Source organism: Triticum aestivum, chromosome 2D (genome assembly GCF_018294505.1).
Source record: "Triticum aestivum cultivar Chinese Spring chromosome 2D, IWGSC CS RefSeq v2.1, whole genome shotgun sequence".
Lineage (NCBI taxonomy): Eukaryota > Viridiplantae > Streptophyta > Magnoliopsida > Poales > Poaceae > Triticum > Triticum aestivum.
Window position 1 is genome coordinate 649564764 of NC_057799.1, and position 72089 is coordinate 649636852.

Genomic DNA, 72089 nt, shown 5'->3' on the forward strand with positions numbered 1-72089 from the left:
CTGGTGTGGGCTGTATGGGAACAGTGGTAGGGCTGGGTGGAGTAGGATGTAGTGGAGATGAGAGGAAAATAGGGGAAGCAGGAGAAGAAGGAGTGGGCTGTGGTTGCGGAAGCGATTTGGTGAGGTGAGCGAAGGGAAAAGTATTTTCATCGAAGGTAACATGCCGAGATATAAGGACACGACCAGAGGCTGGATCAAGACAGCGATAACCACGATGCTCACTAGGATAACCGAGAAAAATGCAAGGACTGGATCGAGGAGCTAATTTGTGGGGAGTAGTTGCGCTGATGTTGGGACAACAGAGACATCCAAAAACCCGTAAGGAGGCATAGGGTGGAACTGTTTGATGAAGAGAGAAGAATGGAGTGGTGTGAGGTTGTTTAGTAGTTGGTCTGATGTTTAAGAGGTAGGTTGCGGTGCGAAGAAACCCTAAACCCAATAAACAAGGGGCATGGAGGCTTGAAGAAGAAGAGTACGCAAAATATCGTTAATGGTGCGCAGAGCACGCTCAGCTTTGCCGTTTTGTGGTGATGTATATGGGCAGGAGAAACGAAGGACTACACCATGAGAAAGGAAGAATTGGCGGTTGGTTAGGTTGTCAAATTCGCGGCCATTGTCGCACTGAAGGAACTTGAGAGGTGTATTGAAGTGAGTAGATATATAGGCATGAAATTGAATAAAGACAGAGTGAACATCAGACTTGGTACGCAAGGGGAAAGTCCATATATAGTGTGTGTAATCATCAAGAAGTACAAGGTAGTATTTGTAGCCCGACACACTACTAATAGGAGAAGTCCAGACATCACAGTGCATCAGCTCAAAAGGAGCCGAAGTGGATGTCAAGGAAGAAGAAAAAGGCAGTCTAACATGCTTTCCACGTTGACAGGCATCGCAAAGAGCCGGTTCATGGTCAGCTTTACAACTAGGAATGGAAAATTCAGTAAGTAAACAGTAAACTAGATACAATGGCGTGATTTGGATGGCCTAAGCGGCGATGCCACAAGTTGACAGAGGCGATGAAGGTAACCGCGCGGGTGGAGGTTGAAGCATTATGGAATGGATATAAATCACCAAGGCTATTGCATCGAGCGATCACTGCCTGTGTTGCCAGATCCTTCACAGTGAGACCAAAGGGATCAAACTCAATAGAAACCCAGTTGTCAGTAGTAAGCTTGCGAACAGAAAGTAAGTTTTGGACTAGATGAGGAGCAACAAGATGTCTTTAACAGCAAGAGAATGGTTTGCAGAGTTAATGTGAGATTGGCCAATATGAGTAACAGGAATAACAGAGCCATTGCCTACAGTTATGGGTGGGATCGAACTGGTGGGTGTTAACTTTGACAGCAAATTCAGATTAGCAGACATATGAGCGGACGCACCTGAGTCAACGATCCAGCCGCCGCCGCCGTGAAGGGTGAAGTTGTTCATGGCATGTAAGAAAGAGGCCTGATCCCATTGCTAAAAGGGGATGTTAACTGAAACTGTAATGTATTGTATTGATTTGGGCGACAGTAATACATATAGGCTGATTAACAGCGGTTGCAATACATCGTGTGCACAAGTCGTGCAGTAATGGCTACAATATCGCTACCACTAAGTCAAGACATAGGACGTGGACATCATTAGCTTAACATATACTCCCTCCGTCCCAAAATAACTGTCTCAAGCTTAGTACAACTTTGTACTAGAGCTAGCACAAAGTTAAGACATTTATTATGGGATGGAGGGAGTACAACAAATATGTGCACAAAACTGATAGTACTGTAGTGATGGTTTTGTGCTCAAAGGAAGATACCGACTCATGCAAAATACTTGGATCAGTAAACACCAGAGAGACGCACAATATGACTGCTGCACTAGAGCCAACTGTCGAGGCAACTTTGAGCAGATGGATTAGTTTGTCCGACTCTGAGTTTGAGGTGCTTCCAGGCCAGCCAAGCAGCAACCAAGCATGGAACCCAGATAATGCTGATGAAGAGAGAGAAATCCAAATCACCCATATGACACAGGACACATGCATATTCCTGTCATTTGCTTGCCAGGAGGTCAGGTATACTAGCATAGCCACAACTGAGCCGATAATGACTTGCGATTTCAGCGACACGGAACTGCTGACGCTCATTGCCTGGCCAAAACAAACACTGAACCATACAAGCACTGCAATAAGCTCTGGTAAGCAAACAAAGATCATGTCCTCCCCTAGCCATTCCGCAGCCAGTGTGTGAACTGCTACCAAGAGCAACACGGTACAGGTCTTGTGCAGCACTGGCAGCACCTGTATTGATACTGCACGAGAATCAAATCCAGCCAGCGGTGATGCTAGCAACGCTCCAAGAGCACCTAGCGCTGAACCCAAGAAGAGAAGAAAATCAGACAGAATAGGAGTACAACCTTGCTCTCTCTTGTATTGAGTCCATGTCACCCGTGATAGCTGCAAAAGGTAGTTGGTAACTTCAAAGCATGCCAATTTGTCGCCGTTGCTACTCTTTGAACTGAAAAGTTCAATGAGGTTCTTGCACCCTTCATTCTTCTCCTGCTTCCAAGCTCTCGTTCTGTTCACTCCGTCTCCGTCATGAACCTCTTTGCTGCTGCCGTACCAAGAAGCCCCGGTTTCACTCGATTTCCAGGCAAGTGCGCCAATGAAGAGAAAGATCATAAGTGGGATGATAACTGTTATGATATACTGTATGTTGACCATAAGTAAGGCCACATAGACATCCACCACCACGGCGGCAGTCCCCATGTAGTTCTCAAGACCAGCGTAGTTTCTCTTAATCATGGGTTGCAGCAGCATCCAAACCACCATGGGAACAATGAAAACCACAAGACCAATGAGAGTTGTAGCAATGCCCAATTCCGCTCTTCCTTCATACCACCGTCGGTTTGCCAGCAAAGCAAATACGATGCCGAATATCTCGTTCATAATCAGGTGGACCATGTATAATAATCTCAGACGGTTTGTTGCCCTGACCTGGACATAAGAAGAACGAAGCACACGTTACGGAATATATAGAACACCCATCCAGCCTATGTATCATAACACGTTTATGAAAAAAAAAAGAATCTTCAAACAGACTTGTGTTGATCAAGAAGTTTTCCGATAAACAAATTGAGAGAATTCCTTATTTAACACTGTCCTAAAATTGGATGCCTTATTTAACACCGAAAGAATATTTCTTCCCTATATAACATAAACCCTAAATTTTGTTCCCAATATAACACTTGCGTTCAATATTTGAGCTAATGGTGTATGAAATGACAATTTTGCCCTCAAGCATCTAGCCAATCTGCCCCTATATTTCTGTGTCATATTTAATGGGATAACACAGTAGGTGTGGCCACAGGGTTGTGCTTACCTGATAGGCCAGGCTCATCGGTCGGTGGCTCACCAGCGATTTAAACGCGGGTGGTACATGGGCAAGGCGACGAGGAGAAGTGTTCTGTAATCTGTATGCACCTGCTGGAGCCACTGGCGGCACGTTCTGTTTGAGTTCATTCCGCCGAGAGAGCAGACTTGATCGATCCAGCAAGCTACCCTTTCACATGCACGTGCGTCACGTGTGTGCACTATTGCGAAGCAAGATCAATCAAGCAGCTACTCCCTCCGATGATACTACACTAGTGTCAAAAAGAGGAGAACGCTACTCCCTCCGATAATATAAGAACGTTTTTGACACTACACTAGTGTCAAAAACATTCTTATATTTTGGGACAGAGGGAGTAGCTTTTATAGGTACATGTGGTGTGCAGCCCTCCGATGATTTGTTTTAGCGTTCTCAAACCAACAGAACAGGAGGCACCTAGGAAAAGAGAATGAAATTTTGTTTGGTGATATACTAGAACATAAGTGGTTTGCTACCAACATTTGGCATTGCCAATGTTTGGCAAGCCAACATTTGGCAAAACCAGAAGTTACCAACATTTGGCAATTTTTTGTAAAATTGTCAATGAAATTGGCAAGCAACACATCTCTAGCCAATATTTGGCAGTTGACAAAATTTGACATACGAACTTTTGGCATCAAACTAATTATGCTGAGGGGATGTGGTATCCTGTTCGAGTCAGCTCCACCTGCTCCAGGAGCAGAGTTGTGGAACGGAGTCCCTCCGAACAGGCCTTCGTCGACAGGCTAGTTCATTGAGGGTGGTTGGTTGCATGTGTGGTTGACATGCGGCTATGAGTGTTTGGGAGCTTACGTGAAGGCTCTGTGTCACATATTTAAACCTATAAAAGCAACTTCAACGGGCCGACCCAAACGGACGGCGATTTCGTCCGTCTTTTGTCTGTTTGGGTCGGCCAGGCGGACACGGACGTCCGCTTCCGCGTTTGGGTCGGCATATGCGCCCAACGTGTGCCCGATCCATTTTGACGGCGCCGACAAAAAAAAAACTATGCATGCATATTTCAACTGAAAATAACTTAATTAAACATTAAAGCCGGTCAGGAAGGCCGGCGAGAGTCCACGCGTCCACATTAGCATTAAAAAGAAATAAAAAACAACCTAACTACGAGGCGGCGCACTGCCCAGCGCACCCTAGGCGTCGTCATCGTCGTCGTCCTCGGGGTCGGTGAGGCCGATGAGCGTCGGCGGAGGGCCGGCCCAGGGGAACGCCGTGGCCCATGCGGCGGCGACGTAGTCCGGGGGTAGCTGTTCCGGCGGGGGTAGTGCCAGCGCGGGGGGCTGTGCCGCCGCCTGGCGCGCCTCCTCCTCAGCCTCGCGGGCCTCCTCCTCGAGGTCGCGCTCGAGCATCTCCTTGTACTCGTCGTCGCGGCGCTCCTCGGCCAGCCGTTGCTGGCGCCACATCTAAAGGTACGCCGCCTCCTGCGCCGGGTCGCCCCCAGCCAAACCGGTGGCGCGGACACCCACTCGCACCACTCCCGTCCAGGAGAAGCGTGCGATGGGCTCCGGCTCCGGCTTCGGGTCAGCCTTGACAAGGCGTCGGGGAGGGGATAGCGAGGCCACCGGCGGCACCACGCAATCGCCGGCCGCGGAGAGGGCAAGGGCCTGCGCCATGGCCGCCTCGTACCGAGCTTCCTCTTCTTCTGCCGCCTCCGCCCTGCGCCGCTCGTCCTCCTCGCTCTCCCGGTAGACGGCCGCAAGGGCCACCTGGTAGGCGTCCTCTGCCGCCTGGTCTTCCTCCCTGACGACAAGCCGCGGCGGCGGCACGCTGCGGTCGACCTCCCGCACGCCGCGCCGCCTCGCCTCCTCGTGCTCGAAGGCGAACCAGCGCGCCCAGTTGGGCGAGTCGATGGTGTATGCCTCAACGCGGCGCTGCTCCGGCGTCAGGAGCGCCCGCCGGCGACGCACCTCCTCCGCATGCGCCCTAGCCGACCGCGGCGCCGCTGGCACTGGGATCCTTTCTGGATCCAGATGCCAGTCGTGCGGCAGTGTCACGTCGGGGTACGACAGCGACACGCGGTGGCGCCAGTGCCACTCCGCCTGGTGCACGGGCAAGTTCACCCGCTGCCGCGGCCGGCGAGCCGGCGCAAGCGGAGGCGGGGTGAACTCCGCGGGGAAGGGGACGACGGGGGCCTTGCCCTTCGACTTGCTGCTGCTGCTGCTGGAGAAGAGCCCCATTTGGGCGGCTGGGGTGGCTGGGGTGGCTAGGGTTTGCTTGCCGGCGACGGGGGAGCGAGCGTGGCCGAGATGGGGACGGGAAGTGGATGAGGACGGCCTCGCCACACAGTCGGCTTAAAAAAGGACGACCGCCGTCGCTGACGCGTGGGCCCGAGGTCATAAATTAAGCTGACCGGCGAGGGGGCGGGTAGTTGGGCGACCGTCAGGTGGGGCCGCGGCGGACGTCGAGAAGGCGCGCGTGTCGTCTGTTCCGCGTCCGCGCCAACGCATTTGGGGCGCAAATTTGGGCCGCAAATGTGTCGGCGCGGACGCGTTTTGGGTTTGGGTCGGCGCGTTGGGCCTCCACGTTTGTCCGCGTCGACCCAAACGGATGGCGGCGGACGAAATGGGTCTCCCCGTTGGAGTTGCTCTAAGGCCTTGTACAATGCAAGGTGCTTAGGAGAGGTGCTTAAAGAAATAAACCAGACTTTTCTTAAGCACCGGTGCTTATTTCTACGGAAGAAACGCTTAATTAGGCGTCCCTCCTATACAAATAAGCACCAGTGCTTTAACAAAATCCAATTTATTTTTGTAAGCACCTTGTAAGCTCCTAGCATTGTATAAGGCCTAAGGAGGCTGGGCAACTTGCTCCCAGGAAGCTCCCGCGATTTGAGATGTTCGTGGCTGTCATATGTAGCTCCTTTTGGTCAACTAAGCTGCCTGGGCCGTTGGATGTGCGTTGGACGTTTTCACAGCGCAGTCAGTTTGGGACTTCATTGACCGATGGGCTCGATGCAGTTTCTTAGAGCATAATTGATTTGATGCCAAAAATTGATATGTCAAATTTTGTCAACTGCCAAATATTGGTTAAAGATTAGTTGCTTGCCAATTTCATTGACAATTTCACAAAAAGTTGCCAAATATTGGCAACTTCTAGTTTTGCCAAATGTTGGCTTGCCAAACATTGGCAATGCCAAATGTTGGTAGCAAACCACTTATGTTCTTGTTGGCCGGGTCATCCGTGGCTGTGTGTGTGGCTCGGGCTGGTGGCTGGCCCCATGCGTCCGTGTCTTATTTTGTTTTTCCTCATGTGATCATCTGTAAGGTTCTGTCTCGTCGGGGTGGATAGGATCTGAAAGAGGAGACCCAGGCGTCCCGGCGGTGGCTTGACCGGGAGCGGCGGGCAAGACCACGGTCGCGGCTTCGGGGGATGCGCACATGTAGAGCAATGGCGAACGCATCTGATGTCGACACACCGAGGTGAGCTTCAGCAAATCCCCCCTCCCTCTCTCTCTTCCAATCTATGGTCGTTTCAAGCGAAAGTGCCTTTCTGCTACCGAGCTCATTTGAGCTCGGTGAACAGTAAAATCGAAAAAAATTCAAAAAATTTCAATTTTTTTGAGAGAAACATTGACAAAAGTTTTAAGTGGCTGCAAAAATTCATCATGAAATCACATTCCTGTAAGGCGTGGCAAAAAAAACAAATTCAGTGCTTCAAAATGCTTTTGAAAGTAGCTTTTTCAGAGTACTGTTTTTGTTTTTTTTTTTGCCATGCCTTCTAGGAATGTGATTTTATGACTGAATTTTTGCAAGCACTTAGAACTTTTGTCAATGTTTCTCTCAAAAAAATTGGATTTTTTTGAATTTTTTATATTTAGTTTTGATTTTACTGTTCACCCGAGCTCATTTGAGCTCGGTTGCAGAAACTCCACGTCCCGTTTCAAGGCGTCTCCTCCCCTCTTTTTATTTTTCTCAGGCAATGATGCCCCATCTTCTGCAGCCTCCTCTCCTTAAGAACTTCTACCACACTGCATAAAAATAGATTCTCATTGCCTGTGTGATTATTTGGGGATTTTGGCTCTATGTCGTTGTTTCTCAGGTTCAGAAAATGAGGCAGAAAAGGGGCAGTTCATTAATACGGCAGAGATGTGCTCTGGTTTTGTTCTGTTCTCACAACCACGACAATGTATTTTGTGCCAAGTTACTGGTAGAACTGTGTATCAAATTTATTGTGCAAGCAAGGACAGTATGCGAGCGGGACTGGCTTGGCTCTAACCGTGATGATTTTCTTTTCTTGGCAGATGTTCAAATCATACAGGGTGACTACCTGAAGTATGAGCTTCAGAAATCATAAGAAGCATAAGTTATTGGTACTTGCTCACACTCATTTCTCATGATGTTCAGGCATAACCTCACAAAGCTTTGGCACACACTCAGTTATAATCAGGGCTCGCTTATTGTTTACTTTCTAATTCTTTTGAGAAATACCATATCGATATTATTTCTGATGATTTGTCGGTTATAATTTCCAATCTGTGATATCCCACCATATTATGAGTGTTAGGCGTCAACCAGACACTAAACTATGGTTGGCTGTGAATATAAGCTCTGTGTTCTCCTTTGTTTTTATCCGATTGTGATATGAAAAGAACAGTAATTTTTTTTCTTGTGATGGTGAGTTGTTAGTTCTATATGATTTCAGAGCACATTGTCATGGGTTAGTATGAAGAGAGTCATAACCGTGCCTGCTAAAACTAATTCAGCAGGTGGGTGGTTTCCATCATTATATGAGTTATAGGAGCTGGATGTATATATTAACAGCATTTAGGAAAAGGGGTAGCATAGAATTAGTTAGTGTACTTCTTAGTTGGACTATGAGAAGATCAGCAGGTGCAATTAAAATCTATAGCTATCTTGCTGTACTATTCAAACCATATCTCTACTTCTATAAAAGACTCAGCTGGTGATGATGGTGTGTCTGCCATCCGTCATTTCTGACCATTAGATCTGCATTTAACGACTGTGAAGTAAGTTGTGGTCTTTTTGCAACAACAGCCCACTTCTCTGCTCCAATTTGCAGAAAACCCCTTAGTATCTTGAAACCAACCACATCCCTCTCTCACCTCATCAAAACATCCCGAGGAATATATTTTGAGTGAAACATAATATATTTTTAGTGATATATCATATATGTATATCAAAACTAGAGTGTTTTCTTTCAGAACTATGTATATTTTTAGTGCGCTCAAGTTTGTGAACAAGTACTATTCTACTTTGGATCCGTTGCAAGCGCATGGGCACATTACTACATTTTATACACCGTTTTACTAGATTTTGTATATAGCGTTACTAGGGGGTGTAGAATAAGCTATTCTACACTCACGCTTAGAATAGCGTTACCCTATATATAGTGTGTGTGTGTGTGTGCGCTTTTCTACTCCTTGGGTGAAAAATGCACACAAAGTTTTGAGTACTAAATAGAAGCAACAGAAAAGGCGGGATCAAAACTTTTATACATTCTCATTCATTCGAATCAAACCTTTACTTTTACAAACATTTCCAGTATGGTTAAATATGGATCTTACCTCACCTTATCGTATGTTTGTTTTTGTAGAATAGAACATATAGATTCAGTTATTTGGCTCATCTTTAGTGAAATTTGTATGGTTTCATGTGCATATGTATAGGTTTTGTATTCCATCTGACTTCAAATTTAGCATGCTTTATGCTGGATTTATAATTGATTTCAAATTTACTTAGTTGATCTTCTCACTACCAATACATATAAGTATTGAACTGTGTATGGACACATCAGTTGAGCCTCTCATCTGAAGGTTCAAAGCCCAAACAAGGAAAAACAAGGATGTCAGTGTCTGAATGACAGTGATGGGTTAGTTAATTTGCTTTTGTTCCATGTTGGTTAGGCACGATAAATCTAAATATAGTAGCAAATGTTCAATGTTGGTATCTTTTGGGTATTGAAATATGGTTTGCCTTGGCAAATATCTGAGATAGGATCCATGTTACTTTTTTTGAATTGTTTTTATGTTTGCACCCTTTTTTATTTTTATTTTATTTACGATGTTCTCTTTCTTTTGGTTGCTCCCATATGTTTGTTGTCACCATTCTCCATCTACAAATTGTTGTGTCCAAATTGTTGTAAGTTGTTAAGTTTCTGAAGCTATGTGTAAATTCTGAAACTTAATCTAAACCTTGCTTTTATGATTGTTCCGCAAAATTAATAACTAGAACTAGAAGTCATAATTCTTTTAAAGTTTAACGTGTGCGCCAACATCCCTCCCATATTTATCCCATAGTAGCTGTCAGGTTTCTCCTCAGTGGGTAACACTAGATGGCTATGCCCATATGTTTGGCTTGCAACATCTTGCAATTTCTTAAACAATAAATGTGGTCCACTGTAAGCACGATGATGACATACATGATATATATGCCCCAAATTTCATTGTAGTGTTGAAATGTGTTTCTTAGTTTGTTATGTACTGAGAAATATTTTCTTTTTCCGGCCATTGTTTTCTAAATCCTATTAGTATATTACCTAATATGGCCTTTGAAGTTTCTGTTTTATAACGAGCTTTTCACTGGTCAACTTGAGTATGGTATGGTTTATTCTTTTCTGTTGCAGCTATTCCAGTGAAGTTTAGAGCTCCCACAACCTTCTGAAGACTTGTTTTACAGTAGCAGAGATGAAATAATCAACCAGCTGAGATGCATCACATGATCTTTTTCTCTTGACGTTGATGGGTATTGAACCCATAGATCAACTTCTCAATGGAACTCTTATTACTGTTGAGAAGGTGGCACGAAAACTCAAACACAAGGGGATCAGTTAAGGAAAGAAACTAAGAAGCATCAGGAAGGACTTTTAGGATGGTACCGCAGTCAAATGCATCCCAGGATAGGTCCTTTTAAGAATTATGGTGTGTTTCGCTACTTTTAACTTTACTTTAGCCACATAGGTTAGCCTCAATTTATTATTATCCTTCTGTTTGGAGTAGGTGCAGAGAGACTTACCCAGATTGTGAGAGCTGATGATGATTCTATTAAAAGTCCTTATTGCCTGCACCGTTTGTCTTTGTAAACACGCATATGGTTTCCAATGTGACTAAGATCTAAATTCTTGTTGAGCGTAGTTTCTAAAGCACAAAGTTTCTAAAAAATTGAAATACATCCTTAACTGGTCTATACATCTTATACAAATATCTTTTTTTTCAAGCTCAAATTTATCGGCGTGATAACCATATTTTCAACTAAAAATGCTTCCTTAACTGATCTATACATGTCAATTTTTTTTTTGAAACTAGATCTGTCAGCGTGATAAACATATTTTCAATATAGCATGATTTAACACATGAGCTTTCTGCTACCAATATCGAATGTGTCCTTGCAAAATAAAACTATTTTCATCGACAACATGACTTTAGCGGGTCTCTGCGCCATTTGGCGCAACGGGTCAACTAGTATTTTAGAAAGCACACCACATATGACAATTTTGATCAACGTATGCTATACTTAATTAAGTAGCGGTGCTACTTCTTATTACATATTTCGAAGGTTGGTCGAGTTACGATCACCTTCGATGTCTTCAAAAGTATGCCGAACGAATGGTATGTACCTGGCGATGACATGCATCCACGCAAGCGGTACCTAAAAATCCAAAGGTTATGACAATCGACGCCCCTTGGAATCATGTTTAGAGCATCTCCAACAGAAGCGCGATATTAGCGCCGTGTTGAAAGAATCGGGTTTTTTTTTCGCGCGTGCAGCCGTTCCTGGCGCTCCAGCGGTGGCCCAAAAAACGCGCGCGGCATAACAGCGCGCGGAGCGAAACGGCATCACGCGCCGCTTATTTCGTGCGCCCGCTCCCGTGCGCTGCACACTCGAGCGCCCGCGCCGCGACTTTCACTAACCTCCATATCCAAGCGCTGGCGCTGCCGTCCGCACCTCCCCATTTCCTCCGGCGACCCGACGGTGCTTCCCCGGCCTATCCCCGCCGCCGCTGCTTCCTCTACCTCCCTCTAGTCGTCGCCGCCCGTCGAGCGCGCCATTCCTTCGACGAACAGCGCCCGGCCGCTCACTGCCACTCGGCGCCCACAAGGTGTTCGACAAAACGCTTGCAAGGTATGTATTGCTTCAACTTCACATTTTATACATGAATTTGGTGCATGTTGTTTGTAGTTTTTATAGACTAGTTTAAATTCAATATTGTAGATGAGTTCTTCATATGATTCTTGCGACGAAGAATTTGATATTGAAGAGGAGGACCTTGGAATAATCCTAGCTATGCACATCAATAAAAAGTTGAAGCATGGTGGTTCGGTTATGGGTCCGCAGAAAATTTGAAGGGATAAGATCGATGCCAACAGATTGATGATGCACTATTTTACGGATAATCCCGTATACCCGGAGTCGTACTTCCAACGTCGTTCTAGGATGAGCACCGAGTTGTTCAGGCGCATTGCAGAGAAACTGGCTAGTCATGATTGGTTTTTTAAGCAAAGGAGGAATGCCGCCGGAGAACTCGGGCATAGCACCTTTCAAAATGTGACAGCCGCTTTGCGTATGTTGGCATACGGTATTCCGGCTGATCAAGTTGATGACCACTTGACCATGGTTCACAGTCAAGCCATCATGTGTGTCAAGCGCTTCGCAGTCGGAATTGTGCAAGTGTTTGGTCCGGAGTATTTGAGAGCTCTCAATGTTGAAGACGCCGCAAGGCTTTTGGCGATGAACAAAGCTTGCGGGTTCCCAGGTATTCTTGGCTCAATAGATTACATGCATTGGAGTTGAAAGAACTGTCCTAAGGCATGGCATGGACAATTCCACTGCCAGAAAAAAGGTTTTGCTATAATCCTTGAAGCGGTGGCCGATCAAGAGACTTGTATTTGGCTTGCTTTTTTTGGAATGCCTGGATCTTTGAATGACATTAATGTTGTTAATCGGTCACCGCTCATGAATAAGATTGCAAATGGTGATCTGTCACTGGTGTAGTTTGTAGCAAATGGCCATACATACAACTATGGCTACTATCTTGCGGATGTCATCTACCCAAACTGACAAACATTTGTGAAGCCATTGATGTGGAGAGAGCTTTTGAGATTTTGCAAGCCAATTTGCTATTGTGAGAGGACCGGCTAGACTTTGGAATCAAAAGATCCTTTGGTACATTATGCACGCTTGTGTGATCACGCATAACATAATCATCGAGAATGAGCGTGGCCAAGATTTAGACTACTCTCAGTATGAGCTGTTGAGACATCCCGTGCGTGTGCGGCGGAGGGCTGCGAGGGTGGCCTGATTTGTTGCTTCCTACCATGCCATTCGACGTGCCGAAACGCATGATGATCTTCAGAAGGATCTAATTGAGGAGTGGTGGGCATGGAATGACCGACAAAAAGCATGATGATTTGTATCTTCGATGTTGTACGTTTTTGTATTGTTAAACTATTTGTTGTATTGGAAGATAAACTATTTGTTTGAGTTGTAATAAATTTAAACTATTTATTGTTGATTTATTTTATGTGTTTGATCTTCTTGGTTTTGCTTGGAAAATGTGGTTTGTGCTTGGGAGTGCGTGCCGTTTTTTGCAGTGTTTGCTGGAGCGATGCACGTGAAATTTTTTGCAGCGGCCGCTGGAGCCAATGCTCTGTAGCGCGTAAAAACTGACTATTTCGGTGTTATAAATATCTTTTTAGCGTGCCGCGCGTTGCACGCCTGTTGGAGATGCTCTTAGCATCTGCCTTCCAGTCGTCAAACTTTTGGTGTGTGCGGCTAGGCTACGGCCACGGGTATTCACCATTGTGACCAGTCTTCATGGTAGCCTCGCCTAAGATGAGGGCCCAAAAATCACCATCTTAGTCTGGGGTCGGCCCCCACTCCTGCGTCGGTGCGTCGTCTGATAACATTTTCGTTGAGAACAGCTCGCCCCCACCGACAGCATGGCCCATTTGGATGGGCGGGGACTCGATAGGAAGTGCTGGGGCTGGCAGCGGTAGGTCGTTTCGACGACGAACATGCAGAGCGCTGGGGTCAACGTTGGTACCGTGTGGGGCACCAGTGTTTAGAGCATCTCCAGCCGTTGGCCTCCCAGGGGACGCGTAAAATCGCCGTTTGTAGGCGAGCCGGCGTAAAAGATCGGCCTGGGACGAGTGGGTTTCCAGTCACCGACCCAGGGCCGTCCCCAGACGCCGTCTAAGTTAATAAAAACATTCGGCAAAGTTCGGCTAAATTCTGCAAACTTGACATATATTAGACATGTTCGATATTTTACATAGCAAATTTATCTAAAAAAAGGCCGAAACTACAACTACGGGGCGAAGAAGTCGCTGAATGCGGCGTAGTCGCCGCCGTCGCCGCCATCCTCGCCGCCGCCGCCGTCGTCGGCCTTCTCCTCCTTAACACGGCCGCCCTTGCTGGACCCTTGCCCGGCGTCGCCATGGCAGACCGGTGGCGGTGGCGGCGCATCGTCGTCGTCGCTGTCGTCGAGGACGACGACACCTCCTTCGTCGCGGCCCCGGCGGCGCTGTTCGTAGTGCTGCAGGACGGCGCACGGGCGGTCCATCTCCATCTTCAGCCAGTCGTCGTGCGCCCATTTCAGGGCCGCCGCCTCGTCGAGCTCCACGTCACGGTGCTCCGTCTTCACGGCGGGGAGGCCCGGCTCCGTTTTCACGGCCGCGAGCCCTGGCTCCGTCTTTGGTTTGACGAAGCGCGGAGGAGCCGACGAGGAGGCGCGCCGACCGCCCTCGTTTATGACGATGTCGGCGCTGCGAGTGCGCCGGCCGAGCGGCGTCTCCGCGGCGGGCTCGGCCTTGACGCCGAGCAACGCCGGCGAGCCGGAGGAGTGGGAAGAAGAACGGGAGGAGGAGTGCGAGGAGGAACCGAACCTCCTGGGCATCCATTGCCTGGCGCGCCGGCGGTGGACCGGGGCGGCCGCCGCGGCAGGGTATGCTAGCGGAGGTTCATTGCCGCCCTCGAGCTACGACAACACGCCGTCGAGGGTGCGGCCTGGGGCGCCCCACCACACGCAGCGCCCCTCGCTGTTCTTGACGCCGCCCACCACTGGCGCCCCGTTGGTGGACGCCAGCCTCTGCTCCTGGCGGCGCTCGAAGTACGCCGCCCACGCCGCGTGGTTGTCGGCGGCGTACTGGGGGAGGGCGAGCTGCTCCTCTATGAGGGACGCTCGCACGCGGTCGATCTCGGCGGCGAAGAAGGCGGGGCGTGCCTCGGCTTCGGGCACTGGGGGAATGGGCAGTCCCTCGTTCCTGAGTCTCCACCCCGTCGGCCCGACGCGCATATCTGGTGGCGCCGGGATGTTCGCCTCGAATAGGAGCCACGCCTCCCACTCGTAAAGCGAGCGGCGGCCGAAGCTGTTGGCCACCGCCACGTCGCCGGGGAAACGCGCGGCCATCGGGCTTGGGAGTGAGGGAGAGGGAGGGAAGAAGCGTCGGCGGCTGCGCACGGGAGAGGGAGAGCTCGGTGGCGGTCGATGGGCGGCTAGGGCTGGTGTGGCCAGAGGCGAGGGAGGCCACCGGCTTATATAACCGCGCCCGTGTGTACGCGTGGCGGGAGGGGAGGCGTTGCCGCGCCGCCCGTGATGAGGAATCAAGGCAAGGCTGACCGGTGGCGGCAGCGCGACAGCCTTGGCATTGATTCCTGTGGGAACCGAGGCGATGAGGGCGACGAAGCGGACGTCTCGCTGACTCGGGGGCGCCCCCAGCGCGCCGGGTTCGGCCTGGGTCCGCCGGCGCTGATTTCGGCCTAAGCGGGCGAAAAACGGGCTCCTGAGGGCACGACTGGGCCGTTTTTTCGACGCCGGCGCGAAAAAATTGCCTGGGGGCCGTTGGGGGCACGGCTGGAGATGCTCTTAGCTCAGGGCCGCCGCTACCCGTGATGACGATTCTTCGTGCGGCGCGGACTTGCACGACGGAGGAGAGGGCACTCAAGGCTCAGCGGCATCGGACATGACGTGGCATGTCTTATGCCAGTAGGCCAACGCACGCGACGTTGCCCTGATAAACACCGATGCCCTATGGGTGTCGTCGCCGTGGTTCACCGCTACGAATGCCTCAAACAAGGAGGCAAAGCGGAATGGGTATTTGTTAGGGTGCCGGACCATGGTTAGGCTAGTCATAGTGGGAGTAACTTAGCAAGTAACATAGCGCACTCCGATAAATTTTTGCTTATGTGGCATGTAGTTAATGAGAAGTGGTAACAGAATATGTTACTGTAACATAGCGCTTTCCAAGACAAGATGAGTCTACAAACTAATTAATAAAGTCCTCCATGACACTACTACTACGTTACTTTGCACTATGAAGATAGTAACTTAGACTAATGTCATATGCATGACACTAGTATAAGTTACTCCCCACTATGACTAGCCTTAGTGTGATGCTCAGGCGGAGAGAGGGATAATCGATCCAGGGAGCGCAATGGAGGGAGGAGAGCTACGGCGGGTGCGAGCGTGTGTAATATGCTGGGGTTTTTGGTGTTCCTGACACCATTAATAGGACGTCACTGGTAGAAAAAAGGCCTTTAGTCCCGGTTCACAAAGGCCTTTAGTCCCGGCTGTGCAACCGGGACTAAATATGCGCGACTAAAGACCCCCCTTTAGTCGTGCCTCTTACGAACCGCGACTAAAGGCTTTAGTCCCGGTTCTCGTGGCTAACCGGGACTAAAGGCCAAGTCTGCACTTGTTGTTTTCCTGACAATAGTAGGATGTCAATTCTATTAACCCTCAGGAATTTAGCTTGAGCATGAAGTGACACATTTCACTGTTTGAGTTTGAAACTATTGTTTTAAAAAACAATAATTATTTAGTAACACTAATATTTCTGGAATAATTAGTTTGACCATTGTTTGACCACTGTTTGACCAGATTTGACCAAAATTTAAAAAAAACTGAAATAATTATTTAGTAACACTAATATTCTAGAATAATTAGTTTGACCATTGTTTGACCACAGTTTGACCACAGTTTGACCACAATTTGAATTTTTTTGAATTTTTTGCCTCTCCAGATCTTAAAAGCCCCGTATCTTTTTTCTGTTAGGTTTTTGAGGATTTTGAAAATGTTTAACTAGGTTCCCCCAGTTAAATTCGGATGTAACTTTTTGAGTAGATGATTTTCATATAAAAAACTTTTTCATCCGAGTTCGTATGCAAAAGTTAGGCCCATTTTAAGAATTTCCAGAGAGATTTTGCAAATAAAGTCGAAATTCATATTTGTTAATTTTCCCAACAACTAGACCACATATCACATGAGAAACTTATTTTATTTTTTTGACATTTCCATCATTTTCTTTTGTTTTTTCTAAAACTGAAAAGGCGATCCGGGGCGGGGGGGGGGGGGGGTAGAGTTTGAAAATGAGGCCTCAAATCCCTTTAGTCGCGGTTGGCCAGACCAACCGGGACTAAAGGTCACCTTTAGTCCCGGTTGGTCTGGCCAACCGCGACTAAAGGTTCGGGCCATTAGTCGCGGTTGGCCAGACCAACCGGGACTAAAGGTCTAACCTTTAATCCCGGTTGGTCTGGCCAACCGCGACTAAAGGCCTTCGGGCCAGCCTGAGGACCTTTAGTCCCGGTTGGCCAGGCCAACCGGGACTAAAGCCCCTCCCGTCCGCCAGCTGTCGGTCGAGCGCGCTGGGCCCAGATAGTTGGTCGCGGGTCTCCTCCCGAACCGCGACTGAAGACCCCTTTGGTCGCGGTTCGATTATTTTGGGGACTAATGGGGGCGTATGGAAGCCTCTTTTTCTACTAGTGTGTGTCGTGGTTCACATGTTGCTTAGGTGTCATTGGAGAATGCGATGCGTCAAGGGATGATGGTTCGGCATGCGTGCATGGGTTCTCCTGATCCCGGATTAATATTGGACCATACCAGATGATAGGCTTGTCACAATGACAAACAACTCTCTTCTGAACCAAAATGATCCAGGCCTGAATCACCGCTATCAGTGCTGCTGCATGAACTACTAGCTTCGTCCGTTCATCCATAACCTAGATGACATTGATGGCGTGACCAACAATGGCGCAAATCGGTCCTACACTATCCTAACAAACGACCTAACAGAGAAGGTGTGTGTTCGTTTGTGTGTGGTGGTGGGGGTGGGGGGTGTTGGAAATATGTCCTAGAGGCAATAATAAAGTAGTTATTATTATATTTTCCTATTCATGATAATCGTTTATTATCCATACTAGAATTATATTGATCGGAAACTCAAATATATGTGTGGATACATAGACAACAACGTGTCCCTAGTGAGCCTCTACCGGACTAGCTCATTGATCAAAGATGGCTATGGTTTCTTAACCATAGACATGAGTTGTCATTTGATAACGGGATCACATCATTAGGAGAATGATGTTATGGACAAGACCCAAACTATGAACGTTGCATATGATCGTATCAAGTTTATTGCTATCGTTTTCTGCATGTCAAGTATATGTTCCTACGACCATGAGATCATGCAACTCACTGACACCGGAGGAGTACCTTGTGTGTATCAAACGTCACAATATAACTGGATGACTATAAAGATGCTCTACAGGTATCTCCGAGGGTGTCTGTTGAGTTGGCATGAATCAAGGCTGGTTTTTTTCACTCCTTATGACGGAGAGGTATCTCAGGGCCCACTCGGTAATACAACATCACAACAAGCTTGCAAGCAATGTGAGTAAAGAGTTGGCCACGAGATCTTGTATTACAGAACGAGTAAAGAGACTTGCCGGTAACGAGATTGAACTAGGTATGGAGATACCGACGGTCGAATCTCGCCTCATTGTCGGTCTTGCCAAACACCTCATTCGCGCCTTGTCGAACTCGTTGCAGGCGGCCTCTAGTTCCACCTGACGTTGGCGATAATGCCAGTGGGCGAGGCAGATGTCGCGGGCGGAGTGGTAGGACTCAAGCAGTGCCGCCTGCTCTACCACGTCCGCTTCTGGCGCGATCGCCCTACTGGCGGTGAGCTCCTCCCCCGCTTGTAGGCGCTCCTGGAGGAGGTGATGGTTATAGGTGGCATCGGCCTGCGCCCGCCGGAACTGCTCCTCCCGCACCATGTCCATGTAATGGGCACGAGTCTCACCGATGATCATGGTGTAATGCACCGGCGAGGGTGGAGCGGAGGAGGAGGAGGGTGGCACAGGCTAGGAGGGTGGCTCCGGCTTGTCGACTGCCACGTCTTTCATTGGGACATCGTCGTTCTCCAGAGCCAACCAACCGGAAGCAGTGTTGTCCATCTCCTTCTTTTGGTCCGTCGTCAGCCCATCCCACGGAGATTTGAAGTGTGAGGAATCCATGATGGAAGTGGTGGGAGAGGAGGCGGATGACTGCGGCTATTGCCAGGGCAATAGTTTATATAGCAATGATGGGTGGCCGGGGGACGGATGGGTGGCGCAGGAGTAGCCGCCTCGTCAACCGCATGACATTAATGCGGGCGGCAGACGGACGGACGGGCGTCCGTCGTGTCGTTTGAACGCGGAGCAGTAGCCTGCACCAGGAAGCGGCGTGCGCGGCACTCTCTCGGCCAGCGTGCCGCATCAATGTTGACGACATTGGCAGCTCGCATCCGCTCTGGCGGGGCATGAATGCTTCACTGACGCTCTGGAGCGACGCTGGTCGGTTCCAGGGGAGGGGAGCGCGTGGGCGAGGGAGAGAGTTTTGGTGGGTCAGGCGCAGGCTTGGAAGTGGTCCAGATGCCCGCAAAGTCCCCCATATTTGTCTCCAATTTACGTGAGAAAGTATGTCTAGACTGTACTACGGACTGATACAGATCCGCATTAGATGATTTTCACAATTCGGATATCACGTTCCACACGTATGCGGCCGGTTCGCGGGTCGCTGTTGGGCATGCCTAAGGGCTAAGGACTACGGAGGATGCACGACAGTCGGCAGCGCTACCACATGGAACTCTTGTACTTCTCTTACTTTCATATATCTTAATAATATACTAACACGTAGATCTCTCGTGGTGTTTTTCTTAGAGAACGTGCTCAATAAACTTGTGCTTGTATATATAATTAATACATAATTGATGAGCATTGGAGGATTGTGGAGTCACAGGGAATAGAGGATGGTTCTGGGTATTCTCTAAGGCTGGTTGTAATGAGAAGTATTATATACTAATATCATGCATATAATACTAGTATATGATACTACCTTCGTAGTGCATAGTATTATAGGGTAGTATCATATGTAGTCTCATTTATTGTCATGCATGACACATAGTATTATAGAATTTATTATGATACAGTATCATAATATGATACTTTATCCTCTCTTTCTTCATTTAGTTTTACATCACCTTATTAAAATTACGTAGTTGATATGCATAATACTAGCTATGATACTTTCATTACGACCAACCTAACCTTGATGACAGCATGGCCTACTATACAAGACAGTCTTTTTTGACAAATATGTCTTGATGATCCATGCTTTGACAAGCTCGAGCGGAAACTTTCGCCGTGGTGGGGATCCATGCTTTTGAGGGGCGAGAGACTTGCCCTGGCCCGGCATGTTCTGGGCGCCATGCCACTTCATATTCTCATGGCGATGGCTATTACCCCTCCCATCTTGAAGCAGCTTAATCGCTTGGTACGCTCCTTTCTCTGGCATGGGCGGAAAGAGGCCAATGGTGGCCACTGCCTTGTAAATTGGGCTACTGTTTGCTGTCCGATCTGTCTTGGCGGCCTGGGCATCCCGGACTTTCAGCGGGCCGGCATCGCCTTGCGGTCCAGATGGTTGTGGCTCCAATCCACCGACCCCTTGCGTCCATGGCATCACCTGCATATGCCTAGCAACCCCGAGGTTCAGGCTATTTTCAGGGCCTCCACGTCGTGGACCCTTGGTGATGGCCGTTCTTGCAAGTTTTGGGTGGATCACTGGCTCGACGGCAACTCTATTCAGGAGACTGCACCGTTGATATTCCAGAAGGTACCGAGGCGCTGCCGTAAACTCACCTCCGTTCGTGATGCCTTGCTAGACCGATCTTGGGCGCAGCAAATTTCGGGCTCTCTTGGGCCAGCGGCTCTATTGCAGTACGTTCAGCTATGGCGTCGCCTACGGCATATTGCGCTCTCTGAGACGCCCGACCTCATCAGATGGAGATGGACCTCGACAGGGATTTACTCGGCGAGTTCCTGCTATCAAGCTCTGTTCCATGGATCCATCGAAGCACCCCACTGGCTGCTCACGTGGAGGCCATGGGCGCCTCTCCGGGTGAAGATCTTCTTCTGGCTCGCTCTTAGGGATCGCTGCTGGACTGCGCAGCGTCTTGCCCGGCATGGCCTGCCGCACGATTCAACATGCCCCTTATGCGACCAGGAGCCTGAGATGATGTCTCACCTGCTCTCGGGGTGCCCCTTTTCCCGACAGGTTTGGCACGAGATCTTGAGATGGTGTCGGCTTCCAGTCTCCATTCCCTCTGCGGACATCCCATTCCTCGACTGGCTCGCTGCATCCACGGCAAACTCCCCTCTCTGCCTGCGCCGAGGCTTCACTTCGCTAGTCCTGCTCACTGCCTGGTGGATTTGGAAGCAGCGCAACTCCTGTGTCTTCGACAACGACAGGGCATCCATCGCGCATCTCACGATGACAATCAAGGATGAGGCTCGCGCATGGGCACGATCAGGCGCCAAAGGAATTTGCACCATCTTGCCACAGACGTAGTGTCTAGGACCTGGGGTGCATACCCCCCTTTTTTATGATTGTACGCCCCACCTACTGACTCATGCCGCGATGCGTGTTCATGCTTGTCAGAGGTGTTATGCTGTACTTGCTGTTTGCTACTTCTTCTACCTATCAATGCAATGATACGCAAGCCTTTTGCGTATTCGCGAAAAAAAAGATATATAGACCATGCTTACACAACAGCTAGACTACAATAGCGTCACTATCGGTGTCTAAAAATTACTATCCATGATGAAAAAGCAAAACACGTTGTCCCAAACCACTTGCGGGTCACGCCAACCACGATGACTTCAGTGCTATAAATGGAATATATACCCATCATCTTTGGCATGACTAACTCCATCCCTCGTCATCTTGTCAACATACTCTCCACCACAGTGTAGTGCATATTAGAATTTTTAAAATATAAAACATGTCCATATTCGACCAAGTTTATAAAAGAATCTAGCAACACCTACAATACCTAATAAATAAAATATAATATGGGCCGTGCTATATAACAAACGTTATATTTTTTAGCAATACATTGGATAGATCCTTTCTTCCCTCTAATTACATACATGCATGTATTAGAATGACAATATTTCTTTCACGAGCAGTTCTCCCTCTAATTACATGCATACAGATATTAGAGGACGAAAAGCTGATGTCATTCTAGATTCTTCCTATTTTTAAATTTTCAAAATGTTTTATAGCTCAAACTGCCGGTCTGATTGGAAAACTGTTTTCACATAAAAAAACAATCGCGACGAGACTTTGGAAACTAGACCCTATGTTGACATGTTCCGACAACTTTTTTGGGTCAGTTATTAGGCCTAAGCTAAGTAAGTTGTCACACCGTTGATACATAAGTTACCATCCTGGTTACATAGATATTGTCAGGGCATAAAAATGGTCGTTCCAACCTTCTCCCATATGCAAATGCACTAGATGACAAAAGAGCTGATTCCATAGTGAAGATACCAGGGTGGGGGGGGGGGTAGTTTTTTCAACTATTTTTTCCCGAGGTAAAAAAATTACCGCGATGTTTGTACGTGATTTATCAGTTTTGTTGTGCATATATTACCCTGATATTTATAGAGAAGTTACTAGGGGTATGTTTTTCAACAACTTTTTCCCTAGGTGAAAAGCTACCATGATGTTTGTACATGAGTTATGAGCTCGGTTGTGTCTATATTACCATGGTAAATACTTAGAAGTTATCATCGTTTTTCGGCAACTTTTTTCCCTGGGTAAAAAATCATCGCGGTGTTTGTACATGAGTGATCATAAATTTCAATCTGATCATCAATCATGGCAGTACAGAGAATACTAGACGTAATAAAAATTACAACTAGGTCTGTGGACCACCTAGCGACGACTACAATCACTGGAGCTCTGCGATGCATAGTTTATCACGTTATTTACACAAAAGTTACCAGTGTACGTTTTTCAATAACTTTGTTCTCCTTGGTGAAAAAGTTATTGTGGTGTTCGTATGTATGTTATCAGGTTTGCAGTGCATAAATTATCATCCTATTTACATAGAAGTTACCGGGTGGTATATTTTCAACAAATTTTCACCGGGACAAAGTTACCACGGTGTTTGTACTTTACTTATCAGGTCTGCAATGTGATATTAGCATGCTATTTATATGGAAGTTAGCAGAGGTATGTTTTGAACATTTTTTTGGGGTCAAAGTTACCGTGGTGTTTGTACCCAAGTTATCTTGTGTGATGTGTGTATCATCATGTTATTTACACAAAAGTTACTGAAGTTATGTTTCAATAACTTTTTTCCTAAGCTAAAAGTTAACACAATATTTTGTATCTAAGTTATGAGATATGTGGTGAGTATATTATCATGTTATCTATATAGAACTTACCAGATATGTTTCAACAACTTTTCCACCGGGTCAGAGGTTACAATGCTGTTTGTATGAAAGTTATCATATATGTGGTACCCAAAGTACCATCCTATTTACATATAAGTTATCGGGGTAAGTTCCAACAGAAAAAAAAAATCCCTGGATCAAAGTTATCATGTTGTTTGCACATAAGTTATCGGGGTAAGTCTCAACAAAGTTATCACCCAACTTTTTTACCATGCTATTTACAAACAAGTTATCGGGGTGTGTTTTCAACAATTTTTTTGCTCAGGATCAAAAGTTACTGTGGTGATTACGTATTAGTTATTCGGTATGTGGTGTGTAAGTTATCATGCTCTTTATGAACGAGGTATCAATGTCAAACATTATCCGTGGTGTTTGTACAACACATTTATTTGTTCATGGCAGTCGTTCCAGGTTCAGGGTCGACGGTGTACTTGAACTTGGTGGTGGAAGTAGCACTTCACGTGTAGTCTGACTTGGTCGTCTTACAATTCCGGTGGCGGCGACGGTCTTCGAATTGTTGGTCTTGCGGGTCATTATGGTTCGTATGACGTGAAAAAAAGAAGAAAAGAAAAGTGGTTCGTATGACGTGATGAAATCAGAGGCCTTCGTGGGACTTGGCAGCGCAGTTGTGGTCTTGGCTGTGTGGTGTGATCATGAAGGTTCTTGGCGTTCTTGGTTGCATCTGTGTGCCGGATGGACAACAACAAGACAGTGGTGGTTGTCGTTTGGCAGGAGGCAGGCCACGTGCGCCATGGTCGGAGGGGTGCAGGACATGGCGGAGGCGGGTCCCGGGTGAAACTCGACAGGAGCCGACAGCGGCTGGTTAGTGGAAGATTCAGTAAAGGACGTTGCAGCGACTGTTGTGGAACAAAAAAGGTGAGATTTTTACAAAATAAATACTACTCAAGTAGAACAGCAGTTTGTTCCAAAACATTCACAGAATAAGAACTACTCCAGGTGAAAGATCCTACGTCGTTGTTGTTGTTGCAGAATAAATACTACTCTAGTGGAACATCAGTTTATCTGTAAAGGATTAGCAATTTGTTAGCACTGGAATTGAGGTCTTGTTTCTCCCATCACAGGACTAGTACTGTGAACTTGTTTTCGGGCAAGAGGAAGGTCAGCGTGATCGACCCTAATACGTCTACCTTGTTGTTCGATGAGCTGTGAGTAGGGGGTGGGCGAGCACCATGGCCCGACCAGGGAGCTCGGGAAATGGGGCAGGGCAGGCGCGGATAGGAGGAGCCGGGCTAGAGAAGAGACAGTCGATGAGCAGAGGCAGACAAGCGGCTAGCCTCGGGCGGAACAACGGACAACATTGAGAACAAGTACAATAGGATGATGTAGGCGGGCTATAAGAGATGCCACATCAGATTTATGTCTAGGTGAAGGGGAGAGGAGAAGTGGGCTATAAGTTTACAGCCGGCTGTAGCAAAAGTTCTAGCATCTTTTGTGGAGAAATAAGTGGGCCATGTATTAATTGCATAGTATACTAGTATGTCTCACTATTGTATGAGTGGGCTATTTGGTTGGCTACAAGTGACGTGGCAATTTTATATAGCCGATTGTTGGCTATACCATTAACCATGCTCTGAAGAGGAGGTCGAGACGAGGCAGCAGCCTGGCGCCATGGCTTCTGGGCTCATGGATGAACCGCCTGCAGACGAGTTAAGACGTGGCCGACAGGGAGCAGAGAAAGGGCGTTGAGGATATGAAGAGGGGAGGCGTGACGTCAGAGGAGTGGCCCGCTGCGGCGGGGCTAGCCGGTGCACTGATGGGTGCGGGATCGAGCGTCCTTCTCCTATGGCAGCGTGATGAGGAGGATTGGGAGGAGGTTGCGTGGGATAGGGAAACGAGAGACAGATGAAACGTTTTTTTCACTAAGCGGTGGCAAAGACTTGTAATATTGGTGAACTGCTCGTTTTGGTGCGCGATGGCTATATGATTTATGCGGGCTGCATCTGAGTCGTTCGGATCTATTGCAGTTTTGCTGTGGTTAGTAATTTATCATTTTTAATATAAAAATATATTTCATGATCGATGTAATCATATTAATTTTGTATGGTGGATGCTGATTTTTTTTTTGTAAACTTGGGCAAACCTAGACATGTTTGACTTTGAAAAACTAATATGCACTACCTTTTGGGTATCAAAACCGTGTAGGTATTGTTTCCATCTTTTTTTCGGGAACCTTTCCAATGACTGTACTAACAATTTTTTTGGAGCAGTTTTTTTTTCTGGTTTTCCCTAGCATGGGTTTTGCCGGTTTTCCCATTTTGTTTTCCATTTTCCTTTTCTTTTTCAGTTTTAGTTTTATTTTTACTTTCATTATCATTTTTTGGTTTTATGAGATTCATGAAATTTTTTCAATTTGTTTTCCTTTTTCCAAATTTATTTTAACTTTTTCAAATTTTCGTGAATTTTTTTAAATAACAAAAATATTCATTACTTTTTGAACTTTTTATCAAATTCAGGTTTTTTAGGTAATATCAATGGGAGTCATAGACTTTGCTTTGGATGTTTGGTTTGGTGCTAAAACTTTAAAAATACGGATTTGTAGTCACCCAACATGCGTTGTCATGCAAATACGGTCACAAAGTGTGTACCCAGGCGTATCCGCCGCTTCCGTGGCGTGTCATGCATGCATGGCCCCATTGTCAGCAACTGTTGGTGGCAAAGCGCTAGGTGTGGCGCACGTGATGTCTTTTTTGCAGAAACACCCTCACTTTTTTTAATAATTATGTCTGTTAAATTATTCACGCGTAATAAGCATTGGTAATTGTTTTTATGGGTCCCACTTGTCAGTCAGCGTACTCCTTCTACCTGTGTGGGAACCACCCGACAGTGGACGCAAGAAATATTTGAAGATTTTAAATTAATCGCGTCATGAGGATTCAAACCAGCAATCTCTTCACTCATGTCACACGTGCTAACCACCAGAATGGACATCCTTTGATGTCTAGTACTTCAATGCGAATGCGATTATATTGACCAACCCAACAAATACAAAAAATTGGCCAGGACAAACATAAATTCAATCATATACAGAGATGACGATGATGTTAGAAATAAGCTTGCTCTAATATTGATTTATCTAAACAAACTTATAAGATGCACAATTTTTATTCCACTCAAAAAAATTGGTTGGTTTGAACTCCTATTTCAAAGTGGACTTGGGTCACTTAAAATTGAAGTTCAATTTTGTACTGTTGCGGTAGGTCAGTTCTGTTCACACCTCTAGGTCAAGAGTTCAAATCATGAGGCACAAACATTTTGATTATTTTGTATCGAATATGTTTTTTGGCAAAAATATATCCTACACAAGATTTGAAACTGGGCCAGTTGCTAGCTAATTAATGGACTAACTACAAATGATATATTCATTACGTGTTATATTTTATTTTATCTAGATTTTTAAATTTAAAATATTTGAATTCAAACAATTTTTTGTTGATTTTTCTGAAAGAATTTTTGACCATTTTGAGAATGAGTGGAAATGTTTGCCATTTCAAAATTCGCACTTGTTCATGTGTCTAAGGAGGAACACATAATTTTATATGTTGTCAACGAGGACTACTCAAGGGTGAGCAGATTTTTTTTAAACCAATTTTGATTTCAAATTGTTTTGGCACTAAAATATATATAACTGAAACAAGAAAAGGACAAAGCTTGGGCACGTTTCAGTGGTTAGTAGTGCGCATCCACTAGGTGACCCCAGCTTGCAAGTTCGAGTCTCTTCTTAGTGCATTTTTTGCGTGTAGATATTTGCTACACTATTGAAATCGATGTTCAGCTAAACCGTGGAGGTGGATGCACTAGTAGAAAAAGAGGCTTCCATACGCCCCCATTAGTCCCCAAAATAATCGAACCGCGACCAAAGGGGTCTTTAGTCGCGGTTCGGGAGGAGACCCGCGACCAACTATCTGGGCCCAGCGCGAGCTGGCGGACGGGAGGGGCTTTAGTCCCGGTTGGCCTGGCCAACCGGGACTAAAGGTCCTCAGGCTGGCCCGAAGGCCTTTAGTCGCGGTTGGCCAGGCCAACCGGGATTAAAGGTTAGACCTTTAGTCTCGGTTGGTCTGGCCAACCGCGACTAATGGCCCGAACCTTTAGTCGCGGTTGGCCAGACCAACCGGGACTAAAGGTTAGACCTTTAGTCCCGGTTGGTCTGGCCAACCGCGACTAAAGGGATTTGAGACCTCATTTTCAAGCTCTACCCCCCCTGTGTGGATCGCCTTTTCAGTTTTAGAAAAAACAAAAGAAAATGATGGAAATGTCAAAAAAATAAAATAAAATAAGTTTCCCATGTGATATGTGGTCTAGTTGTTGGGAAAATTAACAAATATGAATTTCGACTTTATTTGCAAAATCTCTCTGGAATTTCTTAAAATGGGCATAACTTTTGCATACGAACTCGGATGAAAAAGTTTTTTATATGAAAAATCATCTACTCGAAAAGTTACATCCGAATTTAAATACTACTCAGTTGGTTCGTATTGTTGGTCTTGCGGGTCATTATGGTTCGTATGACGTGAAAAAAAGAAGAAAAGAAAAGTGGTTCGTATGACGTGATGAAATCAGAGGCCTTCGTGGGACTTGGCAGCGCAGTTGTGGTCTTGGCTGTGTGGTGTGATCATGAAGGTTCTTGGCGTTCTTGGTTGCATCTGTGTGCCGGATGGACAACAACAAGACAGTGGTGGTTGTCGTTTGGCAGGAGGCAGGCCACGTGCGCCATGGTCGGAGGGGTGCAGGACATGGCGGAGGCGGGTCCCGGGTGAAACTCGACAGGAGCCGACAGCGGCTGGTTAGTGGAAGATTCAGTAAAGGACGTTGCAGCGACTGTTGTGGAACAAAAAAGGTGAGATTTTTACAAAATAAATACTACTCAAGTAGAACAGCAGTTTGTTCCAAAACATTCACAGAATAAGAACTACTCCAGGTGAAAGATCCTACGTCGTTGTTGTTGTTGCAGAATAAATACTACTCTAGTGGAACATCAGTTTATCTGTAAAGGATTAGCAATTTGTTAGCACTGGAATTGAGGTCTTGTTTCTCCCATCACAGGACTAGTACTGTGAACTTGTTTTCGGGCAAGAGGAAGGTCAGCGTGATCGACCCTAATACGTCTACCTTGTTGTTCGATGAGCTGTGAGTAGGGGGTGGGCGAGCACCATGGCCCGACCAGGGAGCTCGGGAAATGGGGCAGGGCAGGCGCGGATAGGAGGAGCCGGGCTAGAGAAGAGACAGTCGATGAGCAGAGGCAGACAAGCGGCTAGCCTCGGGCGGAACAACGGACAACATTGAGAACAAGTACAATAGGATGATGTAGGCGGGCTATAAGAGATGCCACATCAGATTTATGTCTAGGTGAAGGGGAGAGGAGAAGTGGGCTATAAGTTTACAGCCGGCTGTAGCAAAAGTTCTAGCATCTTTTGTGGAGAAATAAGTGGGCCATGTATTAATTGCATAGTATACTAGTATGTCTCACTATTGTATGAGTGGGCTATTTGGTTGGCTACAAGTGACGTGGCAATTTTATATAGCCGATTGTTGGCTATACCATTAACCATGCTCTGAAGAGGAGGTCGAGACGAGGCAGCAGCCTGGCGCCATGGCTTCTGGGCTCATGGATGAACCGCCTGCAGACGAGTTAAGACGTGGCCGACAGGGAGCAGAGAAAGGGCGTTGAGGATATGAAGAGGGGAGGCGTGACGTCAGAGGAGTGGCCCGCTGCGGCGGGGCTAGCCGGTGCACTGATGGGTGCGGGATCGAGCGTCCTTCTCCTATGGCAGCGTGATGAGGAGGATTGGGAGGAGGTTGCGTGGGATAGGGAAACGAGAGACAGATGAAACGTTTTTTTCACTAAGCGGTGGCAAAGACTTGTAATATTGGTGAACTGCTCGTTTTGGTGCGCGATGGCTATATGATTTATGCGGGCTGCATCTGAGTCGTTCGGATCTATTGCAGTTTTGCTGTGGTTAGTAATTTATCATTTTTAATATAAAAATATATTTCATGATCGATGTAATCATATTAATTTTGTATGGTGGATGCTGAATTTTTTTTTGTAAACTTGGGCAAACCTAGACATGTTTGACTTTGAAAAACTAATATGCACTACCTTTTGGGTATCAAAACCGTGTAGGTATTGTTTCCATCTTTTTTTCGGGAACCTTTCCAATGACTGTACTAACAATTTTTTTGGAGCAGTTTTTTTTTCTGGTTTTCCCTAGCATGGGTTTTGCCGGTTTTCCCATTTTGTTTTCCATTTTCCTTTTCTTTTTCAGTTTAGTTTTATTTTTACTTTCATTATCATTTTTTGGTTTTATGAGATTCATGAAATTTTTTCAATTTTGTTTTCCTTTTTCCAAATTTATTTTAACTTTTTCAAATTTTCGTGAATTTTTTTAAATAACAAAAATATTCATTACTTTTTGAACTTTTTATCAAATTCAGGTTTTTTAGGTAATATCAATGGGAGTCATAGACTTTGCTTTGGATGTTTGGTTTGGTGCTAAAACTTTAAAAATACGGATTTGTAGTCACCCAACATGCGTTGTCATGCAAATACGGTCACAAAGTGTGTACCCAGGCGTATCCGCCGCTTCCGTGGCGTGTCATGCATGCATGGCCCCATTGTCAGCAACTGTTGGTGGCAAAGCGCTAGGTGTGGCGCACGTGATGTCTTTTTTGCAGAAACACCCTCACTTTTTTTAATAATTATGTCTGTTAAATTATTCACGCGTAATAAGCATTGGTAATTGTTTTTATGGGTCCCACTTGTCAGTCAGCGTACTCCTTCTACCTGTGTGGGAACCACCCGACAGTGGACGCAAGAAATATTTGAAGATTTTAAATTAATCGCGTCATGAGGATTCAAACCAGCAATCTCTTCACTCATGTCACACGTGCTAACCACCAGAATGGACATCCTTTGATGTCTAGTACTTCAATGCGAATGCGATTATATTGACCAACCCAACAAATACAAAAAATTGGCCAGGACAAACATAAATTCAATCATATACAGAGATGACGATGATGTTAGAAATAAGCTTGCTCTAATATTGATTTATCTAAACAAACTTATAAGATGCACAATTTTTTATTCCACTCAAAAAAATTGATTGGTTTGAACTCCTATTTCAAAGTGGACTTGGGTCACTTAAAATTGAAGTTCAATTTTGTACTGTTGCGGTAGGTCAGTTCTGTTCACACCTCTAGGTCAAGAGTTCAAATCATGAGGCACAAACATTTTGATTATTTTGTATCGAATATGTTTTTTGGCAAAAATATATCCTACACAAGATTTGAAACTGGGCCAGTTGCTAGCTAATTAATGGACTAACTACAAATGATATATTCATTACGTGTTATATTTTATTTTATCTAGATTTTTAAATTTAAAATATTTGAATTCAAACAATTTTTTGTTGATTTTTCTGAAAGAATTTTTGACCATTTTGAGAATGAGTGGAAATGTTTGCCATTTCAAAATTCGCACTTGTTCATGTGTCTAAGGAGGAACACATAATTTTATATGTTGTCAACGAGGACTACTCAAGGGTGAGCAGATTTTTTTTAAACCAATTTTGATTTCAAATTGTTTTGGCACTAAAATATATATAACTGAAACAAGAAAAGGACAAAGCTTGGGCACGTTTCAGTGGTTAGTAGTGCGCATCCACTAGGTGACCCCAGCTTGCAAGTTCGAGTCTCTTCTTAGTGCATTTTTTGCGTGTAGATATTTGCTACACTATTGAAATCGATGTTCAGCTAAACCGTGGAGGTGGATGCACTAGTAGAAAAAGAGGCTTCCATACGCCCCCATTAGTCCCCAAACTAATCGAACCGCGACCAAAGGGGTCTTTAGTCGCGGTTCGGGAGGAGACCCGCGACCAACTATCTGGGCCCAGCGCGAGCTGGCGGACGGGAGGGGCTTTAGTCCCGGTTGGCCTGGCCAACCGGGACTAAAGGTCCTCAGGCTGGCCCGAAGGCCTTTAGTCGCGGTTGGCCAGGCCAACCGGGATTAAAGGTTAGACCTTTAGTCTCGGTTGGTCTGGCCAACCGCGACTAATGGCCCGAACCTTTAGTCGCGGTTGGCCAGACCAACCGGGACTAAAGGTGAGACCTCATTTTCAAGCTCTACCCCCCCTGTGTGGATCGCCTTTTCAGTTTTAGAAAAAACAAAAGAAAATGATGGAAATGTCAAAAAAATAAAATAAAATAAGTTTCCCATGTGATATGTGGTCTAGTTGTTGGGAAAATTAACAAATATGAATTTCGACTTTATTTGCAAAATCTCTCTGGAATTTCTTAAAATGGGCATAACTTTTGCATACGAACTCGGATGAAAAAGTTTTTTATATGAAAAATCATCTACTCGAAAAGTTACATCCGAATTTAAATACTACTCAGTTGGTTCGTATTGTTGGTCTTGCGGGTCATTATGGTTCGTATGACGTGAAAAAAAGAAGAAAAGAAAAGTGGTTCGTATGACGTGATGAAATCAGAGGCCTTCGTGGGACTTGGCAGCGCAGTTGTGGTCTTGGCTGTGTGGTGTGATCATGAAGGTTCTTGGCGTTCTTGGTTGCATCTGTGTGCCGGATGGACAACAACAAGACAGTGGTGGTTGTCGTTTGGCAGGAGGCAGGCCACGTGCGCCATGGTCGGAGGGGTGCAGGACATGGCGGAGGCGGGTCCCGGGTGAAACTCGACAGGAGCCGACAGCGGCTGGTTAGTGGAAGATTCAGTAAAGGACGTTGCAGCGACTGTTGTGGAACAAAAAAGGTGAGATTTTTACAAAATAAATACTACTCAAGTAGAACAGCAGTTTGTTCCAAAACATTCACAGAATAAGAACTACTCCAGGTGAAAGATCCTACGTCGTTGTTGTTGTTGCAGAATAAATACTACTCTAGTGGAACATCAGTTTATCTGTAAAGGATTAGCAATTTGTTAGCACTGGAATTGAGGTCTTGTTTCTCCCATCACAGGACTAGTACTGTGAACTTGTTTTCGGGCAAGAGGAAGGTCAGCGTGATCGACCCTAATACGTCTACCTTGTTGTTCGATGAGCTGTGAGTAGGGGGTGGGCGAGCACCATGGCCCGACCAGGGAGCTCGGGAAATGGGGCAGGGCAGGCGCGGATAGGAGGAGCCGGGCTAGAGAAGAGACAGTCGATGAGCAGAGGCAGACAAGCGGCTAGCCTCGGGCGGAACAACGGACAACATTGAGAACAAGTACAATAGGATGATGTAGGCGGGCTATAAGAGATGCCACATCAGATTTATGTCTAGGTGAAGGGGAGAGGAGAAGTGGGCTATAAGTTTACAGCCGGCTGTAGCAAAAGTTCTAGCATCTTTTGTGGAGAAATAAGTGGGCCATGTATTAATTGCATAGTATACTAGTATGTCTCACTATTGTATGAGTGGGCTATTTGGTTGGCTACAAGTGACGTGGCAATTTTATATAGCCGATTGTTGGCTATACCATTAACCATGCTCTGAAGAGGAGGTCGAGACGAGGCAGCAGCCTGGCGCCATGGCTTCTGGGCTCATGGATGAACCGCCTGCAGACGAGTTAAGACGTGGCCGACAGGGAGCAGAGAAAGGGCGTTGAGGATATGAAGAGGGGAGGCGTGACGTCAGAGGAGTGGCCCGCTGCGGCGGGGCTAGCCGGTGCACTGATGGGTGCGGGATCGAGCGTCCTTCTCCTATGGCAGCGTGATGAGGAGGATTGGGAGGAGGTTGCGTGGGATAGGGAAACGAGAGACAGATGAAACGTTTTTTTCACTAAGCGGTGGCAAAGACTTGTAATATTGGTGAACTGCTCGTTTTGGTGCGCGATGGCTATATGATTTATGCGGGCTGCATCTGAGTCGTTCGGATCTATTGCAGTTTTGCTGTGGTTAGTAATTTATCATTTTTAATATAAAAATATATTTCATGATCGATGTAATCATATTAATTTTGTATGGTGGATGCTGATTTTTTTTTTGTAAACTTGGGCAAACCTAGACATGTTTGACTTTGAAAAACTAATATGCACTACCTTTTGGGTATCAAAACCGTGTAGGTATTGTTTCCATCTTTTTTTCGGGAACCTTTCCAATGACTGTACTAACAATTTTTTTGGAGCAGTTTTTTTTTCTGGTTTTCCCTAGCATGGGTTTTGCCGGTTTTCCCATTTTGTTTTCCATTTTCCTTTTCTTTTTCAGTTTTAGTTTTATTTTTACTTTCATTATCATTTTTTGGTTTTATGAGATTCATGAAATTTTTTCAATTTTGTTTTCCTTTTTCCAAATTTATTTTAACTTTTTCAAATTTTCGTGAATTTTTTTAAATAACAAAAATATTCATTACTTTTTGAACTTTTTATCAAATTCAGGTTTTTTAGGTAATATCAATGGGAGTCATAGACTTTGCTTTGGATGTTTGGTTTGGTGCTAAAACTTTAAAAATACGGATTTGTAGTCACCCAACATGCGTTGTCATGCAAATACGGTCACAAAGTGTGTACCCAGGCGTATCCGCCGCTTCCGTGGCGTGTCATGCATGCATGGCCCCATTGTCAGCAACTGTTGGTGGCAAAGCGCTAGGTGTGGCGCACGTGATGTCTTTTTTGCAGAAACACCCTCACTTTTTTTAATAATTATGTCTGTTAAATTATTCACGCGTAATAAGCATTGGTAATTGTTTTTATGGGTCCCACTTGTCAGTCAGCGTACTCCTTCTACCTGTGTGGGAACCACCCGACAGTGGACGCAAGAAATATTTGAAGATTTTAAATTAATCGCGTCATGAGGATTCAAACCAGCAATCTCTTCACTCATGTCACACGTGCTAACCACCAGAATGGACATCCTTTGATGTCTAGTACTTCAATGCGAATGCGATTATATTGACCAACCCAACAAATACAAAAAATTGGCCAGGACAAACATAAATTCAATCATATACAGAGATGACGATGATGTTAGAAATAAGCTTGCTCTAATATTGATTTATCTAAACAAACTTATAAGATGCACAATTTTTTATTCCACTCAAAAAAATTGGTTGGTTTGAACTCCTATTTCAAAGTGGACTTGGGTCACTTAAAATTGAAGTTCAATTTTGTACTGTTGCGGTAGGTCAGTTCTGTTCACACCTCTAGGTCAAGAGTTCAAATCATGAGGCACAAACATTTTGATTATTTTGTATCGAATATGTTTTTTGGCAAAAATATATCCTACACAAGATTTGAAACTGGGCCAGTTGCTAGCTAATTAATGGACTAACTACAAATGATATATTCATTACGTGTTATATTTTATTTTATCTAGATTTTTAAATTTAAAATATTTGAATTCAAACAATTTTTTGTTGATTTTTCTGAAAGAATTTTTGACCATTTTGAGAATGAGTGGAAATGTTTGCCATTTCAAAATTCGCACTTGTTCATGTGTCTAAGGAGGAACACATAATTTTATATGTTGTCAACGAGGACTACTCGAGGGTGAGCAGATTTTTTTTAAACCAATTTTGATTTCAAATTGTTTTGGCACTAAAATATATATAACTGAAACAAGAAAAGAACAAAGCTTGGGCACGTTTCAGTGGTTAGTAGTGCGCATCCACTAGGTGACCCTAGCTTGCAAGTTCGAGTCTCTTCTTAGTGCATTTTTTGCGTGTAGATATTTGCTACACTATTGAAATCGATGTTCAGCTAAACCGTGGAGGTGGATGCATGGTACACAGGACAGTCTGAAGTCTCCTATTTCTCACCCACAATTGGGTTGGGTTTGGCTCGAACAGTCCAGTAGTTTAGGTTGGATTTGAAGGAGCCTGTTGGATAGCATTTTTGTGTTCAGACAATCCGTATTTTTGGGAGAAAAGGGCTATGGCGTTGAACATGACATTAGCTCTGCGGCGTCCGAATCATCACGAGGCTATGCGTAGCTAGCATTTTAACGATGGGTGATCACGTAGGGGTGACATGTGGTCAGGGATTTAGTTACTGGGTGGTAAATTCGGTTACCGCTCCGTAACCGCATATCTGCTACCCCAGATGAAACCCTCACACCGAGTAAAAACTACCAAAATTTTGAATCTAAACGGCCCATAAAATAGTTAAATAGAGTAGAAACTGCATTGTATCACAGGGCCAGCGATGGCATAGTGGTAAACCAGCGCTTGATGCTTATTCTCAAGTTTTTATCCTAAATGATAAGTGTTACACGTGTTGCATGAAGTAACACCGCCCTAACGTTTTTAATACTAAAGTTGCCATCGAAAAAAATAGCCAGAAAAACTGAAACTTGCCATCCAAGCAGAAAGTTGACGTGCTTCACAACTAAAGTTGCGATCCTCAGGTAATTAAACTTGCCGTCAAGAAACGTCAGGGCGAAATTGTTTTGCGCCACACGTGTGACACATATCAGGGTACTTATTTATTTGGTTAAAAAAAGGCGTTGGGCATTGAACTTACGATTTGAAGGGCCAAGGACGGATAAGTAAGGCATTACCAATGCGCCACCAAAGAATTTCCGATTAAATTGAGCTGAATACAAATCTATACAAGTGTTACAAAAATTTCAGTTCAAATTTGAAGTTTACATTTCATGCACAATTTATCCGAGGTATTTCCTAGTTATGGCGCTAATTGAGAATCTCGGTCACCCACGAGAAAAAATGCCCACTCGAAACCCAAATCCTTGCATGTGAAACACCGTCTCGAGGTAGCACAATTCATAATCAAAAGGCTAGGAGGGGTTGAGGAAGCAACCTTTCCGCACATGTATATCCTAGGCCCGATTGCAAAATAAGGGCTCATCTTCGGTATTGGAATTTATCACAGATTTCTAAACAACGAAGTGGGTTCAGGCAGTCCCAGTGCTAAATATGTATATCTAATGGATCTGACCTAAGGAAAAAAAACTGACGTAGCACCCTATTTAACGAGGAAAGAGAGAGTTGTCATATCGTAGAATTTTGTTACCAATTCAAGATAACTCATATTTTTTTCACTTACAAAACACAATAAATGAGAGCTTTTTAGAGATAAGACTAAGATAAAATCTATTGAGGAGTTGTATGCAAATACACATTTGATAGTCTAAAATACAATCAAATGTGTCCCCGCCAAAAGAAGGACAAATTGTGTCCCAGGAAAAAAAACCGCACTGTGAGCGCCCTCACCTCGACAACTTACGTTTTTTTTAGGAATATCGACAATTTTGTAGGTGAACCCAACTTTTTGTGTCGTCCGCTAAGCCGCCAGTGTACCGATCTGGTCATCCGAGGCCCAAATCAGCAAGGACGACAACCATCCATGAGATCTAAAATGGGCGTCTCGTCCTACTCTCGTCCTACTCTCATCAATTTAACCGTAACGGCGATCCATCTATGTATGTATATGATTCGTGGTTTGAGAAACCTGTGGTTCCCTTCCGGCCATATTTAGGCTCGGCGCACCGATTTTGCAAAATCTCCAAAATAAATTTGTTCGAAAGCACATGGCGCGTGGCTGCACAATACATACATGACAGAAAAATTGGTATTTGCAATTTTTCTGAGAGTTCGAAGAGTGCAAGACCGAGCGCATCTGAACGATTCCATCATCCGGAAATCGGGAGCCACGAGATAAAATAAATTTTTCGATAAAATAAATGGATTGCAAACATAAACATATAGACATTAATGTGCTGTGAGCATCGCTAAAAAAAAAGAGGTGCCAAGTTCCAGTATTTACCTTGGAGTCTCCCTGTTCTTGAGATGTACTTGGACGGGCTCTTGCTCAGACATGCTACGTGGGATTTGTCCTTTGTGAGATGGAACTGGGAAAATCTCCTGAGTCTCCATCTGTTCCCAAGCTTCAGCTAAACGAATGGGGAGATCAATCAGGATAATCAAGAGAGGGAATGACCAGCGATAAAGAGACACAAGTCGTGTGCTTTCAACCTGAGAGAGCGAGGAAGAAGTGCGGATGTTTCCCCCGGCTTGGCTTCTCTTTCCCCAAGTTAAATTATGCTTTGCTCTTTATGACCTACTTAGTACCAGGCGATGAATATTTTATTTCTAACTTTGCTCCACCAACAGAATTATAAACTCGGCCTACTTGGCGCTGGTGCCCAGTAGATTTAATAAATTTAAGTAGTATTTTAATGCTGTACTAGTCTTTGCTGGCGACCGGCCTTACCGATGGGGCGATTCTCTGCGCGGCGCAGACTCCTTTTTTTTAGATGAACAGGGAGACGCCCCCCCAGTTCCATTAAACCAGAATGAAACCACCTCGAAGATCTTACATCAGCTCACAAAAGGAGCAGTTCAGCAAAGTAAAAATACAACACGGCTAAACCCAAGTTTCCTGATAATAATGTCGACAGCCAAAAGAAAAAGGCCAGAACTCTGCGCCGGCGCACCGGCGCGAGTTTCGGCCGGTCCAACCCGAGCCGCTCGATCTGGACGCGCGGGCCCGTTTGATCTGTCCCGCATCCCCTTTCGTCATCCTCCGCACAGGGAAAAAGGGGGAGAAAAAAGCGAGCGCCGCCGCTGCTCGCGGGATCCCGCACGCTAGCCCCCGCTACCCTCCTTTGGACCCTCGCTGCTTCTGCTTGCCGCCGGTGCTCGCAGCCTAGCCGCCGCAGGCGAAGCAAAAGACCACCCGCCTTCACCGCCACCGGCGAAGCAAAAAATGCCGGTTCCAGCGAAATCGAAAGACGGTTGAAGCAATTTTTAGGCTGGTTCCAGCAAAATCAAAACAAAAACAAAGGGGTGGTAGCAAAAAACTCCTGATGCTTCGAGCAAGACTCTAGTAGTAGAAAAATGGCAACTCCTGTAGCAAAAATCCGAGATGGTTGCAGCAAAAAAGAAAGTCATCGCCACCGTTGACCAACACCGCTGTTGGTGGATGTAGCAAAAACTATCTTCGGTTCCAGCAAAATCAAAATATGATTGTAGCAAAAATTGTCTTCGTTTCCAGCAAAATCAAAGCATGGTTGAAGCAAAATTGACTAGAAAAAACAGGCGATGTCATGGAGATGGATGTAGCAAAAATTCACAAAACACCAGTAGCAACAAAACCCAAAACAGTTGTAGCACAATGGTTCACTGGTTCCAGCAAAAAATCACCATGGTAGCAGATTTGAGGTGAGTGGGTGGTAGCAAAAACATGGGTTGGTTCCAGCAAAAAAAACATGGTTGTAGCAAAAATCTTGTTGCGGCGGTCATGGAGAGGGGCGCAACCAGCTGCGGGCAGCCACGGCGGCGAGCGCTGGTTGCAGCACGCTCCCAGTAAAATGGGGCGCCCGTTGCAGCTCCGCCGTAAGTGCATTGTATCTAGTCACCGTGGTAACACCCGGTGATGGCTGGTAGTAGCTCCATCGATGAGAGGGGTGTTGGGGAGTAGGAAGGGGAGGGAGAAAAAAGTAGTTTAGGGGAGTCCGACGGTGGCGAGGCTCGCTGGAGCTAAAGATGCGGTGGCGCGGGTGAGAGACGAGGGCAGGCAGACGAGCTCTGAAGGGGAAAAGGGAAGGGAGATGAAGAAAAAGCTATGGAGATGGAGATTGTGTGGACGAACAGTGTTGTTGCCTGCGGATAAGGACGAGCGGTGGATGTGGGACCGGGACGCATGGGCGAGCGTGAAGGAAACAGAGCGAGCGCGGACCGGCCGGAAGTTCCGCCGGCACACCGATCATAAACGTTTCCCAAAGAAAAACGACCCTCCCTACAGCATACTTCCATCGAAATGGAGACATAGCAAGCTATCCACACATGAGTTTCAAGGACGCCTTCCTTGTCTTCAGTGGGGGAGCTGTTGTCGCCTGTGGAGACCAGCATGCCAAGCGGGTGGAGATGGGACTTGACAGCGTCGATACCTCAGCGTCCCTTCTCTTGGTAGGTGAGATGGGGTAGGCGCCATCGTCAGTGATCTTGAGCTTGTTCCAGTGGTCCGGGCGCGAGGTCAGCCACACGAGATCGTTTGAGGACGCCGAATGCAGCTTGTCAGGTGTCCAGCAAAGGCCTCCAGCCTTATCCCACTATGCTCTGGGAAAGAACAGACCAGGTTTTGATCATCCTCAAAACCAGTCTCGGCACCCACGCTGCGTGGTTGTCGGCGGCGTACTGGGGGAGGGCGAGCTGCTCCTCTATGAGGGGGGCTCGCATGCGGTCGATCTCGGCGGCGAAGAAGGCGGGGCGTGCCTCGGCTTCTGGCACCGGGGGAATGGGCACTCCCTCGTTGCTGAGTCTCCACCCCGTCGGCCCGACGCGCATGTCCGGTGGCGCCGGGATGTTCGCCTCGAACAGGAGCCACGCCTCCCACTCGTAAAGCGAGCGGCGGCCGAAGCCGTTGGCCACCGCCACGTCGCCGGGGAAACACACGGCCATCGGGCTTGGGAGTGAGGGAGAGGGAGGGAAGAAGCGTGGGCGGCTGCGCACGGGAGAGGGAGAGCTCGGCGGCGGTCGATGGGCGGCTAGGGCTGGTGTGGCCAGTGGCGAGGGAGGCCACCGGCTTATATAGCCGCACCCGTGTGTACGCGTGGCGGGAGGAGAGGCGTTGCCGCGCCGCCCGTGATGAGGAATCAATGGCAAGGCTGACCGGCGGCGGCAGCGCGACAGCCTTGGCATTGATTCCTGTGGGAACCGAGGCGATGAGGGCGACGAAGCGGACGTCTCGCTGACTCGGGGGCGCCCCCCAGCGCGCCGGGTTCGGCCTGGGTCCACCGGCGCTGATTTCGGCCTAAGCCGGCGAAAAACGGGCTGCTGAGGGCGCGACTGGGCCGTTTTTTCGGCGCCGGCGCGAAAAAATCGCCCGGGGGGCCGTTGGGGGCACGGCTGGAGATGCTCTGAGCTCAGGGCCGCCGCTACCCGTGATGACGATTCTTCGTGCGGCGCGGACTTGCACGACGGAGGAGAGGGCGCTCAAGGCTCAGCGGCATCGGACATGACGTGGCATGTCGTATGCCAGTAGGCCAACGCACGCGACGTTGCCCTGACAAACACCGATGCCCTGTGGGTGTCGTCGTCGTGGTTCACCGCTACGAATGCCTCGAACAAGGAGACGAAGCGGAATGGGTATTTGTTGCGGTGCCGGACCATGGTTAGGCTAGTCATAGTGGGAGTAACTTAGCAAGTAACATAGCGCACTCCGATAAATTTTTGCTTATGTGGCATGTAGTTAATGAGAAGTGGTAACATAATATGTTACTGTAATATAGCGCTTTCCAAGACAAGCTAAGTCTACAAACTAATTAATGAAGTCCTCTATGACACTACTACTACGTTACTTTGCACTATGAAGATAGTAACTTAGACTAGTGTCATGCATTATAAGTTACTCCCCATTGTGACCAACCTTAGTGTGATGCTCAGGCGGAGAGAGGGATAATCGACCCAGGGAGCACAACGGAGGGAGGAGAGCTACGGCGGGTGCGAGCGTGTGTAATAGGCTGGGGTTTTTGGTGTTCCTGACACCATTAATAGGACGTGTCGTGGTTCACATGTTGCTTAGGTGCCATTGGGGAATGCGATGCGTCAAGGGATGATGGTTCGGCATGCGTGCATGGGTTCTCCTGATCCCGGATTAATATTGGACCATATCAGATGATAGGCTTGTCACAATGACAAACAACTCTCTTCTGAACCAAAATGATCCAGGCCTGAATCATCGCTATCAGTGTTGCTGCATGAACTACTAGCTTCGTCCGTTCAACCATAACCTAGGTGACATTGATGGCGTGACCAACAATGGCACAAATCGGTCCTACACTATCCTAACAAACGACCTAACAGAGAAAGTGTGTGTTTGTTTGTGTGTGGTGGTGGGGGTGGGGGGTGTTGGAAATATGTCCTAGAGGCAATAATAAAGTAGTTATTATTATATTTTTCTGTTCATGATAATCGTTTATTATCCATGCTAGAATTGTATTGATCGGAAACTCAAATACATGTGTGGATACATAGACAACAACGTGTCCCTAGTGAGCCTCTACCGAACTAGCTCATTGATCAAAGATGGCTATGGTTTCGTAACCATAGACATGAGTTGTCATTTGATAACGGGATCACATCATTAGGAGAATGATGTTATGGACAAGACCCAAACTATGAATGTTGCATATGATCGTATCAAGTTTATTGCTATCGTTTTCTGCATGTCAAGTATATGTTCCTACGACCATGAGATCATGCAACTCACTGACACCGGAGGAGTACCTTGTGTGTACCAAACGTCGCGATATAACTGGGTCAGGCTTTTTCTCAGTTTCTTCGGTAGCAGCTGAGAAAATCTCCTGAGTCTCCATCTGTTCCCAAGCTTCAGCTAAACGAATGGGGAGATCAATCAGGATAATCAAGAGAGGGAATGACCAGCGATAAAGAGACACAAGTCGTGTGCTTTCAACCTGAGAGAGCGAGGAAGAAGTGCGGATGTTTCCCCCGGCTTGGCTTCTCTTTCCCCAAGTTAAATTATGCTTTGCTCTTTATGACCTACTTAGTACCAGGCGATGAATATTTTATTTCTAACTTTGCTCCACCAACAGAATTATAAACTCGGCCTACTTGGCGCTGGTGCCCAGTAGATTTAATAAATTTAAGTAGTATTTTAATGCTGTACTAGTCTTTGCTGGCGACCGGCCTTACCGATGGGGCGATGCTCTGCGCGGCGCAGACTCCTTTTTTTTAGATGAACAGGGAGACGCCCCCCCAGTTCCATTAAACCAGAATGAAACCACCTCGAAGATCTTACATCAGCTCACAAAAGGAGCAGTTCAGCAAAGTAAAAATACAACACGGCTAAACCCAAGTTTCCTGATAATAATGTCGACAGCCAAAAGAAAAAGGCCAGAACTCTGCGCCGGCGCACCGGCGCGAGTTTCGGCCGGTCCAACCCGAGCCGCTCGATCTGGACGCGCGGGCCCGTTTGATCTGTCCCGCATCCCCTTTCGTCATCCTCCGCACAGGGAAAAAGGGGGAGAAAAAAGCGAGCGCCGCCGCTGCTCGCGGGATCCCGCACGCTAGCCCCCGCTACCCTCCTTTGGACCCTCGCTGCTTCTGCTTGCCGCCGGTGCTCGCAGCCTAGCCGCCGCAGGCGAAGCAAAAGACCACCCGCCTTCACCGCCACCGGCGAAGCAAAAAATGCCGGTTCCAGCGAAATCGAAAGACGGTTGAAGCAATTTTTAGGCTGGTTCCAGCAAAATCAAAACAAAAACAAAGGGGTGGTAGCAAAAAACTCCTGATGCTTCGAGCAAGACTCTAGTAGTAGAAAAATGGCAACTCCTGTAGCAAAAATCCGAGATGGTTGCAGCAAAAAAGAAAGCCATCGCCACCGTTGACCAACACCGCTGTTGGTGGATGTAGCAAAAACTATCTTCGGTTCCAGCAAAATCAAAATATGATTGTAGCAAAAATTGCCTTCGTTTCCAGCAAAATCAAAGCATGGTTGTAGCAAAATTGACTAGAAAAAACAGGCGATGTCATGGAGATGGATGTAGCAAAAATTCACAAAACACCAGTAGCAACAAAACCCAAAACAGTTGTAGCAAAATGGTTCACTGATTCCAGCAAAAAATCACCATGGTAGCAGATTTGAGGTGAGTGGGTGGTAGCAAAAACATGGGTTGGTTCCAGCAAAAAAAAACATGGTTGTAGCAAAAATCTTGTTGCGGCGGTCATGGAGAGGAGCGCAACCAGCTGCGGGCAGCCACGGCGGCGAGCGCTGGTTGCAGCACGCTCCCAGTAAAATGGGGCGCCCGTTGCAGCTCCGCCGTAAGTGCATTGTATCTAGTCACCGTGGTAACACCCGGTGATGGCTGGTAGTAGCTCCATCGATGAGAGGGGTGTTGGGGAGTAGGAAGGGGAGGGAGAAAAAAGTAGTTTAGGGGAGTCCGACGGTGGCGAGGCTCGCTGGAGCTAAAGATGCGGTGGCGCGGGTGAGAGACGAGGGCAGGCAGACGAGCTCTGAAGGGGAAAAGGGAAGGGAGATGAAGAAAAAGCTATGGAGATGGAGATTGTGTGGACGAACAGTGTTGTTGCCTGCGGATAAGGACGAGCGGTGGATGTGGGACCGGGACGCGTGGGCGAGTGTGAAGGAAACAGAGCGAGCGCGGACCGGCCGGAAGTTCCGCCGGCACACCGATCATAAACGTTTCCCAAAGAAAAACGACCCTCCCTACAGCATACTTCCATCGAAATGGAGACATAGCAAGCTATCCACACATGAGTTTCAAGGACGCCTTCCTTGTCTTCAGTGGGGGAGCTGTTGTCGCCTGTGGAGACCAGCATGCCAAGCGGGTGGAGATGGGACTTGACAGCGTCGATACCTCAGCGTCCCTTCTCTTGGTAGGTGAGATGGGGTAGGCGCCATCGTCAGTGATCTTGAGCTTGTTCCAGTGGTCCGGGCGCGAGGTCAGCCACACGAGATCTTTTGAGGACGCCGAATGCAGCTTGTCAGGTGTCCAGCAAAGGCCTCCAGCCTTATCCCACTATGCTCTGGGAAAGAACAGACCAGGTTTTGATCATCCTCAAAACCAGTCTCGGCACCTGTTTGATGGAAATCCAGGTATGGTCATAAAAAATAAAGGAATTTCTAGTTTTCCAGAGCCCCCACGGGACTGCAGCATCGACAACGTTCGTAGCAGAGGTTTTCTTGTTTGAGACCCATTATCTAGCTACAGATTCAAAAGAGGATCCAACATCTACTCTCAAGTGATCATTGACACATGCCCAGACTTGCTTAGCTACCACACAATCAAAGAAGAGATTTTTTTTTGAAAAAGGAGGTTAAGACCCCTGGCCTCTGCATCAATCAATGCATACGACCATTTTTATTTATTATTCAACAAAGGTCTAACAAGAACAGACATCAAGTCACCCGAAGCCACCACTCACACCTACAAAACTCGATAATGTGGAGTGCTCTCACTCTCCATACCTAAATCCGGTGTCGTCGCCGATCCATCCACATAACGTATCGAACCAACAGCCGGTGCAGCAGACCTAAAACATACACCACATGCATAAGTTCTAGACACTGCCATCTTCATCAGACCGCTGACCCATCTTCAGAGAGAGATCCGCATCATCCTTGTCAGTCCGTCCATCCATCGACGCCATCACGGCGCCCAACGGTGCCACCGCCCCGCGCTCGTCCATCCAGACGCGAAGATTCTGGAAGATTTGTCGTGCATAGCACCTGCTGATCAGGCATGACACAGCGTAGCACCTGTCGGCCAGGCATGACTTGACATCTCCACCAAAAGCTCTGTGCAAGACGAAGCCGCTCCATCTCCTGCCTCTGACTTCCAGTGCTGCTCGCAGCCATGGACCTCATACCGGTCAATCGCCCTGCAACCAAACAATAGACATCCAACAATGGTCGGTGACTCCAAGACGACGCATCTAAGGAGGTTACGGTGTCAAGAACACCATCGCCATCCGATCTAGAAGCTAGATCTTAGGCTTTTGCCCGAAGATAGCACCGGTCAGGCGAGGTGGTGGAGCTTCACGATGGTGCCGCCAAAGAGGAACACGGCGCCCGAAGGCGTAGTCATCATCGGTGTCGACCAAGCCGACACAAGGTTTTCACCTATAGCATCCCGCCTCACTGCCATCCATGCTGCTGCTATGTCTAATGCTACAGAGCAAAAGATACAATCAAAGAAGAGATGTGAGATGGATTCTGAATCAGTGCAAAAGATACAATCAAGCGGCATAATAATATGCCTCTTCCTAAGATTATCCCTGGTCATGAATTTATTGTTAGCAAGCAACCAAAGACTGTACCTTCAGATAGAAGCACGTTAACGCTTGGGATCGCTGGTTCGCTCCCCTCTGCAACTCACAACCCAACCCAGTTGCGAGGAATAAAGTCTCCACACGCCTCCGGCCGCCTTGAAGCTCGTCGACTGTGGCGCTGTTGCACTAGTAGAAAACTGGGCTTTGGTCACAGGGCAATATTCACATTAGTCCCGGTTCAGTCACGAACCGGGACTAATGTGAGCATTGGTCCCGATTCGTGCGGCCAGGGGCCTGCCGGGCGTCGTGGGGGCATTGGTCCCGGTTCGTCCGGACCCTTTGGTCCCGGTTGGTGGGACAAACCGGGACCAATGGGCCACGCTCCTGGCCCACAGCCCTTTAGTCCCGGTTCATACCACAAACCGGGACTAAAGGGCTGGTCCTAGTTGCGGCCAGTGTTTAGTCCCACATCGCCAAGCAAAGGGCGCTCACACCAGTTTATAAGCCCGTCCCTCTCTGCCTTGTTGAGCTCCTCTTAAAGTGAAAATAGATGCCCTTATACAGGGAATTTGACCTAAATTCATAGTAAATTTCATAGAAATTTATTATGAATTTAGGTTGAATTTTCTCTATAAGCGCATCTATGTTCATTTTTTTATATTTATAAAATAAATAAACCTTAATAAAATAAATAAAAATAAATAACCTTAATGAAATAAAATAAAATAAACTATAGTAACTAAAATAAATAAACCTTAATAAATTAAGTAAAAATAGCAGCATTAACTTAAATAAAAATAGCAGCAGTAAAACAAATAAAAATAAAATAATTAAAGTAAAATACATAAGTAATTAGAAATAAAATAAATAAGTTTTTTGTTGTAAGTAGAAACAAAACAAAACAAATAAAGCAAAAGAGAAAAAACCGGGCCACCACGGCCTGAATACGACTAGAAACCCATCCATGGGCCAGGATTCAGGCCCGCAGAAGGCCCAGTAGGCCCCACAGGAAAAGAGAACGGTTAGGCCCGAAAGCCTGCAGTTGAGAGGAGTTCGAGAGGGTGGGCGCAGCAGCGCTTATAAACCACTCTCGAGCTCTCTCAACTAGCGAGGTGGGACTAAACTTTTGACGCGGGGCAGCACAAGGCCTTTGGTCCCGGTTGGTGCCACCAACCGGGATTAAAGGGGGCATTGGTCCCGGTTCGTGGCACCAACCGGGACCAAAGGCCTTTAGTCCCGGTTGGTGCCACGAACCGGGACCAAAGAGTTCCCTATATATACCCCATCGCCACAGCAGAGCACTCCAGAGTGCTCTGTTTTTTCTGGCCGGCGAGGGGAGGGCATTTGGGTGCTCTATCTCACCTCCTATGCACATGAGGTGTTCGATGAAATGTCTGAGCCACACTAGTTAATCTTTCTCCTCTCGAAACTCGACCTCCGAGCTCCATTTTCCCCGAGATTTGTCTAGGTTTAGCGGCCCGTCACGTCCCGTCCCCGTCTTCACCTTCGTCGATCGCCCGCGCAGATCTCGTCGCCAGCACCACCGTGGTGAGCCTCTTGTTCTTATCTTCTTTCTGAAAGGAAAAAATTCTTACTTTAGATAGTTACTTGTCTAATTTTGTTACTTTTATTATTCCTTCTTATTACATAGTGCGATAGTTTTGGTATCCGCCCCCGTCGGCCCTCGGCCTGTCTATGATTCGGATGTGGTATATATATTATCTTTTTATAACTATTTGGTTCATTTATTGTTTATGAAAAATATACCGACCAACGTGACATAGATTTTCTTTATCTAGGAGGTGGTTGAACCGGAAATTCTAACCGACCCTATTGTCGAGAGGTTAAATTTAGTTGAAGAAGAAAACAATTACTTGAAGGAAAAAATAAAAAAATTGAGGAGGAGAAGATGATATTGGAGTTGCATGTTGCGGATGTCGTCGATGATCACAAGATCAAGATGGATGCAATGCGCTTGAAGATTAGAAAGATTAGAAAATATGCCATTCATACCGAGGCTTGGTATCATTATGCCGTTGGATCAATTGTTACCTTGGTTGCGATTATGATCGCATTTGTTTTCGCATTGAAATGTTTTACATAGTTTCAATGTATGGTTTAATTAATTAGATGCTCTGGAGAGCTATATATATGTTGTTAGATGAGAACTATGTATGTACTTTGGTTTTAATGTGATGATGAACTTCTATTAATTTGGTCACTTAATTATCTATTCATGATGTTCTGTAATGGTTTTTGACACACTTAATTATATATAATGCACGCAGATGAACCGGCAATGGATGTATGGTGACAGACACACCTCCGAGTACATTAAGGGCGTGCATGATTTTCTCGAAGTGGCTGAGGCAAACAAGCAGAATGGTTTTATGTGTTGTCCATGCCCTATATGTGGGAATACGAAGTCTTACTCTGACCGGAAAATCCTTCACACCCACCTGCTTTACAAGGGTTTCATGCCACACTATAATGTTTGGACGAGGCACGGAGAAATAGGGGTTATGATGGAAGACGGCGAAGAAGAAGAGGACGATGCCAACTATGTGCCCCCTGAATACGGTGATGCTGCAACGGGGGAAGCTGCTGAAGATCAAGAGGAACCAGACGATGTGCCCAATGATGCTGCAAGGGGGGAAGCTGCTGAAGATCAAGAGGAACCAGTGCCCGATGATGATGATCTCCGCCGGGTCATAGTCGATGCAAGGACGCAATGCGAAAGTCAAAAGGAGAAGCTGAAGTTCGATCGCATGTTAGAGGATCACAAAAAGGGCTGTACCCCAATTGCGAAGATGGCAACACAAAGCTCGGTACCGTACTGGAATTGCTGCAGTGGAAGGTAGAGAATGCTGTGCCTGACAAAGGATTTGAGAAGCTATTGAAAATATTGAAGAAGAAGCTTCCAAAGGATAACGGAATTGCCCGACAGTACATACGCAGCAAAGAAGGTCGTATGCCCTCTAGGATTGGAGGTGCAGAAGATACATGCATGCCCTAATGACTACATCCTCTACCGCGGTGCGTACAAGGATCTGAACGCATGCCCGGTATGCGGTGCATTGCGGTATAAGATCAGACGAGATGACCCTGGTGATGTTGACGGCGAGCCCCCCAGGAAGAGGGTTCCTGCGAAGGTGATGTGGTATGCTCCTATAATACCACGGTTGAAACGTCTGTTCAGAAACGAAGAGCATGCCAAGTTGATGCGATGGCACAGTGAGGACCGTAAGAAAGACGGGAAGTTGAGAGCACCCGCTGACGGGTCGCAGTGGAGAAAAATCGAGAGAAAGTACTGGGCTGAGTTTGCAGCTGACCCAAGGAACGTATGGTTTGGTTTAAGCGCGGATGGCATTAATCCTTTCGGGGAGCAGAGCAGCAATCACAGCACCTGGCCCGTGACTCTATGTATGTATAACCTTCCTCCTTGGATGTGCATGAAGCGGAAGTTCATTATGATGCCAGTTCTCATCCAAGGCCCTAAGCAACCCGGCAACGACATTGATGTGTACCTAAGGCCATTAGTTGAAGAACTTTTACAGCTGTGGAATGGAAACGGTGTACGTACGTGGGATGAGCACAAACAGGAGGAATTTAACCTGCACGCGTTGCTGTTTGTAACCATCAACGATTGGCCCGCTCTCAGTAACCTTTCAGGACAGACAAACAAGGGATACCACGCATGCACGCACTGTTTAGATGACACTGAAAGTATATACCTGGACAAATGCAGGAAGAATGTGTACCTGGGCCATCGTCGATTTCTTCCGACCAACCATCAATGTCGAAAGAAAGGCAAGCATTTCAAAGGCGAGGCAGATCACCGGAAGAAGCCCGCCATGCGTACCGGTGATCACGTACTTGCTATGGTCAATGATTTACACGTAATCTTTGGAAAGGGTCCCGGCGGACTAGCTGTTCCGAATGACGCTGAGGGACACGCACCCATGTGGAAGAAGAAATCTATATTTTGGGACCTACCCTACTGGAAAGAGCTAGAGGTCCGCTCTTCAATCGACGTGATGCACGTGACGAAGAACCTTTGCGTGAACCTGCTAGGCTTCTTGGGCGTGTATGGGAAGACAAAAGATACACCTGAGGCACGGGAGGACCTGCAACGTTTGCACGAAAAAGACGGCATGCCTCCGAAGCAGTATGAAGGTCCTGCCAGCTACGCTCTTACGAAAGAAGAGAAAGAAATCTTCTTTGAATGCCTGCTCAGTATGAAGGTCCCGACTGGCTTCTCGTCGAATATAAAGGGAATAATAAATATGCCAGAGAAAAAGTTCCAGAACCTAAAGTCTCATGACTGCCACGTGATTATGACGCAACTGCTTCCGGTTGCATTGAGGGGGCTTCTACCGGAAAACGTCCGATTAGCCATTGTGAAGCTATGTGCATTCCTCAATGCAATCTCTCAGAAGGTGATCGATCCAGAAATCATACCAAGGCTAAGGAGTGATGTGGCGCAATGTCTTGTCAGTTTCGAGCTGGTGTTCCCACCATCCTTCTTCAATATCATGACGCACGTCCTAGTTCATCTAGTCGACGAGATTGTCATTCTGGGGCCCGTATTTCTACACAATATGTTCCCCTTTGAGAGGTTCATGGGAGTCCTAAAGAAATATGTCCGTAACCGCGCTAGGCCAGAAGGAAGCATCTCCATGGGCCATCAAACAGAGGATGTCATTGGGTTTTGTGTTGACTTCATTCCTGGCCTTAAGAAGATAGGTCTCCCTAAATCGCGGTATGAGGGGAGACTGACTGGAAAAGGCACGCTTGGAGGGGACTCAATAATATGCAGGGACGGATATTCTTGGTCTCAAGCACACTACACAGTTCTACAGAACTCTACCTTGGTGACCCCGTATGTCGATGAACACAAGAACAGTCTGCGCTCCAAACACCCGGAGCAGTGTGACGACTGGATTACATGTGAACACATCAGGACTTTCAGCAGTTGGTTGGAAACACGTCTCAGAGGTGACACCACTGTTTGTGATGAGTTGTACTCGTTGTCCAGGGGACCATCTTCGACTGTATTGATTTACAAAGGATACGAGATAAATGGGAATACATTTTACACGATCGCCCAAGATCAAAAGAGCACCAAGCAAAACAGCGGTGTCCGCTTTGATGCAGCAACCGAGAGGGGAAAGGACACATATTATGGTTACATAATGGACATATGGGAACTTGACTACGGACATGATTTTAAGGTCCCTTTGTTTAAGTGCAAATGGGTCAATCTGTCAGGAGGCGGGGTACAGGTAGACCCACAGTACCGAATGACAACAGTGGATCTGAACAATCATGGGTACACTGACGAACCGTTCGTCCTAGCCAATTATGTGGCACAGGTTATCTATGTGAAGGACATGTCTACCAGACCGAGAAAAAGAAAAGATAAGGAAGCGAATACATCATACGATGAGCCAAAGTGCCACATCGTTCTTTCAGGAAAAAGGGACATTGTGGGAGTGGAGGGCAAGACTGACATGTCTGAAGATTATGAAAAGTTTCATGAAATTCCTCCCTTCAAAGTCAAGGCTGACCCAAGCATCCTGATAAACGATGAAGATTATCCATGGTTACGGCGCAATAAGCAAATGACACAAGCGAAGAAAAAGTGAAGACTTTCTCCGGCAACTATTATGATGATACCATGCCAACTTTGTAACAGACGAGTATGATACCATTGTCCGTTTTGTACACGAAGTGCATCCAGTTTTTGCCGTAACCCTCTCAACTTTCTTGCACATGATATGTGGATGAAATGATGATACCATGCCAACTTTCAACCTTTTCAGAGTTCATTTGAAATGCTTTTCAATTTTAGGGTCTTATAGCTCAAAATAATTAGTAAATGCATGAAAAATAACAGGCCAAAAATTAAAAATTATAAACAGGTGCGGCTCTCTCTCAGCTAGCGAGGTGGGACTAAACTCCCACCACCACGCCGCTGTGCAAAGCCATTGGTCCCCGTTGGTGGCACGAACCGGGACCAATTCCACCCTTTGGTCCCGGTTGGTGCCACGAACCGGTACTGATGAGGCTGTGGCCCCACGAGCACCTTTAGTACCGGTTCGTGGCACGAACCGGTACTAGAGTTTCTTACTAAGCAGTTTTTAGTCCCACCTCGCTAGCTGAGAGGCACTAGGAGCGGTTTATAAGCCCTGAGTGCAGAGACGATGAAGAAGAGGTGCAATGCTCACCTTCACGTTGCTTAGCTTCAAGCCTTGAGGAATAAGGTAGACTGCATGAAGCTATGTGCAGTGCAGTCTACACTATTCCGAAAGGCTTGAAGCAAATCAACGAGCATTGCGCCTCTTTTTATTTTTAGTAACTTATTACAACTCCGAACTTCTTGTGTTATGACAAAATAAAATAAACTTTAATAAAATTTATGAAAGTAAAATTAACAAAGTATTTTCTGTTCAAAACATTATAAGAAACCTCTAGTATTATTGAAACTAAAATCATATAAAATTGATGCAACTAAAATTATCGAAGTATTTTCTGTTCAAAATCATTAAAAGCAAAAATAATTTTCATAAAGAACTTTTTTTGATAGAAACTTTAATGGCAAAAAGAATTATCATAAAGTAAAATAAATAAGTAATTAGAAACAAAATAAAATAAAGTAAATAAGTTTTTTGTTGTAAGTACAAACAAACAAAATAAATAAAGCAAAAAGAAACAAAAAACTAAATACAGCAAAAAGAATTTTCATAAAGAACTTTTTTGATAGAAACTTTAATAGCAAAAAGAATTATCATAAAGTAAAATAAATAAGTAATTAGAAACAAAATAAAATAAAATAAATAAGTTTTTTGTTGTAAGTAGAAACAAAATAAAATAAATAAAGCAAAATAGAAAACAAAAAAACTAAATACAGCAAAAAAAATGTTGGGGCGCTGCCCGCTGGGCCCTCCAACCCTCGGGTTTGCAAATACAGGCCCAGAAGGGCTAGAGGGCTCAACGGGCAGCGCGCCAAAGTTAGGCCCAGAATCCTTCTAGAGGAGTCCGAGACAGCAGCTGCGCCGGGGCTTTTAAACTGGTAGGGCGCCCCTCGGCTAGCGAGGTGGGACTAAACTTATGGCCGCGACGCGGGCAGCAAGAGGCCTTTGGTCCCGGTTGGTGCCACCAACCGGGACTAAAGGGGTGCATTGGTCCCGGTTCGTGGCACCAACCGGGACCAATTCCCCCCCCCCCTTTAGTCCTGGTTGGTGGCACCAACCGGGACCAAAGGCCGCCGCCTTTGGTCCCGGTTGGTGGCACCAACCGGGACTAATGCCTACCTTTAGTCCTGGTTGGTGCCACGAACCGGGAGTAAAGGCTTTGCTATATAAGCAAATACTTAGCAAAATTTGCAGATTTCATCTGTAGTTTGCCCCGACGACGCCGACGCTGCCCGCCGCCCCGACGCCGCCCGCCGCCCCCGCCGTCGCCGTCGCCCGTGCCCGTCGTCACCGTCGCCGTTGCCCGCGCCCTCCCCGTCAGCCGCACCCCTGCCCCGACGCACGCCGCCCCGGCCCGTCCCCGTCGTCGCCGTCGCCCTGCCCCGCCCTTCGCCGCCGTCGCCCCCTACCCCGAGCGCGCGCCCACTGCCCCGTCGCCATCCTCGCCGCCGACCCCGCGGTCCTCACCTTGGTCCGGCCGGCGCCCTCCCTAGCATTGTTTCTTGTTTTTTTCATATATATATATGCTTGTTTATATATATATATGATGATATATATGCTTGTTATCATAATTGTTTTTGTTCATATATATATATGTAATGATTTTTTTGTAGAATATGATGTTTTTTCATAGATGATCACATATATGATGTATGCATGGATGTGGATGAAATATGATGTTTTTTTGTTCATAGAACATGATGAAATATGAACAATGCATTAGGCAAAACCTTTACTTTTTTTCGAAATATGAACATGATGAAATATGAACAATGAAATATGAACAATGATGAAATAGGAAGAAAGGAGAAGAAGAGGAGAGGAAGAGGAGAGGAAGAAGAGGAGAAATAAATAAGAAGAGGAAAAAAGAAGAAAAAGAAGAGGAGAAGAAGAAAGGAATAGAAGAGAAGAAGAAAAAATAGAACAAATTCTATTTTTTCTTCTTCTCTCCTCTATTCCTTTCTTCTTCTCCTCTTTTTTTTTCTTCTTTTTTTCTTCGATCTTCTCCTCTATTCCTTTCTTCTTCTCCTCTTTTTGTTTCTTCTACGTTTTCTTATGTTTTATCGGGTCTGTCGTCGTCGATATACGTACCCCTCTCCCGATAACTTCAACACGAGGGGGGTCGATATACCCCCTCCCCGATAATATTATTTTCCCATGTACGTTCATTGTCGTTGTCGATATAACCCCCTCCCGATAACTTCAACACGTGGGGGGGGGTCGATATACCCCCTCCCTGATAATATTATTTTCCCATGTACGTTCATTGTCGTTGTCGATATAACCCCCTCCCGATAACTTCAACACGTGGGGGGGGGGTCGATATACCCCCTCCCCGATAATATTATTTTCCCATGTACGTTCATTGTCGTTGTCGATATAACCCCCTCCCGATAACTTCAACACGTGGGGGGGGGTCGATATACCCCCTCCCCGATAACATTATTTTCCCATGTATGTATGTCGTCGTTGTCGATATATATAACTCCCTCCCAGATAACTTCGACATGATGGACGGTCGATATTTATACCCCCTCTCGACCGTGATAACTTATACCACGGGAGCACCCCCGGCCCTCTCGCTCGACCAAAACTCTCGAGGACACCCAAACCCTAGAAAAAAACGATGTCGGTCTCCTACCCCCTCCCGCCGCGCCCCTACCCTTGAAGCGTTGCCGAGGCCACCCCAAACCCGGAATAAGCTAGGTCTACGTTTGCACTAATATATCCACCTGCTGTCATGTTTGTGTAATAATTGCCATGTTGTAATATTTGCAGAAACAATGGAGCACGGACGAGACGAGCAAGCAGAAGAGGTGTTGGGGGACATAATCTTAGCCGGAGGTGATATCTTGTCGTATCTTAACGACAATGATGGTCTGGAAGAACAGGGTGAAGAAGCAGGCTACGGTGATCGAAGAGTGGAGGAGGAAAGACATGATTATGATGGCTCCGGTGACCCAATGCTGGTGCAAGAAGGAGCCCGTGGTGACGGCTCCGGTGACCGAACAGAGTCCGGCCAGGTAAATATATTAGTTAAGCCTGTGCTGACTAGCTAATTGATGCATTCATTGTTTTGGTATGTACACATATTAATTAACACTCGTCTTTCTTCTTTTTTCTAGCCCTCCGGATCGAGCACAACTTCGGTAAAGAGACGAGGCCCGAAGAGAAAGTTGCGCTCGGATGAAAGGTTTGAGATCACAGCAATCGCGCGCGACGGCCAACCGATTGAACCCCCCCGGACAAAGGATGCATTTGCTGCTCAGTGCGGGGTTCTAGTTAGGGACAAGATCCCGATCAGCATCCACCAATGGTATAAGCCTAAGAAGGAAGACCCTGAGGTGTCTTATGTCAATGATATGCAGAAAGATGATCTTTGGACTGAGCTGAAGGCAAATTTCACCCTACCGCCAGAGAAGGATCCGGAGAGGCCAGTTAAAGAGAAATTAATCAAGTCTCATGCTCTTAAGAAGATGGCCGACCTATTCAGGAGGTGGAAGAATGAGCTGAAAACGTTTGTCGACAAAGAAGAGACACCAGACTTCATCGGCCGGTATGAGAAGATCAGAGATCACTGGCCCGCATTTGTGGCCCACAAGACATCGGAAAAGAGTAAGAAGATGTCAGCTACAAACAAGAAGAATGCTGCGAAGAAGAAGCTTCACCATCGCACGGGGTCAGGTGGCTACCTCAAAGCCCGGCCTAAGTGGGCCAAGGCTGAGAATGATCTGCTTGAAAAAGGGATCGAACCAGAGACAATGAACTGGATAGACCGTTGCCGGACTTGGTTCTTCGGGGCTGGCGGAACCTTGGACCCTGTATCAGGGAGGTGCGTTTGGACGAACGAGGTTTTGAGAATACCAGTCAAGAAGATTCAGCAATATATCGATGCAGCGCAGGAAGGGACGTTCGTTCCCGACAGAGAGAAGGACGAGCTCACAATGGCCCTCGGGAATCCTGAGCACCCTGGACGGACACGTGGCACGCCAGGCTCCGTTCCGTGGAAGGCTGGTTTTCCGGACGCGGGCGGTTACAAAAGCTAGGAGAGGAGGAAAAAAGTGGAGCAGATCCAAATTCAGAAGCTGCACGAAAGGGTTCAAGCGCTAGAGGAACGAGACGGCAATCGACATGCCGAAACTACCCCCTCAGCTACACCGCCATCTCAGCGGAGAAGCAGCGTGGCTTCCACCGAGCTGCTTCAGCCGGAGCATGTCTTGACGGCTACTGCTAGCTACCCCGTGGATGCTATCACGGAGTCTCAACATTGCCACCTTATGGCGCAATGGCAGAACTTCAAAGTCAAGGCGGCTGTTGGCTCTGTTTTACCTCCTGAACCCGGCGCAACCTACCACTGCCGGCCGATTCCAGAAGGATATGCTAAGGTGATGGTGGACGAAATAACGGAGGGATTTGAGGACCTCCAGCTTGACCACCCTACTGGCGAAGGGGAGACTCGGCTGGGTTCAGCTCTGAAGACTCCATGCCTATGGCAGAAGGAGCTCATCAACCTTCCGAACTGGACGGCTTCGGCGAGTAAGGGCACTCCGTCTCCTCCTCCGGCGAGTGATCAGGGCACTGATCAGCCTCCTTCTCCGGTGCGTGGCGGCACTCCGCCTCCTCCTCCGGCGAGTGATCAGGGCACTCAGCCTCCTTCTCCGGCGCGTGGCGGCACTCCGCCTAATTCTCCGCCTGCGCCAGCGCGCCAGAGCAGCCAGCCTCCTCCTTCTCCACCTCGTCAGCAAGGGCGGAAGAGACCCGCCGCCGCTCCGGCTGCTCCGGCGCGTCGTAGTCCTTCTCCTCCTCCTCGTAAGAAAGGAAAGAAGATAGCCGCAGCCGCTCCGTCTGCTCTGCCGGCGTCTAGCAGTACAGCTGCCAGAGGCGGGAGGCAATACAGATTCGGTCCTTCTCTGAAGACTCCAGAGAAGTTACCATACGAGAGGACCGAGGAGGAAACCAGGGAGATCGTGCGAGCCGAAGTGACAAACTTCTTTGAAGGGGTGAAAGCAAAGAAACATCCACCTCCGGAGGAGAAGGTAGATCTGGTGAAAGCAAAGCGCACTCTGGCTGCCCTGACAAAACCACCCAAGTCTCCGCCGAGAGGCAACTATGAGCGCATTCTTGTAAAGACATATGCCGAAGCGGAGCGGTCGGGAAGTACTGTCAGTGATAAGAGGTTAAAAGAACGACGAGCTGGGAAAAAAATTGCCCAGCTCGGCGAACAAGCGAACCAATCGTACCCCCCGCTCAAGGAGTCAAAAGACATCGTCGCTAATGATCCAAGGATGGTGGCCGGTTATAGCAATCTTGGAGATTACCTGCCCGACGATGTACATTATGAAATCATGGAGGTCGACGAACACAAATACCATTACGGGAAGCCTCTCGTCAAAGATGAAAGATCTCTAACAACGATGATGCGAAGACTACATGATTGGTACATGAAAACCTGCAGAGAGTCTGATGGGATGAATACTTTGACGCTGAGAGTTAAACCGGAGCATGACCTCGTTGGAATTGATCTGCTGAATGTTCCATTTGAGGATTTCTTCCAGTTTTACAATCAAAAGGCCCTCGATAAAACAACGATCACCTGCTACTCTCTGTAAGTAGTACTACTTCTGTCATTAAGTCTCTCTATATAGGTCAGCTCTTTCATTGCATGTATTTATAATTATCCTCACTATATTATGCAGATTGAAGATCGCCGAATTGAAGAAAAGACAAATCAGTGATATTGGGTTCATTAACACAAATCTAATAGATGCATATACGGTTGAAAAACATCCCAAAGAAGCTGAGGCCAACTTGCTACGATCGTTGGTATTAAATCAAAACAAAGATATAATACTCTTTCCTTACAACTTCAAGTGAGTGTTAGTGTCTTGTGCATATTCGGTTTCCCTTATTAGTCCAGGTTATGGTAATGTAATTGATGACTTATGCATGCATGCGCAGCTTCCACTATATTCTCCTAGAGATTAAGCTTGAGCAGGGATTAGTAACCGTCTTAGACTCGAGACGAAAAGATCCCCAGGACTATGCGAACATGACTCAAATGCTCGAGAAGTAAGTGAAATCGATCATTATCCACCATATCAGCAACTTTGTTCATTTCCTGATATCAAGTAATTGATTTCTTTGTCTGGCAGGGTTTGGAGAAAATTCAGCACAAAAGCTCCGGGACTGCCAAAGAAGCTGCAATTTAAACACCCGAAAGTAAGTACTATAGTAGCATGTTCCGCGCATCTCCTAGTGATTCAAGCACGAGTTTCATCAATACCATTTAGCATGCTTACTTATCAGTTTGATTGACCTCTATTTCTTGTAAAGTGGTTGTGGTAGGAAGCCGGGAATAATTACTATGGATACTACGTTTGCGAGTCCATCCGCTACACGACCAGTGAGCGGGGCTACACTGAAGAACAATATGAAGTGCGTAAGCAATAATATTCACAATTTTATTTTATTACCATCATTTGTGTTGAGTTTCATTTATTCATATATATATGTATTGACCCCCTTCTTCAAATTAGATGTTTCGGAAGCGGGATGAACTCCTAGCACCAGATCGTATGTGAGGAATTCAAGAGGAATTGGCGGCATTCTTCCTTGACCACGTGATCGATGAAAACGGAGAATACTATGTGGACCCTGTGTTCCTACAATTTAATTAGGAGATTGTATTGTAAGAGATAATTATTGTATATATGTAGCCGGTAGTGTCGGATAGATATACGAGAACTTGTTGTTCGACCAATCTCTCGAAGAAGGAGAGGTGGTCGATATCACTTCTCTCTGTATGCATATGTTCATGACGATCTTCTGTTTCCTTCATTTGATTACTAGCTAGCGTGTCTAGTCCTCTCCATACGTATATAGTAGGTAGCGTCGACCAAGCACGAAGATAAGAGAGGACACTTCTCTCTATTAATTAGCTAGCTAACACAATATATGAAACACCTAAATTAACCCCCCCAAAACCCCTAAACCACCCCCTTTCAAAAAAAACAAAAACCTCAGCTCCTGCGAGCTGCTGACGCGTGGATGCCTATTGGTCCCGGTTGGTGACACCAACCGGGACAAAAGGCCCTGCCTATTGGTCCCGGTTGGTGGCACCAACCGGGACCAAAGGCCCCCCTGCCTGGGCTGGCAGCAACGGCCACGTGGAGGACCTTCTGTCCCGGTTCGTGTAAGAACCGGGACTAAAGGGTTAGGGCTTTAGTAACGACCCTTTAGTCCCGGTTCGAAAACCGGGACAAAAGGCCCTTACAAACCGGGGTAAATGCCCCTTTTCCTACTAGTGTTGGTAGACCCTGTCCATGCAACCTTGAAACTCCACCGGCTTGCCACACTGACGACGCACGGCTCGAAGAAGTGGCCTACCTAGGGGATGAGTCGGGTGTGCCATAGCGCACCCAGAAATTTGGGAAACATTTTTTTATCATGTAGTAATAATTAGCTGATTTTCAAAGGCCCTTCAAACCAATCTTATTTTGTTTTTAAATTGTGCATACCATCGATTTTATTTCTGGGTCTGCCACTGGCTTGAATCCCCCTTCATCCAGCTCCCATCAGCACAGGAAATTCACGGTCGCGTGGCTCACCCCCTGGTACATGTTGGCCTTCATGCTCGCCGGCCGCCCAGGCTCATCCTCGGTCACCTGCGCTTGCCGGCTACCTATGCATCCTTCTGCCGCTCCATGGTTTAACCGTTCGCCATCTTCAGCTCTTCATGCCGGTTGAAGCTTTTTTGTTTTCATTGTTATTTGTAGCTTTTGTCACCGTCGGTTGCACGTTTTCGTTGTCGTCCATAGCTTCCGTCAATCACCCATCCTTAGCAGCATTGGTAGGAAGATTTAGTACGACCAAATTGTATATACTATTAGTGGACTAGCAAGGACACCCGGTTGGATATTTTATTTCCATGTAATGTGGGGAACGCAAAGCCAGGAGTACTAAGTTCTTTGCTAAACAAAAAAAATGTTTTGTTAGGGTTTGATCCCTAGTATCCACTATGTTTTAAGATTGATGTTGATGACTTTGCTATGCTTAATGCTTGTCGCTAGGGTCCGAGTGCCATGATTTCAGATCTGAACCTATTATGTTTTCATAAATATATTTGTGTTCTTGATCCGATCTTGCAAGTTGTAGTCACCTATTACGAGTTATGATCCGCATACCCCAGGGTGACAATAATTGGGATTCTTTCTAGTGATTACCGTAGTTTGAGGAGTTCATATATTCACTAAGTGCTAATGCTTTGATCCAGTTCTCTATTAAATGGAGGCCTTAATATTTCTTAGTTTCCATTAGGACCCTGCTGCCACGGGAGGGTAGGACAAAAGATGTCATACAAGTTCTTTTCTATTAAAAGGAGGCCTACATTATATTGATGAATTGGGGCTAGTTCTGTGTCACCCTAGGTTATAACTGTTGCATGATGAATGCCATCCGACATAATTATCCATCATTGATCCATTGCCCATGAGCTTTTCACATATGTTCTTTCCATCTCCAGCCTCATCATCAGATTGTTCAAGGGTGAACTTCATGGTTTCTTGGGTCGCAGTTGACTGCCTTACTTTTGACATGGGAGCTCTTCTAGCAGGAGCTTTCTTCTGAATAGTTGGCTTTGTGGCAGCGGCTCCAACATAATCTTTCTTGATCACTTTCTTCTTTGAAGTTACCTCTTCCTCAACAACAAAATCGTCATCCTCACTGTCAGAACTCCTCTTCTTTCTCTGCCTGGTAGCAGCTTTTGGCAAGTCGCTAGGTGTGCTTCTACTACCATCATCACAACTGCTGCTGGGACTAGTGCCCGCACTGAGGTTGACCTATTCCTTTTGATCTGTTCTGACTATCAGAAGCCTCAGACATCTTTGCAAACTGACCCTGTGAACAGATGGATATGGGTAGAGTGGATGAGCATAACAAAAGATAGCTAGTTTTTGCAAAAATTGAGACAAAATCTTAACTTTAGTTTTCTGCAGAAGCATTTCGGAGCTACCGATATGATAATCTCGGTGAAACCAAAGCACTTAACAGAGTCTAAACATGCAATTTCGGCAAGACCGAGTTGCAGTTCGGTGATTCTGAGATGCTAGGGTTTCACTGAGAAATTGCTTTCGGTCTCATCGATCAGTACGCTTCGGTCAGACCGAGTTGTACTTAGTGCAATGGCCAGGGCCAATCGGTGGAACCGAAAACTTCATTTCGGTCAGTCCAAGATTAGCTCGGCGGAAACCTAACCCTAAGATTTTGCATCAAATCTAGTCTAAAGGAACTTTTGTGTGTATAGGAAGTTTTCAATCGTGGCAAGAATACAGACAATAACTTTGTGCATTGAATCAGATAAAGGAATTTGTACAAAGGGTTTGAACCATGCCGTAACTCGGTGATGGCTCGCTACGGCGGCAATGGCGGAGAGGATTCCCGTTGACGATCCGGAGACCAAGGGTGGTAGCAATGGGGGGCGCGAGCTCGAGTGTTTGAAGAAATTTCCAAACGACGGGCCGCGGTATATATACCCATTAGCTGTTGGTGGCGCCGAGTGGAACATCCCGGTGGCACCGAGATGCAAAACTGCTTGCAGTTGCTGCAACTCGGTGAGACCGACTCGTTCTAATCGGTCGCACCAAGGTGAAAACCTAGATCAATCTAGTGGTTTCGGTGGGACTGAATATGAATGTGTTGGTCTGACCGAAATTCACAAGAAGGTTTTGGATATTAGCCCTTGACGGATCGGTGGCTCCAAGTGCTCCTCACCCGGAGGGTCCGAAAACGACTTGTTCAAATTTTACGATGTAGCATGAATATAATTTGAGAAGAGAAAAAGCATAGATAGCTAGAGGGAGTACTTAGGCATTCTTGTCCATCCATTTGGCAAAGAAAAACCAAACAATCAAAACCACAAATGGATGTCCTCGAATGGAGAATATATGCAACCAACATGCTCACACAATAAGATAGCAAATGAAATATGTGACAAAGCATGCACAAACAATTGTAGCATCTATCAAGCAATTGGCGATGAGTAGGTCATCTATATATGAGTACGTTGACTGAGGAGTCAAATGAGAACATTTGATCGTAGGTCATACCCATCATTTAAGCACAAGTGGGGTTGCCACTTTTACATACAGCATTGATGTGTTCACATCATTAGAGTTGCTTTAGCTCAATTTTTAGAGTAAAGCTCCACCTATATATGATATCCCCTAAGAGGGATGAACTAACCTTGGGTTTTGTCGATGATGACTTCATGTAGATGTTGAAGATGTGGATGCTCAATGTTGATGCAGATCTTTTGGGAGCAATCCATTGGAGTGTTGCACTTTCAACACCTACATGGGTTAGTCCCACAAGGAACATACAAGCACTACAAAAAAAAGACACATCTGTAACATTTTGGGCCGAACGAAATTTTTTTCTGTCATACTTATGACACTTCGATGACGATAATTGTGACAAAACCCGGTATCATCATAGATGTGGTGGACTCCTACTTCTATGACAAAAAATCATGACAGAAAATGGGCTTTTCGTCCTGGGCGGGCCGGAGACGCAGCTGCATGACATTCTTTGGGCCGTCCATGACGGAAAAAACCATGGAAGAAGCGAGGGCCAGGAAAATTTGGGCGAGTTCCCGGTTACGGTGGGTGGTCGGGGGCCGAGCGATGCGCGTTTCTCTCGTACACGTACGCGCGTTTGTGCGAGGCATTGGCTCTAACTGAACCCGAGCGAGGCGTTGGGCTCTAACTGAACCCGAGCGATTGCACTGCAGGCTACCCGTTACTAAACCCGAGCGATCGATCGATGGCTGTTAACTGAACTCGATCGAGCGATTCCTTCTATACTGCTGCTAACTAAAGCCGGTCGATGCTGCCTCTGAATGAACAGTGAGCGTTGCAGGGGGGGTTTCATGAACAGTGAGCGGTGGGGGTGGATGAACAGGACCCCGTGGCGTTGCCTCTGGATGAACAAGACTCCGATTGATCGAGCCGGTTGGGGCTGGATGAACATGACCCCGTGGAGGGCTGGATGAACAGGACGACCCCGTGGAGGGCTGGATGAATAGTAGACGGTGGAGGGGTGGTTGAACAGGAGCTCGTGGAGAGGGGTGGTTGAACAGTAGCTGGTGGAGTAGCGCACGGTGGAGGCTGGATGAACAGGAGCCCATGGATGAACAGTCGGAGGTGGAGGCTGGAGGAGGTCGACGGTGGATGAACAGTAGCCCGTGGAGGCTGGAGGAGGTCGACGGTGGAGATGAAGAGTATCCCGTGGAGTCCCGTTTTGCGGTACGCCACACCCCTCCCGATGAACAGGACCCCCATTTCGACCGTAGCGCTCCAACACAAGTCCGTTTCCTCCGTTTTGCGGTACGCCACACACCTCCCGATCAACAGGACCTCGTTTCGACCGTAGGAGGTCCAACACAAGTCCGTTTCATCCGTTTTGCGGTACGCCAAACCCCTCCCGATGAACAGGATCCCTTTTCAAACGTGGCCGGTCGAACACAATGCCGTTTCCTCCGTTCTACGGTACGCCAGGCCTCGTTTCCACCGCCTGTTCCGTCCAAGCCCTCCCGATGAACACGACGACGCATTCCGTTCCGACCCAGCTGGTTGGATCCCCATGAACACGACGACAACGCTGTTTCTCCGTTCCGACCCAGCCATGTACACGAGCCCTGGCCGTACGTATATATGCGCGAGTGGGCGTTCGAGACCCCGCCCGTATGTACGTACGTGGCGTATTTTCTTTCTTGCACACTGGCCGCTGTACGTACGTGTACATGCTACGTGCGCGCCTCTACTACGACACGTGCGCGCCTCTACATCCTCCAGTATGTACGTACACGTTCGCGACTAGAATGACAAGGCTACGTACGCTTCGACCAGGTGGGTCCCGACTGTCAAGCACTTCCTTGCGTGCGAAGATGTAGATGGTGGGTCCCAGCAGCTAGGGGGGCGAATCGGTTTTTGCCCGGACGCACTTCCTTGCGTGCGAAGATGTAGCTGGTGGGTCCCAGCAGTCAGGGGGGCGAATCATTTTTTTTCGGACGCACTTCCTTGCGTGCGAAGATGTAGCTGGTGGGTCCCAGCAGTCAGGGGGGAAGCATTTTTTTCGCGAAATACAGTGGCCCGTCTGGTGGGTCCCTGCTATCAGGTGGAGGTATCATTATTTTCCGCGTAATAAAGAGGCACTTCCTTGCTGCGGCCGTGGACCTAGTTGTTAGCCTCTCCACATACAGTCCACGTCCGATGGAAGTCGTTCCTTGACCACGTTGACCACGCCGCGCCGAGAGCACCACGGCAGTGGACGATGGTGAGGCCTAGGAAGGGGACGACGCGGAGCCGAGGAAGACGCGGCAGTGGATGCCCACGCGGAGAGGAGTACGAGGGTTCACTGGTTCGGCTCCCGTCGCTGCAGAATCTGGCCAGCGGTGGGAATAGTAGGGGGCGGTGAGGCCTCCGCGGCAGCACAGCCGGCCACGGGAGGCAGGAGCATGCGGCACGACTGGCGCTGCTTTGGGCGGCTGGAGCATGAAGACCAAAGGTTGAAGAAGCACTACGGCTGTTGGATGGACATTGTAAGGTCACTGGAGCTAGAATCGTTCATATTGACTAAGTTGACAAAGCCCTCCGTCCCCATCAACTTAGTAGGCCCACAAGTCAGCCTCCCACCAAGGAGGGTCCCAGCTAGCAGGGGGAGTATTCATTTCTTTGTGCGTAATAAGGAGGCACTTCCGGTGGGTCCGAGCTGACAGAGGGGGGAACGTTTTTTCACGAAATACGGTGGCCCGACCAGTGGGTCCCTGATGTCAGGTGGAGGAATAATTATTTTGCGCGTAATAAGGAGGCACTTCCTTGCGGCCGCCGTGGACCCAACTGTCAGCCTCTCCACGTACAGTACTCTTTCGATGGAAGTCGTTCCTTGACCACGTTGACCATGCCGCGCCGAGAGCACCAGGGCGGTGGACAACGGCAAGGCCTAGGAAGGGGACGACGCGGAGCCGGGGAAGACGCAGCAGTGGAAGCCCGCGCAGAGAGGAGTACGAGGGTTCACTGGTTCGGCTGCGGTGTGAGGCTGCCGTCGCCGCAGGGCCTGGCCAGCGGTGGGAATAGTAGGGGACCGTGAGGCCTCCGCGGCAGCACAGCCGGCCACGGGAGGAAGGAGCATGCGGCACGACCGGCGCTGCTTTGGGCGGCTGGAGAAAGAAGACCAGAGGTTGAAGAAGCACTACGGCCGTTGGATGGACGTCGTACGGTCACTGCAGCTAGAATCGTTCATATTGACTAAGTTGACAAAGCCCTCCATCCCCGTCAACTTAGTAGGCCCACAAGTCAACCTCTCACCAAGGAGGGTCCTAGGTAGCAGGGGAGTATTCATTTTTTTGTGCGTAATAAGGAGGCACTTCCGGTGGGTCCGAGCTGACAGAGGAGGGAACATTTTTTCGTGAAATACGGTGACCCATCTGGTGGGTCGCAGCAGTTAGGCGGGAAATGTTTTTTTCGCGAAATACGGTGGCCCGTTCGGTGGGTCCCTGCTGTTAGGTGGAGGAATAATTATTTTGCACGTAATAAGGAGGCACTTCCTTGCGGCTGCCGTGGACCCAGCTGTCAACCTCTCCACGTACAGTACTCTTCTGATGGAAGTTGGTCGTTGACCACATTGACCACGCCGCACCGAGAGCACCACGGCGGTGGACGATGGCGAGGCCTAGGAAGGGGACGACGCGAAGCCGGGGAAGACGCGACAGTGGATGCCCACGCGGAGAGGAGTACGCGTCAACTTCTTTTTTTAGGGGACACGTCAACTTAGTAGGCCCACAAGTGTGTGGCAGAGAACTTATAGCCCACTTCCGATTTGTAAGAATGTACAACCCATTTTTGAATTCTAATAAATTTACTACAGCCCATTTATAGTTTGTTAAAAGTACAACCCATTTTCTAGCTAGGACAATGATTAATAATTTCAACCTACCGTTCAAGACAGAATTCAATAAAATCTCCCACATTTTGATGGGATCCGAAATATTTTTATCCCGAAATTTCTAGTCAGATTAAATATAAATTTGTATTACGTAAAAATCCAACGAAACATTGCGCGCGTAACAATTAAAAATTAAGATTTTCAAAATCCATAAATAATATTTTAGAAACTAATTTCGTGTTTTGTGCATTTTTTTATCGTTACTGCCCAGTTTTTATAATTACTTCCTATTTATTATTTTAAAGCCCATTTTCCTATTAAGCCTAATGCATCCATCCTAGAAAAGATTTGCAGCCCAGCAGGGCGGAGAATAACAAGTAGGCCTTGCATGGGTATTCCTCAAAAAAAGTATAGCTGGGCTAGCCATTTTGATCTTGAAAAAAATTAATATCTGGGCTAGATATCTGGCCTGGGCTAGACGGGCCACAGCCCGCCCAGTTAATACCCTGCCCTCCTCTGAACAACAATGAAAACATCGCCAAAAAGCTCTGCAGTGCTCACGCCTCAAAAACACAAATACTGCTCGAGCTGCTTGGTCCCAGCTGTCGGCCGCACCTTATGCAATTCTCTCGTTTATATTGACTACATAGGTTGACAATGGTGTGGGACCGTGATGTCAGGAAACCAGGAGGAAGCAAAAAAAGTTGTACATAATAAGGAGGCACTTGCGTACGTACGGCTATGGCCCTAGTGGGTCCCTACTGTCATCCAGTCAAAATAAAGTCATCTCCTGAATTCTCATGTTTGTTGACCATGTTAACAATGCTCAGTGCCACGGCGAGCGCAACAACTCGAAGGACGACGGAGAGGGCCTCGCGGGCCCTACGGATAGTCTGATACAGCGCCTGCTGCTCATTCAGGAAGCCAGGATCATCAGACACCTATGAGCACCTTCGAGAGACTGAGACGGCATGAAACGGTAAGGCCGCACTTGGGAGCTCTGGTTTATTTCACACCTGTATTAACATACAAGTGTAATTTACTCGTCATCGGAAACAACGCGTAAAATACAGGCGTAATGACCCGCAAAAAAATACGGGTGTAATGAAACCGAGGGCCCGAGGTATGTAAGTAAAACCGGCGGGTTACGCATGTAATTTGAGAGACCAGTGTATATTTTACTAGTCGAAATCGACCAACCAAGCGCTTCGCCCGAGACCATCTGCTTTTATTTACAAGCGTCGGTTATTCAAGCAGTTTTGGTTGGAAGACGACGATCCTATCACGGACTAAGATGATGAGTTGGTCGGAAGATCATATGGTTTCACGTCTAACCTACCCGACTTGTCGTATAGGCTATGAATGAAACATAAGACGATGAACTTCTTAAGCACGGAAACAACAGAAGAGGATGATCTTCTTAACAGCAAATCACTGGCATTAGATCGATATGCAAAACAATACGAAGCATTATTCTCAGGAGGCACGGTGAATAGCTGGTGATGCCGCATGCCACAACATTCCAAGCTCAACTTTGCAATCAAACACAAGGCCTGACATTACATAGACAATATTCAGAACAAACTCTTAACACAGGAATATCTCAGCAGAGTAACTATTTACTTCTTTTTTTTGATTTTGAGTAACTATTTACTTCTAAACTGAACACAGGAATATGAAAAAACGATCGACGCTGCTCACAGCAAAGGGCGTCCCACTCAAAAATATCAAACACATGTCTTCTGGCTAACATCAATGAGCAAATTTTGACAAGGTTTTCCAATTCCAATATATTAAACTAACGTCTTCTTGCTAACATCAATGGTTAAACTTTGACAAGTTTTTCCCATTCAAAATATGTAATGCATATGATCGTGGTGTCCTGTCGTGGCTTCTTGTACTTGTTTGGGCATTTTTTCCCAGTGCACTCCACGTGTTGTAGAATTGCCGATGCTCTCTGCAGACTAGTCATGTCACCAACGTCTACTAATACTCTGTAAAGCTTCTCGGTCATTCCTTCTGTAATGTAGCGCAAACAATGACTGCTTCTTTCTGCAAAGTGGAACGACCAACTGGACCCAGTAATGCAGCAGTTTGCCTTGGACACATTGGCTCCTTTTGTGTAGTTCAACTAAAATCAAAGTCGGAATAAAACTGAGCTTTAATTTTGATATCCCTGTAAGCAACAATAGGTATAAGGGAAACAATTACTCAGAAATAACGGTTGATGACTTGTACTCACAGAACAAAAGCATCTACTGATCTACCTTATCTTAATGGGAAACAAAGCAGGAGAGTAGCAATTCTCCATCAGTGTAATTCATTCATATTGACTGAGACATTATCTTAAGAATGCCTTGTTTCAACATGTAAAAGAACGACAAAGCAGAAAAGTACCATTCCTAAAACAATGCGACTGATTCATTTTAATAGAGACATTATCTTAACAATACCTTGGTTAAACATGTAGAAAGAACTACAAAGCAGGATAGTACCATTCCTAAAACAATGCGACTGATTCGTTTTAACAGAGGCAAAAAAAGAATCAATTACTGGCCAATAAAGGAGGATGAAACATGCGTCCACAAAAATGGTAATCCCGCCAATCCCTAACAAGTGTTGCAGTTTTGAACTAAGATTCAGTAGTTAATTAATTCTGAGAGTGGCATTGCTTAATTTTACCAGCGGCATTAGATTAATAAAAGCATAAACAGTTCCAGGGGAGAGTGGGCGCAACAACAGCATGTGCTTCCATCTACTTATAAAGGGGGTGATGCAGAGTTTTGTTGTAACAAAGAAACAAGCATCATGTCTGGGTTGGAACAATTTTTGCTCACTTAATGGTAAAAGAGAACAGTTCAATAGCTTCAATTCAACATTTATCAAAAACAGTACCAATACAAGTATCTCAAAGCACACTGCAGCATCATGTGGATGAAAGTTGGTACTGACCTTTCTTGACCAAGATTTGAAACAGCTCGAGAGGAAGACTGGACACATATCCCAACACATATATGAAATCTGGATCTCCTCTTGTGCAGTTCCACCAAAATTAAGCAAAGTCGCCGGTGTGACATTCAAGTTGAACTGCACAAAACACTCTTAAAACATAAGTGTTTCGCGTAGCGAAGAAAAATGTCGCAATAGCAACAAGTTGAATAGATATCCCTGTTTAAACAGAGGAAAAAAGGAATCAATTACTGGCTAATAAAGGAGGATGAAACATGCAGCCACAAAAATGGTAATCCCGCCAATCCCTAACAAGTGTTGCAGTTTTGAAATAAGATTCAGTAGTTAATTCTGAGAGTGGCATTGCTTAATTTTACCAGCGGCATTAGATTAACGAAAAGCATAAACAGTTCCAGGGGAGAGTGGGCGCAACAACAATATGTGCTTCCATCTACTTATAAAGGGGGTGATGCTGAATTTGTTGTAACAAAGTAACAAGCATCATGTCTGGGTTGGTCCCATTTTTGTTCACTACTTAATGGGAAAAGACAGCAATACAATAGCTTCAATTCAACATTTATTTAAAACAGTACCAAAACAAGTAGCACAACATCTCAAAGCACACTGCACATCATGTGGATGAGACCAAGATTTGAAACAACTCGCCACGAAGACTGGAAACAAATCTTGATCTCCTTTTGTGCAGTTCCACCAAAATTAAGCAAAGTCACCGGTGTGACATTCAAGTTGAACTGCACAAAACACTCATAAAACATAAGTGTTTCGCGTAGCGAAGAAAAATGTCGCAATAGAAACAAGTTGAATAGATACCCCTATTTTAACAGAGGCAAAAAGGAAACAATTACTTGCCGATAAAGGAGGATGAAACAAACGACAACAAAAAGAAGCATCTAACTTATCTTGATGGAAAACAAAGTAGGATAGTAGCATTTCTAAAACGGTTGCATTGATTCATATTAACAGAGACATTCTCTTAGAACAACATTCGTTAAAAATGTAATTTACTTTTAACAGTGGCATTGCTTCAATTTTCCGGCAGCATTCTTAGATTAACAACAGCAAAATAGTTGTATGGGACATGGGACATGGGACATGCCAGCACCATGTGCGTCCACACGTATAAATGGGTGATGCACAGTATGTAGACAAGCAGCATATCTGCGTTGGTCCCATATTTGTTCTCTTCAACCTTTTTCCTATGCGAGGGCAGCAAATCTAGTCCTGCACAAACTATCCGACCCCCCAGTTTCGGGTTAACCCCGTTTTCCCTTTTTGACCAACAAAGCGGCTGGATAGCCAGTCTATACTACTTTCCCTCCCTCCTTTCCTCATTGAACCACGTCCTAGATTCATGCTCCAGCCCACCGAACCCTTCTTTCCTCTTTGAACCAAGACCTAGATTCGACTAGAGATCAAAAAGATCCACATGCAGCTAGAGCAACGACGATTTCAAAGAAACTTATACCTTAGGGTTGTCGGGATGTGGCAAGGCGTGCGGCGGGAGGCCGGATCTGCCCACACTACGTACGACAGCGAGGAAGAAGGGGTCGGTGGCCCTCCTGCACTAAGTCGGGAGGCCGGATCTGCCCACATTTTGGGCCCACCTGTCATAAACCCAAAGGCAGGTGCACTAAGTCAATGAAGCTGTGTCCATATAGTACTCGTGTATACGACTAATATATAGTGGAGTGGTTTTCTTATTCTCTCCATAACAATCGTTTTAAATTGTGTAAGTACGAAACGAAAACTCTTTATTTAACGTACAGTGAAGAAAACTACTACTACTTCGGATGAACTAAGGATCCACGCGTCCTCACTACTAGATTTTCCATTATAGCCGAGGGTCCAATTACCGTCGGATATCTAAGTTCACCGTCGGATACCCTAATAACCGACGGTTCACCGTCGGCTATCTCCCTTCGGCTATGCTTCGTCGGCCATTACACTAATAGCCGACGGTACAGTAGGATAATATTTTTGCCAACGGTAGTAAGCCAACGGTGAGCCGTCGGACATAATTTTGTCACCAGTAGTTCAACGACGCTTATAGCCGACCGTTCCTCGTCGGGTATTTATTTTCCTGCGGTTATTGCCTCCCGTTAGTTTTCTTAATAGTCGACGGTATATTTCACTGTCAAGGTTATTTATAGACAAGAGGAGAGCCAAACCGCCAATTAGTATGATTACCGACGGTGCATAGATCCCTTCGGAGATTCCATTAGTTGATAGTTGGCCAACACCATCAAATTTGAAATTCATTAATGGTCCAAAGTCCTTGTTGATATATTGTGTACCCAAGATGTTTGTTGCACAGTAGGGAATTAGTCCCCCATATGTGTTAATAGCATCGTGGGTTGGTGTTTAACGGGAAATTATTGTTCACAACGGCAAAGTTGCAAAATATTAGCATTTCCAATACATTTCATAATCACACAACTGCACATGACCAAAAGAATATATAATATATTTAGCATAACTTTCAAAAACAACACATGTCTAATGAGTTGCATCCAAATTACATTGACCATATTGATGCATCTAAGAAGAGTCAAATGCAAAACAAAATGGTAGCTAAAGTATAATGGTCCAATCATTTTGTTGGGGAACGTAGTAATTTCAAAAAAATTCCTACGCACACGCAAGATCATGGTGATGCATAGCAACGAGAGGGGAGAGTGTTGTCCACGTACCCTCGTAGACCGACAGCGGAAGCGTTATCACAACGCGGTTGATGTAGTCGTACGTCTTCACGATCCGACCGATCAAGTACCGAACGTACGGCACCTCCGAGTTCTACACACGTTCAGCTCGATGACGTCCCTCGAACTCCGATCCAGCCGAGTGTTGAGGGAGAGTTTCGTCAGCACGACGGCGTGGTGACGATGATGATGTTCCACCGACGCAGGGCTTCGCCTAAGCTCCGCAACGGTATTATCGAGGTGTAATATGGTGGAGGGGGGCACCGCACACGGCTAAGAGATCTCAAGGATCAATTGTTGTGTCTTTGGGGTGCCCCCCTGCCCCCGTATATAAAGGAGCAAGGGGGAGGCAGCCGGCTAAGGGGAGAGGCGCGCCATAGGGGGGAGTCCTACTCCCACCGGGAGTAGGACTCTTCCTTTCCTTGTGGGAGTAGGAGAAGGGAAGGGGGAAGGAGAAAGAAGGAAGGGTGCGCCCCCCTTCCCTAGTACAATTCGGACCAGACCATGGGGAGGGGTGCGGCCACCTTTTGAGGCCTTTCTCTCCTTTCCCGTATGGCCCATTAAGGCCCAATACGAATTCCCGTAACTCTCCGGTACTCCGAAAAATACCCGAATCACTCGGAACCTTTCCGAAGTCCGAATATAGTCGTCCAATATATCGATCTTTACGTCTCGACCATTTCGAGACTCCTCGTCATATCCCCGATCTCATCCGGGACTCCGAACTCCTTCGGTACATCAAAACTCAATAAAACTGTCATCGTAACGTTAAGCGTGCGGACCCTACGGGTTCGAGAACTATGTAGACATGACCGAGACACGTCTCCGGTCAATAACCAATAGCGGGACCTAGATGCCCATATTGGCTCCCACATATTCTACGAAGATCTTTATCGGTCAGACCGCATAACAACATACGTTGTTCCCTTTGTCACCGGTATGTTACTTGCCCGAGATTTGATCGTCGGTATCTCGATACCTAGTTCAATCTCGTTACCGGCAAGTCTCTTTACTCATTCCGTAACACATCATCCCGCAACTAACTCATTAGTCACAATGCTTGCAAGGCTTATAGTGATGTGCATTACCGAGTGGGCCCAGAGATACCTCTCCGACAATTGGAGTGACAAATCCTAATCTCGAAATACGCCAACCCAACAAGTACCTTTGGAGACACCTGTAGAGCACCTTTATAATCACCCATTTACGTTGTGACGTTTGGTAGCACACAAAGTGTTCCTCCGGTAAACGGGAGTTGCATAATCTCATAGTCATAGGAACATGTATAAGTCATGAAGAAAGCAATAGCAACATACTAAACGATCGAGTGCTAAGCTAACGGAATGGGTCAAGTCAATCACGTCATTCTCCTAATGAGGTGATCTCGTTAATCAAATGACAACTCATGTCTATGGCTAGGGAACTTAACCATCTTTGATTAACGAGCTAGTCAAGTAGAGGCATACTAGTGACACTCTGTTTGTCTATGTATTCACACATGTATTATGTTTCCGGTTAATACAATTCTAGCATGAATAATAAACATTTATCATGATATAAGGAAATATATAATACTTTATTATTGCCTCTAGGGCATATTTCCTTCACATTTTCCATAATCAAATTGTCCATGAACTTCATAACTTCACTTTGTTGC

The 72089-nt window shown here is 46.5% G+C and overlaps 1 protein-coding gene across 1 annotated transcript; it reads right to left on the reverse strand.

The window, feature by feature from the left end:
- Nucleotides 1-1501: 1501 nt before the first annotated feature.
- Nucleotides 1502-36899, reverse strand: LOC123050822 (uncharacterized). Its single transcript, XM_044473552.1, has 3 exons — nucleotides 36856-36899; nucleotides 36647-36773; nucleotides 1502-2971 (listed from the first exon to the last, which is right to left on the reverse strand). The coding sequence occupies exon 3, from the start codon at nucleotides 2936-2938 to the stop codon at nucleotides 1691-1693; it is 1248 nt and encodes a 415-aa protein (XP_044329487.1). The 5' UTR covers nucleotides 2939-2971; nucleotides 36647-36773; nucleotides 36856-36899; the 3' UTR covers nucleotides 1502-1690.
- Between the last annotated feature and the right edge of the window lie 35190 nt (nucleotides 36900-72089).

Coding starts and splice junctions, on each gene's coding strand:
- LOC123050822 (XM_044473552.1), bottom strand. CDS start 2,938: ATGGTCCACCTGATTATGAACGAGATATTCGGCATCGTATTTGCTTTG.